This window comes from Phacochoerus africanus, chromosome 4, assembly GCF_016906955.1.
Source record: "Phacochoerus africanus isolate WHEZ1 chromosome 4, ROS_Pafr_v1, whole genome shotgun sequence".
Taxonomy (NCBI): Eukaryota; Metazoa; Chordata; class Mammalia; order Artiodactyla; family Suidae; genus Phacochoerus; species Phacochoerus africanus.
The window spans coordinates 2320996-2375812 of NC_062547.1; the positions used below are offsets into that span (position 1 = coordinate 2320996).

Genomic DNA, 54817 nt, shown 5'->3' on the forward strand with positions numbered 1-54817 from the left:
TCCTACTCTTTTCTTTCTCTCCTCTTCTGGCACTCCCATCATGCGTATTTTGGTGTGCTAAATGTCGTGCCCCCTTTTTCTGAGGCTTCATTTTTGTTCCTTCTTTCCCCCTCTGTTCATTGGATTATGTAGTTAGTATCACTCTATCTTGACGTTTTCTAAATCTTTCTTCTGACAGTTTGAATCTCCTGTTGAGCCCCTTTAGTGAATTTTTTATTTCAGTTATTGCACTTCTCAGCTCCAGAATTTCCATTTGGTTCCTTCTATAAAAAACTATTTTCTATCTCCTTACTGATTTTCTTTGAGGAGACATTGTCCTCATGCCTTTCTTTTCTTCTGTTTGCATGGCTTCCATTCGTTCTTTGAATATATTTATAGTGGTTACCTGGACATCTTTGCCTGTTCAATTCAATATCTGGTCAACCTGACAGGCAGAGCACCTGCCTGCTTTTCTTTTGTTCTCAGCATCCAGGTCATACTCTCACATTTCTTTTGCATGTCTTATAATATTGTGTTGAAAACTGGACATTAGATAACATATTTCAGCAAGGTGGGTGTTGTTCCCATTCTGTGCAGTTGTGAGAATCATCTTGCTTTGCCTAAAATTTCCTCATTTCTTGTAAACACTGACAGTATCTCTATTCCCACTCTGCTCACGACTTCCCTTACTCCAACTACTTATTTGACTTGCAGAGTTGACATTGGTGAAGGGCTGCTGGAGCTAAGTCAGTATTTTGATGGTCCCCACTCTCTAATGATACAGTAACTCATTATCTTAAAGGTATAGCCACAGCACAAAAACTGAGTTAATATACTCTCTTCACACATACTTACATAAACCTATAGATATAGTTGAACTTCTCATATTCATCTGGTATCAGAAGCAAAAAATTATTGAAGAAAATCTTCTTTTATATGAATGCTTGGCAGCAACCAAAAGTGCTCAAATGAACAAAATGTTGAATAATTTTTTGGCCACGCCCACAGAATGTTGATGTTCCTGGGTAGGGATTGAACCCGGGGCAGAGCAGTAACCCAAACCACAGTGGTGACAATGCCAAGCCCTTTGCCACTAGGCCACTAGGGAATTCCTGAATAATTTCTTTTGAGCTTCATAGTTTCTTCTGGAACAACTTTGTTGCGATCTCCACTGATGGATGCAAAAGCAATGATGGGTAAAAGAGCTAGGGTCTTAGCTCAAACCAAGGCTGTGGTAACGAGGGTAATCATACTATTGCATTCTCTCCCAGCATCATGGCCTCACAGAAGTTTTTGAAAAAGCCACCTTCACCCAGGAACATCCTTGATCCTTGATGAAGCAGGAAAATGCTTAATTTTATTAAATATAGACCCTTGAGTTTAAGACTTTTTACTATTTTATGTGACTAAATAAGAAAGATTTATATAGTCTAAATACATAAGTATACAATAAATATGTGAATATGTATTACAAATATATGTCACCTCTGCTGTATATCATTGTATGGTCATTTTCTCAGACTATCGCATCACAATTATTTGAGTTGAGAATGGAAACAGCCTCTGAAGTCTGTTGATCACTATTTTTACTTGAAAAAATGACTGAATAACTGTGGTTATTCAGACTAGGAGATCTGGAAGAAATTTTCCATGTATTGCAGGAGTGGCAGTAAAAAAAAAAAAAAAGTTACAGGAGAGTGATTCTGAGAATAACAGAAGGCAAATGTGAGGATGAGATAACAGAGGAGGAAATGCAGAGGACGCAATAGTGATCCTGAGATATCCTCCTGGGGTGACACTCAGCCTCTGATTGGCCAATGACCCCACACAGGATAAAACAAGGGACCTTGAACCACCTTGGTAACCCTCCGAGCTCCACTCTCCTCAGGAGCCCCGAGAGTGGCTCAGTGGTCCCAGCACGGAGCAGATGCCCCCAGGGTGAGAGTTCCAGAGAAGGTGCCTCCTGGAACCGGTTCCAGGTCCAGCACCAAAGGGAAGCGTGAGTCATCCACCTCCTACGCTTCTCTGAATTTCCCCCAGGTGTTGAGCCAGACTCTGCTCTGGAGCCAGAGCATCTGTGCCCTCTCTGGTGCCTCTGCTGTTCCCACCCTGGCTTTCCAACCTGCCACGGCTCTGAGGTTCATCCAGCTTCTCTCTCCCCGCCCTCTGGGCTTTGGTCTGATGTCTTGATTGGAAACAGTGATGCCTTGGTCATGCCCTTCTGCACGATTCCCCAGGGGTTTCCCCATTTTAGCTACCATGTGCTTGCTCTCTTCCCTGCTTAGCCTGCCTCACCCCAGCATTCTCATCCAATGATTTCATGGAGTGGCTTATGCCATTTCTGCATTAGGACTACATGGCGTGGAGAGACTAATACCTCAAACCACGAGAGTCTGAAATGGAACAGCTACCAAAGTCGGCAGGCACAGGGCTCCGTGAAGAAGCAGCCTAGGACCTATCACAGAGAAGCCTATCACAGAGAAGGTGGCCTTGGTGTCCTGACCACTCTCCAGCCATCGGAGCAGTGCACCGGCCCCAGGGCGCGGGCTCCTTGGGCAAACAGTGCCCAGGACATTTTGGTGGCACCGTAAGTTATTCGTGACGACATCAATCTCCTACAGTTTTCTCCTTCACGTCCCTAGAATATTGTTACTAGTGCATCATGGGTCTACACTCTAAAGCCATCCCAAACATGCTCAATCCTTCATACTACTGGTATACTTCATTGGTTCAAACTTCAAGGGCTTTCTACGGTACTGCCGACCCTCCTCTGCGTCTGCGCCCCCCTCTCAGCTCCTCAGACATCCCTCGCTTCTGGTTTCTTCCTCTGCACCCTTTCCTTTTCTCTGTATCCCTTGGTCCTTTTATTAATTACACGTTTCATTTTATTTTGTTTCATTGGGGTTTAGTTGGCTTACAATGTTATATTCGTTTTAGGTGTTCACCAAAGTGAATCAGGCACACGTATTCATACATCCATTCTTTTTCCCCCTCTAGGTTATTACACACTATTGGGTAGGTTCTCCTGTGCTCTGCGGTAGCTTCTTGTCAGTCATCTATTTTAGACAGTGGTGTGTCCATGTCATTGTCCCCTCCCGATTCTTCCCTCCCCACAACAGTTTCCCCTATGGCAACCATAAGACTGGTTTTGAAATCCAGGAGTCTGTTTCTGTTTTATAAAAAAGCTCTGTTGTATCCTTCTTTATTCGAGTCCACATAGAGGTGATATCATATGATACTTAGCTGACTTACTCCACCGAGGTCAGTGGGCCTGCCGCCTGGACACAGGTACGGAGGTAGACCAGATGCCTCCACACACCTTGCCAGCTTCCGTCATCCCCTCCCCTGTACCCTGAACCGCTTTTCATGTACTCACCGTACTGAGCGTTCCACCCTTGGCGTGGACATGCTCCCCCAAGCCTCTGGCCCTTCTTCAAGTGGTTTCTCTGCAGTGGGTGCCATCCTCCTTGGTAACGTCTACCAGGTCTGCAAGGGTCAACTGTCCCCCGGGGGCTAGAGTTCCAATCACACTGTCCCGTCAGTGGTTGTGGCCTCGGGGTCCTTGCAGGCAGAGACTGGGTCTCCCCACCTGCTTCCACCTCGCATTTTGCTCAGAGCCTGAGGGAGAGAGGACACAAGCGAACCAGCTGGTTAGATGCGGAGATGATTGAGTGAGAGAGCCATGCCGATGCCCAAGGGTCCAGTTCAAGAGGATGCAGCTGGGCTCTTGGCTCATCCCTCAGGGAGAGCTCAGAACCCCAGGAAGGTCTGGTACTCGGGAAGTGTGTGGCTGGGCCTGGAGGTGGGAAACTGAGGGAAGGGGAAGAGTAAGAGAGAGCGATGGGGCGAAGGGGCAAGAAGGGAGGAAAGGAGGGGAGGAGAGACGAGGAACACAGGCGGAGGAGAGCCAGGGCCCTCCCTGCATGTCGGAGTGTCTGCATGTCATCTCTGACTCCCCAGGAGGGCCAGGGGTCACCAGTCCAAAGGACCCAGTGGAGTCCTCCTGAGCTCGGACCCCCTCACCATGGACAACTACTGCAAGACAAGTAATCAGTCTGGCGTTGATGCCATAGAGCTGGCTGCAGGATTGGGGCTCACTGGCCACGTGGCCTTCCGGTCCATCACGGTAGCTGTGGCCCTTTGCGGGCTGGTGGGAAATGGACTGGTCATCTGGTTTGTCCATCTGTTGGCCCAGAAAAGCTCCTTCTTCGTCTACAGCTTCAATCTGGCCATCGCAGATTTCATGCATCTTTGCTTCCAGATTACATTCTCTGTCCGCCAAATCCTGAGGGTTTTCCTCCGACGCTGCTTTCACCTTCCCGAGGTCTTCGTGGTCCTGAAGTTCTTCTTCTACTTCACTGGCCTGGGCATCCTGACGGCCATCGGCTGCCAGCGCTGTCTATCCGTCCTCTTCCCGATCTGGTACCGGTGCCATTGCCCCAAGCACCTGTCGGCCATCGTGAGCGCCCTCCTCTGGATTCTGACCTTTTTGATCAATATCCTGAGAGGCCACGCCTGTGGCCAGGTACTCATCCCACAGACAGAGTTCTGTCCCGCGCTTGGGACCGCCACCGCCGCCTGGGTCTTCCTCCTGTTCTCCATCCTGGGCGCGTCCAGTCTGCTGCTGCTCTGCCGCATCCAGGCCAGCGCCCAGCAGCAGCATCCCCCAAAGCTCTACGTGGTCCTTCTGCTCTCTGTCCTGGGCTTCTTCCTCTTCGGTCTGCCCCTCAGCGTCATCAGGTTCACCGTGGCCAAAATGAGAGGTCACACCCTCAACGACATCTGTGTCCTCCTGTCCTGTGTCAACAGCACGGCCAACCCTGCCTTTTACCTCATCGGTGGCCTTCACAGGAAGCGGCCGAGCGAGCCCCTCAAGGTGGTCCTCCGGAGAGCCCTGGGCGAGGAGGTGGAGGATGGGGAAGATGGGGAGGTGCCCCCCATTGGCAAGGAGGAGAAGGATGGACCCGGGTCCCTGAAGCATGGCACCCACAATTTTCAGGGAGTAACCACGCCTCATCGTCAGCAGAGAGCTCCCCAAGGCAGCCCCTAAGAGTTCCCTTCTCTGTGCAAAAAAACTAAGAACCTCTGGAAGCAGCTATTTTGGTGTCTGAAACCAAAGGCACGCATCTGAGCCTTTTGAAACCATTGTCGGATCATCCTGCAGAACGTGTGTCAAGCAGCATCATCGCGTCACTCGCCAGCCTCGGAGGGTCCATTTCAACCTTGCCTTACAGGTGAAACTCTGCCAATTCTCAGGGTTTTGTTTTTTCAGCCATTCCTGAGACATGTGGACGTTAACGGGCCAGGGATCGACCCCAAGCCACAGCAACAGCCCTTGCCGCAGCAGTGACACCGGACCTTGACGGCTAGGCTGCCAGTGACCCGCTCGTGTTCAGTCTGGGATAACGAGGGCTGCTAAATTCCTTTCGGGCGTGGATTGGTCCTTAGAAATGATGAGCCCCTGTCCTTTGCCCATTTTTCCAGCATGTTCTGCGGTCTGAATGCAGTGTGGTTTTGTTTTTTCCTTGGCTTCTCATGGATTGACCTCGAGGGAGGTGCTGTCTGTCCCAAAACTCTCCTTTGGTCTTGAGAATTTTAACACAATAAAGCTTCATTGATCAGTGCTGTCCAAGGGGACAAGGTCCAGCTGGAGCCGGTGTGGCTGCAGCAAACACACACCCTGCAGTGACTCTGGGTCATCTGGCCGCGTGGCTTTGCTGTGGCTGTTGCGGGAAACGTTGCAGCCAAAGCTGGTAGGACTGTCCAGCGGGGAGAGGAAGGCGCTGGTGGGTCTGAGTTCTCAGGAGCGGCCCCAGGAGATTCTGGGCTGGCTCTGTGCTTGGAAGGACACGCCCCTGTCCTCTCCAGGAACGGGGGGTGGGGGGTGCAGGGTGCAGGAGGGGGACTGTATTTGGGTCTCAGGAAAGAGCCAGGACCCCACACGCCATGCTTGTGCTACAGACAGGAACCCGCAGCTTCTCATTAGCCAAGCTCTGGTGACTATCCTATAACTGTGGGGACATATGCTACAACCAGGGACATTACCTATAACTGGGGGACACTACCTATAATGGGGGGACACTGCCCTATAAATGAGGGCCACTACCTATTACTGAGACACTACCCTCTAACTGAGGACACCATCCAATAGCTATAGCTGGGGGACTCCCTTACAATGGGGGGACGTTACCCTACACCTGGAGGGCTGGGACCCCCGAGCTCAGGGCTAGGGTTAGGGAGGCTGCTCTGGGACCCTGTCCCCGACCCCACGATGGCGTCCCCAGTGGCCACGCTCCCTCCCGTCCTTCGCTGGGACACGGCCCCATCCCCGTCAGCACACGTGGTGTGGGAGCCACGGCCTCGCTGCAGACCCGCACCGAGGGCTCCATCAGGTGGTGGGGCTGCGGCGGGAGGAGGCCTCCTCTCCAGGGCTCGGCAAGGTGCCCGTCCGCCTGGGATACCCGCGGGGTGCTGGCACCTGCACGGAGGGGGCCTGGCCGTCCCCCCGCGCCTGTCATCTCAGAAGGGGACAGCCCAGGGGGAGCTCCCACTGCTCAGCTGCTGACCCCGTGGCCACGTCTTCCTGAGCTCATTCGTGTCACCACCCGGGAGGCCAGAAGCCGGGGGGAGCCCCCCAGGGTTGGGGGGCTGCTCACAGGGGACACACCGCCCGCTCCCAGCCGAGCCCCTCCAGGCGGGGCTGGTTAGGGAAACCGCAGCACACCCGGGCCGCGTCAGCTCGGAAAACAGATCCCACTGCTGTTTCACTTGTCTTCCTTCTGGAGCCTTCGGAGGTGAAGGCCTGAATTCTCCTCGCAGAGTGAAGTACTTTGTTTCCGGAGAAACACCTTCACGGGGTCTCAGCCTGTGGCTGCTGTAACAAAACCCCACAGGCCTGGCGACTCCCAAACAACAGAAATGCCCTGCTCCCAGCTCTCCAGGCTGGCAGCCACAGCCAAGCGCCCGCACGGCGGGGCCAGGCCCTCTCCCGGCTGGGGCGGCAGATTTCTCGCTGGGTTTCACGTGGCAGAGGGGCTGGGGCCCCTGGGGCCTGTATTATAAGGACACGGACCCCGTTCACGGGGCTCCCCCGGCAGGACCCCATCACCTCCCAGGGGCTGCCGCCCGCAGCACCGTCACATGGGGGCTTAGGCTTTCAACGTGAACTTGGGGGATGCCCACATTCACACCACAGCACTGGGGCTTGGCCGCACGAGGCTGAGGTGCTTCTGGAACAGCGGTCGGGACAGCAGGACGTGGCTTTGTGTCCTGGTGAACGCTTGTCTTCGTGGCGGGCGACCTGACAGCACAAAGACGCGGCCCTCGTGGGGAGAGGGAGACTGCTCTGAGGTCTGCGGGGGGAGACACGCAGCCGGCGGCGCCCTCAGTCCCCCGTCTTGGGCCCGAGCCTTCTGTGCAGCCCTATCAACATGTCCCCAGGGGTTGCTGTCACGGCGGGAGCTGAGGAAGCTCTGCGCACGCGCTTTGCAGACCCAGGGCCTGCAGCAGCTTCGCCAGGAAGCGTGGACTCGGACGGAAGGACGCAGGGCCCGGGCCAGGGCCTGAGGGTGTGTGCAGCAGCCATTCTTGTTGGGGGGGACTCGGGGTTCATTTCCCCTACTTCTTCTTTTTTTTTTTTTTTGCTTTTTAGGGCCGCGCCCGCGGCATATGGAGGTTCCCAGGCTAGGGGTCTAATCAGAGCTACAGCTGCTGGCCTATACCACAGCCATAGCCACACCAGATCCGAGCTGTGTCTGCGACCTACACCACAGCTCATGGCAATGCTGGATCCTTCACCCACTGAGTGAGCCCAGGGATCGAACCCACAACCTCATAGTTCCTAGTTGTATGTGTTTCTGTTGCACCACCATGGGAACTCCCATCTCCCCTACTTCTGATAAGCCCTCCTGGTCCTCTCTGGGGGACCTTGGGGCGGTGGTGAATTGGTTCAGAAACGGGCACGTGACCCAGCTGAGCTAATCCAGGGCTTGCACTGAAGCCACGGGGAAGTTACCCGTGCTCATCTCCTGCCAGATTTGAACTTGGGAGACTGCAAGACCGGAGCCACAGCCCCCCGATGCAGAGCATGGAGGAAGCCAGCACAGACAGGTAGGGTGAGGGGAGGAAAGAAATAAGCTGCAAGGACATGCCACAAACCCTGGGTCCAGCCAGACTTGAAGCTGTCTCTACCACCTGGACTGTTCAGCAGGTCAACCAATAAATTACTTCCCTTGCTCAGCAGGTTCTTTTCTCGGGTAAGGCTTTTGGGGGCTCACCTACAGAAGGTCCACGCTGACGTGGTTTGCAAATATTCCTGGGGATTCCCAGGAATTCCCGCAGGTCCAACAGAATCGGGGGCTGGTGTTGCTGGGACCCAAGGCTCGACCTCCCAGGAGGCCCAGAACCGGAGCCCAGCCCGGCTCCTCCTTCCCACATGGGCGGCACTCTGCTTAACCTTGGTACCGACCCGGGAGGTGATACTGACGTGGACAGAGGAGGTTGGTGAGAACAGCGGGCAGCCTGCCCCCAACCCCGGGGGCCTTTCCTTAGGGCCGAGATGGTGGCCGCGTGGCCTGGCCCTGGGTGCAGGTGAAGCCTCCCAGTGGCACGAGACAGAGCCCAAGTACATCCCTGCAGGTTAGGTCCTCAGAATGACAGTGACAGCGGCCAGGAGACAGAAATCAGGGAAACGGGCTGGTTTATAGTGGGAAGAATCACATACAAAGACAGAGCGAGAAGGAGCAAGGGCCCCCTTGCAAAGCCACAGAGGTTGTTTGCCAGGGGGGTCGTGGCAGGGAGACTCATTCTAGCCCAGCACCCCCCCGCTCCTCCACACCAGGGACGGAGGGGCTGGAAGCACTCGCTTCAAGGGAGGGACTTAAAAATCACATCCTTGGGAGTTCCTGTTGTGGCAGCAGAAACGAAACTGACTAGTATCCATGAGGATGCAGGTTCGATCCCTGGCCTGGCTCCGTGGGTCGGGGATCCGGCGTTGCTCTGAATTGCGGTGTAGGTCACAGACGTGGCTCGGATCCCGTGTTGCTGTGGCTGTGGTGCAGGCTGGCAGCTGCAGCTCCGATTCGACCCCTCGCCTGGGAGCTTCCTTGTGCCGCAGGTGTGGCCCTAAAAAGACGAAAATCAAACCCAATCACGTCCTTTATTTTGATCTTTGTTTACGGATCTGGACTGTGAAAAGACCCTTCTCCTCGAAATACAGCAGCAAAGGCTCGCTGCGACGCCGGCCGCCCCGGCTCCTGGTCACCAGCGAGGCCGAAGTGGCAGGTGCATCCTTGGGGGAGGGCGCCCTCAGTCCACGCCGTCCAGACCCTGCCGCTGCCCCCGCTCCAGCTGCAGGACCTAGAAGACACAGCATCACTAAGGGGACCTGACGCGTCACGCCGTCCAAATGCACCGACTCGCCCCAAGGAGGGTCACGTCCACGGGGCTGAGGCGGGGCCCAGGAGGGATCTCCTGGGCACCGAGAGGTGGGGGGTCTGGAGTCTGGAAGGTCACCGCTGGGCCGGGAGGCCACAGGTGAGTCCGGCTTTCCCCACGGGTTTCCCACACTCGCAGATGTTCCGGCTGCACAGCCCCTGAGCCCTGCTCCTGACGCGGGGGCATCCATTCCCGAGAGCCCCTTGGTGGGAGCCGAGCCCCCACCGCGGCCTGATTCTTTGTGGGAGGAGGGGCAGTCTGCGCCCTGTGGGATGTTAGCGGCATCTACCCACCAGACACAGAAGCACAGAGCCTGGCCCGGGAGGGACAAGTGAACACCTCCAGACATCACCCGACGTCCCCCAGCGGGCAAAACGCCCGGGGAGGGCCACGGCCACGGCCATGGCCACGCAGCATCACCTGGCTTCCATCTCAGTTCGCCCACCATTGCCTTGTAGACACCCCACCCCCGCCCCCGGGTTCTCGGGCTCAACACTGCTCTTCTCACGACTGAGCACGTTCATGCCTCCCTAACCGGCCTCCTTCTCCTCCCATCAGACGGCTGCCCGCCCTTGCGAGGGCGGCCTCTCACTTGCTCTCTGCCGTGGAAAAGGAAGGCCCTAGACTTGCCTTTTATCTTTTTATTTTATTCTATTTTATGCTGTGCCTGCAACATATGGAAGTTCCTAGGCCAAGGACGGAACACACGCCACAGCAGTGACCTGAGCCACGGCAGTGACCGAAATGCCAGACCCTGAATCCCCTGAGCCACCAGGGAACTCCTGGACTTGACTTTTTTTTCCTTTGTTCTTTTTAGGGCTGCATCTGCGGCATATGGAAGTTTCCAGGCTAGGGAGCGAATCGGAGCTGCAGCCACTGGCCTACACCACGGCCACAGCCACCGCCATGCCAGATCGGAGCCACGTCTTCAACCTATATCGCAGCTCGCGGCAACGCCAGATCCTTAACCCACTGAGCGAGGCCAGGGCTCAAACCTGTGTCCTCATGGAGACTAGTCAGATTTGTTCCTGCTGAGCCATGACAGGAGCTCCTGGACTTGCCTTTAAATTGATTTCATTCTGCCTCCCTTTATTCTATTATTAATTAATTAGGGGGAAAAGGAAAAGCAGACGGTTTGGAAGATGTGAAGCCAGCTGGATACCCAGGGACCCTAGAGTTGACAGTGATTTGGTGTCATCTGGACACAGTGGCGGAGAGCCCCGGACTTCAGCATCCCCCGCTCGGGGAGACTCGGCACAGCCGGCCGAGAACAGCACGTGCCAGGCTCCAGCCTGAAACATAACAGACCCTGTGCAGACAGAAGGACGGTCAAAAATGCCCCCTGTGCCTCAAACCAATGGAAATGAGCTGGTGTTTCCTCGACAGATACTTCACAGGGAGAAAAGCCGCGTCTGCCCACTTTACCTGGTTTTCTATGCAGTGGAACTGCCAAGGCCAGCGGGTGTTGTACAGAAACGGCCGAAGATCGAACCTGTTGTCGTCCGGGCTGTAGCTCTCGGCGTGGTACGCAGGGGTCAGCGTGGTCATTTTGTGTCTGTTTGCGGAATACTTCGAGAAAAACCGCTTCACTTTGTCAGCCACCTGCGAGACAAGGGGTGTGCAGGGCCCGACGTTCGCTGAGCTGGAAAGACCCCAGGCTGCTGTGCTGCCAGCTGCACCCTGCGCTGCACCGGCTACCGGTCCCCTGACACCTGCTACCGCTCCCCACACTTGAACTTCCTGGAAGGCAGGAGTGGACAGAGGCCACGGTGGGGCCGAGGTGGGGGCGGAGCCGTGAGGACGTGGGTTCCCGACTCCAGCGCCCGGGGAACTGCATCAGGAAATCTGGGCAGGGCTCCCGGGAAGACGCATTTTGTGAGGCTTCCGGGCGGTTCTGTGGGGACCACCCCGTCGGTGGGCTTCAGCCCTAAGGAGCCTGACCACAGGCAGAAAGGCAGGGATGTTCTGGCTTCTGCCCCCAACAGGAGGTTGAGCTTGCTTACGACGAGGCGGCCGAGCCCCAACGCAGACAGACGTGGCTGGGCGGAGCGAGGGCCGGCTGCTCAGGGCTTGGACCTGGGCCTGAGCTCCTTTGAGAGACGGCATCGCCCTTCAAAGGTCACACCGAGGACACCTGCTCCTGCGAGTCAAATGCGCCGCCACAGGTGTCCTCACCGGCCGACTCCCCGCGGGCGGGCGTCACGTGGGGCTTACCTGCCGGGGGCTGCAGGTGTCCTTCCACAGGACCAGGAGTTTGCAGAACATGCTGTAGGGCCCGGTCTTGGCGATCTTCCGGAGCCTGCCGTAGACGGACAACTCCGAGTACGTCACCCCCATGTCCTCCTGCAGACGAAGGAGGGGCACAGCCAGTCAGCGCTGGGGACGGCGAAACGCTCCTGGGGACAGGCCCGAGTGAGGCCGGGGGGGGGGGGGGGGCGCCGATCGCGAGGGCCCGGGGCAGGTGCGTCTTCCGGATGTCCCGGAGCTGGGTCTGTCCTCCCTGTGTCCTCATTCTTCACACAGAGGCCTCGCCGGGGGGGGCCTGTGCCCCACACTGTCTTTGCGTTGGTGTCGGGGGCGGCTGTAACAAAGACGGCGGCATCCGGGAAAATGACAAGGACTCAGACGCTGGGTCTGGGGGACGAGGAGGGACTGTGGCCTTCGCAGAAGATGTGTCCATGGCCTCCGCCCCGTGAGTGCGTCCAGGAAAAGGGTCTTCGCTGATGTAACCAACAGAAGGGTCTTGAGGTGAGGTGACCTTGGACTCGGGGCGGCCCTAAACCCAGTGACAGGTGTGCTTATACGGGACAGAGAGGAGGGACTCAGGCAGGCAGGGAAGGCCGTGTGACCGCAGAGGCAGGACGGAGCCCCAGACCCTGGAGGGTGGGAGGGACCCTCCCCAGGAGGCTTCGGGGCAGCGCAGGCCCGCTGGCACCTTGATTCCCGCCCCGAACCGGGAGAGGATGCCGCCCCCACCCCCACCACAGCGTATTGTTACAGCTGCCTCCCGACACCAACACAAAGACAGAGAGGCCACTGTGTGTAAAGAACGAGGACACAGGGAGGACAGAACCGGCTCGGGGACATCTGGCCACATCAGAGGCCACGGGCTTCCTCAGACCTGCTCAAGTGTCAGCGTTACTCGGAAGCTGATGCCGGCCTGACCCCTCCTCCACTTCTCAGGATTTGCTCCGATCCCTCCCGCCATGCGCCAGGGTGTACGGCCAGAGCCATCAGGGGACAGACCGCGACACAGCAGGACCACCTCCCCTTTGATCGGGGCCTGGAGGACCCCTGGGACAAGGCCTGCACCCTGCTCCCCACCCCCCCACCCGGCCTTCCTCTCCCTCCCTGGGGAAGCCTGTCCTGACCACATCCGAGGGCCTCTGCTGCCACAGGCTCGCCTGGGTTGATGTCGGCGGGTATTACTTCCCGCGTCTGTCCCGCGAGGGGACAGTGAGCCTTTTAGGGAACGAGACCTCGTCTACCCCTGCTCCACTGAGTCCCCAGCGCCAGGTGCGTCCGACCCAGGGACTCCGCTGTCGCTTTCTTTTGCATGACGTGAGCATTTCCTAGTCACATCGTGGTTCCTTAAACTCAACAAGCCCAGTCGGGAGACTCCGGTTCTCCACTTTTGATCATGGGCAGAACCAGACGAAAAAAATCCACGAGGAAATAACCCAATACCATCAACCCATCAGAGCTACCGACAGCCTGGGACACACCACCGACCACGGAGCAGCAGGCCCTTGACACACAAGGAACAGTCTCCAGGACAGACCACGTGCCAGGCCACAGAACAGGCCCCTGCCCGGGTCAGAGCCCTGAAATCAGACAGAGGGGGCTCCGACCACAGTGGGACAGAATGGGAAACTGAGTGACAGGAAGACATCTCGGACATTTATCAGCATGTGGTCACATGACACCGCACACTCCTAAATGACCAAAGGGTCCCAGAAGTCCCAAGAAAAGTTAGAAAACACTTTTGCGATGAAGGAACATGAAGGCGCAGCAAACCGAAACTTCGGGACGCTGCGAAAGTTGTGCGGAGAGAGAGATTTACAGAGGTAAACAGCTGTATCGACAAAGGAACGGATCTCGAATTAATAACCTGGTCCCCCGCCTGGGACAGTGGGAGGAGAACCAACCCACCTACAACGGGAAGGAGGCGGTGAGGCTGGCGGGAAGAGCAGCACACGGAGGCTAGAAAACGGCAGAGAAAATCAGCTGTGCTTGACGCAGGCGGAGGCCCTGACAGCGCGAAATGAGCCACGCTGCATAGACAGCAGCAGCAAAAGAACAAAACACGTAGAAACAGAAGCAGTGCACAAAAGCACTTACTCTGAAGACAAATATATATATTTTTAGGGCCGCATCCGCGGCACATGGAGGTTCCCAGGCTAGGAGTCTAATCAGAGCTGTAGCTGCCGGCCTGCACCACAGCCCCAGCAACGCCAGATCCCAGATCCGAGCCACGTTGGTGACCTACACCACAGCTCACGGCAACGCCGGATCCTTAAGCCACGGAGCGAGGCCAGGGATCCAACCCGCGTCCTCATGGATCCTAGTCGGGTTCCTTAACCTCTGAGCCACGACAGGAACTCCTTGCATATTCTTTTCCCGTCTATCACAGGGTCGTGAACAAGCCCCCTGTGCGGCTACACGGGAAGAGCGTGTTGCTTTTCCAACCTGCATGGGATAATTCGCCTCTGCTGACCCCCAACCCCCCATCCTGCCCTCCCCCGTGGCAACCGCAGGTACAAGAGTAAATCTTTGCGACCAGAGGAGCTGGAGGCAGGAAGGTCAGCTGCCACAGGCCTCAGGACAGTCCATGGCCACCTCCACCAGTGTCCACCGAAGCTACAAACCCCTGCCCCTTCAGCCCTGATCCAAAGGCGGGTGAGGAGTGGAGGGATGGAGGGAGGCCCTCCCTGGCCCCCACCTGTGAGGGGTCTCCTTCTTCACCCCGCCCCCCCTCATATCATGCCCTCCTCCCGGCTGCAACCTCGAGAGGCCTGAGTGGAACATGGAAGGCCAGCAATGGGCTGGCGCTGAGCCCTGGGCTCCTAGGCCAGGAACCCGCGACGGGGCATGGTTCCTTGGGGCAGAAAGGAGGCCGTGGAGGAACCCAGGGGGAGGGAGGTGGGGGAAGGTGCCAAAGCCCCCACCCTTACCTCATCGGTCTGGGACACCTGTCCATCGACCAAGGGCTCCAGCTCGGCGGTGGCCGGTGCTTCCAAGATGCTGCGGCAAGACACACAGACACCATGAAAGACAGCCTTCCAGCCCGTGACGGCGGGAGAAGGGTGGCCTGACCTGGCCAGAGCCGGGGAACTGGGGAGCAATGACAGGAGGCAGCGGGGCCCCAAGTGCCCCTGAAGGGCGGGACGGTTTCCATCAGGTGCCCGGGAGCTACGGGGGGCGGCTGAGGGGGCGCGGGGGGCTCGGGGGCCAGAGCCGCAGCCTCGCGGGCGCCTCGCACCTCTGCAGGGCGGGCAGCTGGAAGCGCTCCCCACAGAGCTGGACGAAGGCTCTCAGGTCCGTCTTGCTGATTCCGCCTATGGGGTTGATGTCCGCGCTGGAGCAGTCGTACTTGGTCAGGTAGCCGAGGAGGCTGCAGCAGGAGAGAGCACAGCAGACCCGATGGGCTGCCAATTCTGAGAACTCGGGGGCCTGGCCGTCCAGCCCCTGGGCCCCAAAGACTCGCTTCCTCTAGGGGCTCCAGAGCCAGAGCTCGGCAGTTTCAAGAGAAGCCCGGGGCAGAGGCTGCGGCCGGCCGGGGAGGGGTATCCGGCCCGAGGAGGTGTCTGCAAATGACCCGCAGCCAGCTGGTCAGACCAGAGACATGTCCCCGCTGGGCCACTTACGTGCTGTGTGGCTTTGGGGAAGTTACTTAACTCCTCTGAGGCTCGGAGTCTTCATTTGGAAATGCCCTGCTAATTGTGGTTATGGGTTGGTGTGAGGGTGCCAAATAAGATACAGGATGCCCAGTTAAGTTTGAATTTCAGATGATGAATAATTTTTTTAGAAGTCAGCCCCAAATACTGAATTTTATGTGCTAAGCCTGGCAGCCCTATTTCGGTGAGATAAGGCTCATGGGACATCTAAGCGGGTGCCTGGTCTGCAACGGGAGCTCAGGAAATGCTATTTCGTAAGCGAAGTTACTGTGTCTGACTCCCCACCGTCCCCGTGGTTGTGAGACCTGGGCAAGGTCACGTCCGCTTTGGGAATGACCAGCAGCCAGCGGGAAGCAGCCCGTCTGGGACGTGACGGCCACGTCCAGCAGTGCGGGGAGCTGAGGGACAGGGGCCCCTGAGAGGCACATGGACCCTGAGCCGACAGCGGCAGGGCCACCTCCCCGCTCCTAGTCACCTCCCGTGGTGGATGGAGCTGTCCCCAAAGATGCTCACATCCTGACCCCTGAAACCCGCATGCACACATGCACACACACACACACACACACACACACACACACACACGCATACAGGGCGGATGGGACGTTGCAGATGAGATGACGTGGAGGGCCTCGTGATGGGGTGATTATCCTGGGTTACGGGGGAGGCCCTGAGTGCCTTCACAAGGGTCCTTAAAAACGGGAGAGTTAGTGGCGGGGGTGGGGGGTGTCAGTCAGTGGGAGCTGTGACCACAGAGCCCGGACCCTGCACCACCGGCTTTGCAGGGAGAGGGAGCGGCCTCGGGCCAGGGGATCAGGAGCTGGAAGACAATGAACAGACTCTCCCCTGGAGCCTCCAAAAGGATCCAGCTCTGCGGCATTTTTCTGCCTTTTTAGGGTGGAACCCGTGGCGTGTGGACGTCCCCAAGCGAGGGGTCAAATCCAAATTGCAGCTGCGGGTCTACACGACAGCCACAGCCACAGCCACACCAGATCCAGGCCACATCTGTGACCTGTGCCGCTAACCCACTGAGTGAGGCCAGGGATGGGCCCTGCATCCTCACAGGCAGTGTCAGGTCACTCACCTGCCCAGCGACAGTAGGAACCCCTAGCCCTGCGACACCTTGATTTGAAGCCCCTGAGGTCAGGTGGAAGGGAGTAATTCATTTCTCTTTTGCAGCCACCTGTGGCCACTTGTCCCAGCCGCCCCACGACCCTCACACCCCCCATCAATGGGTCCAGCCCTCCCCCTGCCTCCCCCCCACATTCTCTCGCTGGACCACCAGATGACCGCAGCTCTCCACCCCATCTCAAGCCCACCCACTTCCAAGGTCACTGCCGACCACACACTCGACCGTCTGCCTCTCCTCGGGGCGTCCTCGCCTTACAAGGCCTTCCAGGGTCCGACCTCGCCCTACCTCGCCAGGCACGCTTCTCCACACTCCCCAAGTTCACGTTTAATTCCCGGCATCAAAAGCAGCTGCTTCCTGCTCCCTGGCTTACCTACGCCTGGACTGGCAGGTCACACACCTGTGCTGCGGCCCCATTTGGCCCATGTCCCCTTGCCCACTCACACGGCTGACCTCCCCCCACTCTTCGAGAGGAAGACCCAACACTCACCCGCCCCCGGCCGGGCTCCCACTGGGGCACAAGGCCAGGGTGTCAGGCCCCGCCTCCAAGAGCCAGGCCAGGAGGATTCAAAGCCCCCGAGTGGGGCTCCCCCGCATCACCCCAGCCCGCTGAGCGGACGGCTGGTGGTGGAAACAGGGGCGGGTCTGCAGGCGAGGCCGGGACTCCCAGGCCGGAGAGATGGCTGTGTCCTCTCAGGCCCTCGGCTGCAGGACCCAGGGCAGAGTGTGTGGGACAGACCCCGCCGGGCAGCCTCGGGTCGAGCAGGGGACCTGTCTGGGCAAGGGCCGCACGCACCTCTCATCCACGTTGGCAGATCCGAGCACGAGAAGTCCGCCTGGAGCGCCCCGAGACCAGAGGCTGAGCTGGGCAAAGAGGTAAGCCACGACCATCCTCACGCGTGCCTGGACGACAGGGGGGACCGTCACCCAGCCTGGACATCGGGGGGGACCGTCACCCGGCCTGGGCGACGGGGTGGGGGGGGACCGTCACCTGGCCTGGACGACGGGGGGGGGGGACTGTCACCTGTGCAGGGCGCGAGGGACCCCGTGTGCTGACACCACCTCCCAGCCACCTCAGGAGGACAGGGAAGTTAACGTGACACAGGAGCTTCTGCTGTCCAGAGTTGGGAGCCAGGGGTGCCCCCCTCCCCTCAAGGCTGGGCTTGGGCGCTTGGCCGTGGGGACAGAAGGACCAGAGCTGGAGCCATGAGCTGGGGCGGTGGGGAGACCAGGTTGGGGATATAGCTGGGAGAGAGCTCGGCCCCTCGTGTCACCACTGGGGAAGGTCACCCCTGCCCACAGGAAGGGGACAGGGACCCTGGACAGGGTCCAGCAGCCGCAGCCCAGGTCCCTCTTTCCCTCCACCGGGCGGCCAGCGTCCAGCGCGCCAGCAGCCGCCCGGGAGGCAGGGCCACGTGTGAGCTGCTGCCCGGAGATGCGGAGATGGCCTAAGCTTGTACACACTCACGCGTCACGCTCACAAACCCGCGCGCCGGTGCCCACGCTCCCCCGTCCTTGTCCCCAGGCATGCCGACCCCAGCACCGGCCGTCCCCGGGGTTCCCCGCGGCCCGTCTGGGAGACCCACCTGCACGTTCTGCAGCGCCAGGTTCTCCCTGCTGCTTCCCCCGTGAACCGCGAACGCCGGGCTGCGACCCGTCACCAGGCTGAAGACGCCCATCACCGCCTTGACCGCTGGGTCGATGCTGAGCCTGATGTGGTGGCTGGGAGGCGACAGGTGGGCGTGCAGACGGCAAAACGCAGGACACACAAGTTACCATCTTCGCGGGCACCATTCCGCGGCATTTAGCACAGTCCTGACATCGCACAACCACCACCTCCAGTTCCAGAACGTTCCATCAGCCCCCCAAGGAAACCCTGAGACCGCGCGCCGTCCCCCCCATCCCTCCTCTTCCAGCCTCTGCCCACGACGAAGGCGCCTTCCGTCTCGGGGGATCTGCTTATACTGGGCCCCTCCCACACATGGGATCACAGGGTATCTGCCGCTGGCGTCTGGCCTCTTGCCCTCGGAGTGATGTTTTCAAGGTGCATCCACGTGGCAGCCTGGGGACCCTTCCCTTGTACGAACAGACCACGTTTCGTTTCTCTCGTCAGCTGGCGGTGGACATTTGCGTTGTCTGTGCGGCTGTGAACACACGGCCCTGGACACGAGTGTGCAAATATTTGTTTGCATGTCTGCCTTCAATTCCTCTGGGCGTCTTCCCAGGAACAGAGGTGCTAGGTGGGGGCAGCTTTTAGCTGAGCTCTGCATGCAGGGGGGCAGCCCCAGCATTCCTGTTGTGGCGCAGTGTTGTGTCCCCAGCTAGCATCCATGAAGATGAGGGCTCGATCCCCAGGCCGAGGTCAACTTCCGGTTTATACAGAATCTGTGCCCTTGCACCACGGACAGAGCCGGAACATCCAGACGGCAGGAAACCCCAGGAAAATGGCCTTATTTCTCGGACCAGTTCATTGCAGGGGGAGTAGGCGGACCTCAATCACTTCAAGGCACAGTTTTTCCAACAGGATACTCAGTAGGGGGAGTTGCTGTTGTGGCTCAGCAGAAATGAACCCGACTAGTATCTATGAAGATGCAGGTTTGATCCCCGGCCTCGCTCCGCGGGTTAAGGATCTGGCGTTGCCGTGAGCTATGGTGCAGGTTGCAGACGCTGCTCGGATCCTGCGTGGCTGTGGCTCTGGTGGAGGCTGGCAGCTGCAGCTCCGATTCAACCCCCTAGCCTGGGAACCTCCATATGCCGTGGGTGCGGCCCTAAAAAGACAAAAAATAAAAAAAATATAAAAAGAACCACCAAACAATAACAACAACAAAAAAAAACCCAGAAAGGCAGCTCCTCGCTTTCCCCTTGGAAGGAGAATAAAGAGAACATTCCGGATGGAACTGAATCCCCCTGTCTGGGAAGACGCCCTCCCTCCGCCTTCCTCAGGTACTGAGGCGCCGGGTGGAAGGGGATGGTGGCCGGGTCGCAGACACTCCCCACGGGGCTCCCCAGTCCGCAGCCCGTGCCCGGGACGGAGGGAGGGAAGGAGGCGGAGATCTCAGACGGGGGCGTCGGGGTGAAACCCACAGAGGGTCCCCCTCCTCAAGGGAGGGGCAAGCCGCCGGCCGCCTGGCTGCCTGCTGCCCCACAGACACGGCCCCCACCACCTGGCCACCCCGACGCCAGCGCTCCACTACCTTCCGATCTGCTGGGCCAGCTCCCTGGCCCTGTCGCAGGTGCCCCGGGAGGAGTTCTCGCTGGCCATGTAGCAGGTGGTCAGGAGGCGGCCGCAGAGCTCGCGGGGGTCCCGGGGGGTGTAGCTGGCCTGGTGCACGATGCTCCGAAGATCTGCCAGCACCTCCTGATCTGAAACCCGCGGGACAGAAGGGCAAGTGCTGTGCCCGAGGCGCCGGTCCGGTTCAGCCCGTCCCACTGCCCGGCAGTCTCGCCACATCAGCATCCTGATGCCCGCTCCTCGGCTGCGTCCACAAGGGAACCGCCGATGTCACCGCACAGAAAGGCAGAATGTGGACCCGGGTTTGCCTGACCCTGGGGCCCCTGGCCTTTCCACAGGGCCACATGGCAGCGGCAGGCACCTGTGGCTCAGGGGACACAGCCGCCACAGGGGCCCAAGGCCCTGGAAGGGATTTTAATGGCCTTGCTGTCCCCAGGCTCTAAGGCTTGGGCGTGACGCTGTGACATCTCAGCGCGTCCTCCACCACAGAGGCCAGGACCTGGGCTTTCCCTCTGCTCCTCCCGCAGGCTCGCCCTTGGGGACCCGCTCCGCCCAAATGCCACCTACTTCCATGCTCCACAGCCTCGCAGACCTGGTGGCACATAGAGTAGACGAGGCAGGCGGTGGCCGCACTGTCCACCCCACCGCTCAGCGACAGGAAGAACCCCGCCTGGAACAGGCCAAGCAGATGTGGGTGTGAGGCTCAGCTCGGAAGAGCAACGCCCCAAAAGTTAGCCCGGCGCCACCTGCAAAAGTGAGCGCCCACAAAATGCTCTCCCTGGGGGAGGAAAACGAGGGCCTTCCTGGTCCAGGATGGACTTTCTAGAAGGCGAAGGGGCGTCCCCTGGGGAGAGCATCTAAGGCTGACTCCACGGTGCGTGGCGGGCACACAGGATCACAAAGCCGACAGGAGACGACGGGAGTCTGGTAACGCGGCTCCGTCAGACAGGACCCCAAAGACAGGACCAAACCTCCGTGTGGCCTCTGGCCTCGGGCTAGTGTAGATGAGGCTCCCGACGGAGGCAGAGCCAAGAAACGCTTGCCTTCAAGACAACATCACCAGCCTGGCAGACAGTCAAATGCAGACCCGGAGAAGGATGGACAGGACCTGAGGTCGTACCTGTTGGCTGCGTCTTAAAAAATCCCAGAGCCAGCACGCAGGTCCGAGGCTGGGGAACAAGGGCAGGCATCAGGCTGGGAGAGGCTGACCTGGCAGCTCACCTGGAGACAGGTGCCAAGGCGGAGGCAGTGCCAGCAAGCAGTGGCTGGGCTGTCAGATGCCCCAGTCTCTGCTTTAGGCATTTCATGTGAATTAACGCATTTGAGGTCTCAAAATGGCCCTGGGCAGTGGACACCATCACTGGCCCTGTTTTGAAGGGGGGCACAGAAAGGCAAGGACGGCGTCTTTGTGTCCATGGGCGCAGGGCAAGGAAGTGGCAGAGCTGGGCATGGGCCCGGCGGGCTGGCTGCTGCACCCCGAAGCAGCCTCGTCCCGTCCAAGGGCGACCTGCCTCTCGGTGCTGCAGCGGGGGATGGACGGGGAGCCTCGGGAACCCCAGGACCCTTCCCCCGACCCCCCCACCCGCTGCACTCGCCAGGGCCCCACCTGATCTCCTCGGCGGGACTGTGGTATTTCCACTCGATGGGCTCAGACAGCGGCTCCAGCAAGTCCTCTCGGGAGGAGAGGGCGAAGTCCACCTTCACGCGGGGGTAGGGGCTCACCCTGCTGGCCTGGGGAAGGACACCGCTTCAGGCTCTGGGGACAACCACGGGCAGGGCCCTACCGGCCAGGGGGAAACGCAGCTCAGAGCCCAGGACGGCAGCACAGAGATGACTATAAGAAGCAGGAGTTCCCGTCGTGGCGCAGTGGTTAACGAATCCGACTAGGAACCATGAGGTGGCGGGTTCGGTCCCTGCCCTTGCTCAGTGGGTTAAGGATCCAGCCTTCCCATGAGCTGTGGTGTAGGTTGCAGACGCGGCTCGGATCCCGCGTTGCTGTGGCTCTGGCGCAGGCCGGTGGCTACAGCTCCGATTCAACCCCTAGCCTGGGAACCTCCATATGTCGCGGGAGCGGCCCAAGAAATAGCAACAACAACAACAACAACAACAATAACAACAACAAAAGACAAAAAAAAAAAAAAAAAAGAAGCACTGGTGGAGGTGCTGCTGTGGCTCAGTGGAAGCAAACCGGACTAGCATCCGCAAGGATGCAGGTTCGATCCCTGGCCTCGCTCAGTGGGTTAAGGATCTGGTGTTGCCATGAGCTGTGGTGTAGGTCGCAGACACAGCTCGGATCCAACGTTGCTGTGGCTGTGGCGTAGGCCGGCAGCCATAGCTCCGGCGTGACCCCTAGCCTGGGAACCTCCATATGCCGCACCTGCAGCCCTAAAAAAAAGCAGCGCTCGTGTAAATGTGAGGAAGCCACAGCCCTGCAACAGCGCTGGGGGCGGGGTGCAAGACGGCTCGGTGGCTGATGAGCCTGGCCAGGCCTCCAACAGTTACACAATGAGCACATGACCCCGACGTCCAGTCCCAGGTGTGTAACAAGGGACACGCCAACATGTCCACACAAACACCCGGGCATGTGTCCACAGCAGCACAATTCATCACACACAGACACAGTCCAAATGTCCCTCAACAGATGAGCAGATGCCACGTGCTCTAGCCACGGTGTGGAATATTACTTAGCTATGAAAAGGAATAAAGTCCTAACTCACACTACAGCAAGGGATGAGCCCCCAAAACACTGTTCTCAATGAAAAAACTCAGATGCAAAGGGCCACATATTATAGGATTCCATTTATGTCAAATGTCCCAAATAGGCCAGTCCAGACAGACAACGTAGACTGTGGCTGCAGGGGGCTGGGAGTACTAAGGCGTCTAAGTTTCTTCTGGGTGCTGAGAATGTTCTGACACGGACTCTGATGCTGCTGCTTAACTCCGCAAATACACCAACCCCCAGAATCATGTGTCAAAGTCGGTGAATTCTGTGGTATAGGAGTGATGTCTCAATGAAGCTGTTCCTCAAAAAAATTCTCGGGTCTTTGATGAGGGTCCTGCGTGTGTGTCGATGGGCACTTACCGCCAGATTTCGAGATGAAATCTCCGCCCTGTAGCTTCTGACGTCCTCCAAATCCAGCGTGGCCGTGAGGACTTCCTGCCGAAGGGAGTTTCAAGGGAAAATTGTGATTTCCTGTTTTGTTTTGTTTTTTCTTCCTTTTTTTTTCTTTTTCTTTTCTAGAAAGAGAAAGCCTCCCGCGGCATATGGAGGCTCCCAGGCTAGGGGCTGAATCGGAGCTGTGGCCGCTGGCCTACACCAGAGCCACAGCAACGCGGGATCCGAACCTCATCTGCGACCCACACCACAGCTCACGGCAACGCCGGATCCTTAACCCACTGAGCGAGGCCAGGGATCGAACCCACAACCTCATGGTTCCTAGTCGGATTCGCTAACCACTGCACCACGACGGGAACTCCTTGTTTTGCTTTTTCATTCCCATGTCTAATTTGTTTTCATAGTTGTACCAAACTGCACACGGTGAGCCACGCCTTCTAAGGCAGGGACTGGGGGCCCAGGGAGAAGGATTAGCCAGTGGTGCTGCCAGTCAAGCCCTTCCCTCTGGTCGCTGTCACGAGAACTTCTGTTGAATTGAGACACTTGCCAGTGATCCGTTAATCACAGCACGGGACACCGTTCCACCAATAAATGTCTGCTGGGGCCATCAGGGAAAGTTTCTCTTTCCTTAGAAAGACACTTGGGGAGCAAGGGCCCTTTTTCTGCCTTTGAATGTAGCTACATGAAGATGGAATGGCTGGAGCTGCTGCAGCCATACTTTGACTATGAGGCAACTTAAAATGAAGTTCACCCCAAGGGAGGCCCAGCTAGACAGTGATAGAGGGGTGGAACCAGGGACCCAGCAATACCACCTAGTCGGTCTGGACATGCTGCCTTTGAACCCAGATGAGATGTGGGTTCTGCCACTTGCAACAAATAGCAGAAAAGAAAAAAGTTTTAACTCACAGATGGCATTCTTTACGAAAAAAGTCCTAATCAAATTAGGTTACTCGAAGATTGGACATTCAAGCTATGCAAGACAGTGAGCGCTATTTCTGAGCCCGGCTGGGGAACCAAGGACAGCTATGGCCCCTGCTTGGGCCACTGGACAGCTGCCTGTGCTAGGAAGGATGAGGAGGCTGTGGGTTCAATTCTCAGCTTCCCCTCCGCCCCTGTTGTCCTCTGCCTCTGCCCCTTCCATGTCCTGCGTGCCCTCAGGGCTGTAGTGACACTTCTGAAATACACTGCACTGCTCATATGGACAGAAGTGGCCTGTCACTGCCCTCCCCCCCCCCCCGCCCCCCCGCCAACAGTTCAGTGACACCGAAGCATCTCCCAGAACCAGGCCTCCCCATCGAGGTCTCCAATCCTGCTTCCAGGATCTGGGGGAGGGGGGCAGGGCCTCACGTGTGCTGCCTTGACCTCCAGGAAAACCACACTGACCCACCTGCAAGGCCCCCGCCCCACTCTGGTCCCTTGGACGAGCCTCCCCCAACCAAACGACCCTCTCACGCGGGGACCAGACACCTCTCTGGCTTATATCCGAGGGGCGGCTTCACTTCCCGCCAACCATGGAATCCTTTTCTTCAAACGAGCCCCTCACATCCTCCCAGGGGGAACCAGGGTGCCCACCCTCCTGTGACGACACAGCGGGCTCCCCCCGCAGCGCCTGGCTCTCTCTCGGCTCCATGTGCAGCCTGGGGGTGGGGGCTGCGGGGCGAGCCAAGGACATGAATAGGATGCAGGAGAACCGGCAGGAGCCCCCATTATGGGGGAGAACAGAAGACATGCCTCCGAAGGAGAGACCCTCCCGCCACCGCGCACGAGCTCGCTCGTACCACGTCGTCCAGAGAGAACTGCGAGCCTTGGGCGAAGATGCTGCCGTTCATGGCTATCAGGGCGCAGCCGTCGTAGTAGAGCCGGTCCCCGTCGCAGCCCTTCTGATTGGCCAGCAGGTAAATCCCACCGTTCTGGGAAACGCAGGGGACAGTGACGGTCAGCTCGGGTCTGCCACCTTCCCCTTCTTTCGGCCCAAGGTCAGGAGGCTTCAGCCCCAGCCCCTGTCCCCAGGCTGTGCAAAGACAATGCCCGCCTCCAGGGCAGCCCCTCAGCTGCAGGTCCTCGCCCTCCAGGGTCCCAGGCACCACACGAAGAGTGCCTGTCCACCTCCCAATGAGGCAGGCGCGTCGCCTCCACCAGACAGCAGAGGGGGGGCTTCAGAGAAAACAAAGCCCCAGGTCGCAAAGCTGAGATCAAACCGGCTCAGCTGAACGCAGCCTGGTCCCACGAAAGAGCAAACTCGGGCCACGCTGCCAGCGAGACCAGCAGGCTCGTGGGCATTCCCCGGGCCCTGCCGTGGTGCCAACGGGCATGATGCCTTCCTGTCCCGAGACCAGTGTGACGTGGGGGAGCCCAGGGGCCAGTTGACTGCCCGGTGCAGGGGGTCCAGCTCCAGAGAGCGGAGGCGGTGACAGCGGCCGCCTCATAGGGCGGTTTCGAGGGTTAAGTGACGTCAGGCAAGCGGGACCCCGGGAGAGGAGTCCCCAGGGCGGTCAGCACCGGCCGTAACCAGGAGCGCCGAGCATCCCTGTGCCCAGGCCCCGCCCTGCACCGGGCACTGGGCTCAGGAGTGTGAGGGGCCCGCTCTGGCATCCCCGCCACCTACCTTGGTGGTGGCCATGGTCACGAGGTCCACCCTGGCGTGGGCTTTGCGCAGCACGTGGTGGCTGCCCGAGGCGTTGGTGAAGATCTCCACGCCGTCCAGGCCCATGTCCACGTGCGGGCTGCGGGCAGAGAGAGTGAAGGGGAGAGACCGGTGTCCCTAACCCGCCCCCCGAGCCCTGCAGGGCCAGGACAGCGCCCACAAGTCTCCCGGGGCCCCGCGAGGATGGGGCACCGACGGCGCGCGGGGTGGGGGTGTGCTGACCTGTGGGGCGTCCAGAGTTCCTCACAGACCTCACTCCCAATGCAGGTGTCCCGGGTGGAGAGGACAGCGTCCCCAAAGGGCACGGTTTCCTGCGTTGGGAGACGAGCGTGCCTGAGAACCCTGGGCTGCCCCGGCTGAGCCAGCACCCCCGACGTCACCCATGAGACGTGTGTGAAGCTGCTGTGTTCTTTCAAACCCTAAAAGAACCCTCCTCCGACCAGGAGCACTCCCAGCCCAGGGGCCAGCGCCAGCTGGTGTCTCCTCTGCTGACCCAGGGGCTTCGGTCACACCGTCCGTCAGCCGGGAGCTCAGCTCGGGGCTGCAGCACCCCGTGACTCAGCTCCTTAAGTTCCCAGGGGCACAGATGCCAGCGAGCCCCTGGGCTCGGTGCCCTTTCAACACCATCTGTGCTCTCACTCCTTCCTCCCTTCCTCTCTCTCTTTTTCGGGCTGTGCCGGTGGCATATGGAGGTTCCCAGGCTAGGGGTTGAATGGGAGCTACAGCTGCAGGCCTACACCACAGCCACAGCCACACAGGATCCAAGCCGCGTCTGCAACCTACACCACAGCTCACGGCAACGCCGGATCCTTAACCCACGGAGCAAGGCCAGGGATCGAACCTGCAACCTTATGGTTCCCAGTCGGATTCGCTAACCACTGAGCCATGAAGGAAACTCCTCATCTGTGCTCTTGAGGTCCTGTCCCATGTCAGAAATGACCCAACTGAGCCTTAGGAAGCCCGTGCCAGGCGACAGGTCCCTCTGCTCCGGGCAACAGGACGGGAGGCAGAACAAGGTGCCTGCATCTCCAATAGACACATTTGAGGCCCTCGAGGGGCAGGAGCTTCCAGGGTGGGGACAGAGCTGCCCCCGAGGCTGCTGCCCAGGTCTAAGGAGGCCCCGAGATGACCGTGTGCTGACCTGTCACCAGGCGTGGAGCCCAACTTGGCACCTCCCTCCAGGAAAAAGTTCCAGGTGTGCTGTGACTTCACTCAGCCAAGGCATCACCCTGGGAGGCCTGGACCCTATCCCGGCGATCTTGGCGGGTGTCCTGACGTGGGTGTGTGTGTGTGTGTGTGTGTGTGTGTGTGCGCGCGCATGTGTGTGAGAGAGAAACAGAGGGAGTTAACTCCCTTCATTGCCAAGGGCAAGAACTAAGAGGCGAACCTGGCGTTTTCTGCCCTCAGGCCTCATGCCGCAGACACAGGACCCTGCGCTGGCCGTGCCAGGACCACTGCGCCCCCACAGTCCCCGCAGCGGGCGCCTCCCAAACCTGACCACACAGGCAGGGCTGGAGAGCTGACCCCACCTTCCTGTGACAAGACCAGGGCTCGGAGCAACAGGATGCTCAATAAAGCACTGTGATGGGGGTGGGGGCAGTGATAGGCCCTGGACCTGAGCCGCCCAGGCTGCAGCAGTGGCTGGGCTGGCTTTGCCCCGTTTCTTGAAAACACCAAGGAACTTCCGTCCACACTCACCCGCGGCCAATTCGTGCAACTCGCTCCTAGCCATCGACACCAAAAGCACCCTTCCACCTGCAGGCTGCCCCCTGCATCGGTTTGCGGGGGGGGGGGGGGTCCCTGGTGTGTTTTTAGGCTGTGAAAGGGTCCTCGAGGAATGAAAAGGGTGCCTCTTGCAGCTTGGGGTTGCTGCTGCGATGTCTCTCTCCCCCGCCACACACACCCACACCCACACCCACACCCACACACACACACACACACACTGAGTTCCAGGTCACAAAGATTTTAACACACACACACACACAGTTCCAGGTCACAAGGATTTTAAATTGTTTTCCGGGTCACAAGCATTTTAAATTGTCCTCATTGCTACAACGCATGGTCAGAAAAGTTTCCAGATCACCTGGGAGGTGGCCAGGCCCGGCTGAGTGACCCCCGCCCCGATCTCAGCCGTGCCCATCCCTCACGGCCACACGGGAGGCACAGGCCTGAGCTGGCCCCCCCGAGAGCCTCTCAAGAATCAGAAGCCAGAGCTGGAAGCCCTGACTTGATCTGGCTCCTGAAGGGAGGTGACCTCAGCCTAGGGAAGTGAGAGGCAGAGGGAGAGCCCTGGCAGAAAGAGGAAGCAGGGGGGAGGCTAGGGGATGGGGAGAAGCAAGGGGACCCTCCCCCACACCCTCCCCACCCGGCTCCGTCCACCCCGAGATCAAGATGCGTCCCCGCCGACCCTCTCAACGAGAGTCTGTGTGTCCCCGGGAGCTCCTGGAGTGCAACAGTGAGGGGGGCAGGGACTTTGGAGTCCTGGGCTACACTGTGTGCGTCCCCCCAATTCATGGGCTGAAGCCCTGACGCCCAGGACCTCGCAATGAGGGTGTATTTGGAGCTGGGTCTTTACAGAGGAGATGAAGGTCAAGGGAGGTCACGGGGGTGGGGCCCGACCCCACAGGACTGGGGTCCTCAGAGGAAGAGGAGGTCAGGACACAGACACGCACAGAGGGACGGCCCCGCGAGGACACGGGGGGCAGACGGCCGTCTACACGCCCAGGAGACAGGCCTCGGGAGGGACCGGCCCTGCCCGCCCCCGGGGTCTGGGACGCCAGCCTCCGGGACGGGGGCCAGTGAGTGTCTACTGTTTGGGCCGCCCTGGCTGTGGACTTTGTGACAGCAGCCTGAACAAATTGACACACTTGGCAGCCAGCATGGAATGTTGAGCAGGAGTCAGAGAAGTCAGGGCCCCCATGAGGCCCGCTCCATGCCCCTGGCTCTCAGCCACCTGCAGGAGGTGGACAGCACAGGGTTCCAGCTGCCCCACCCCAGCAGCTTCCAGGAGGAGGCAGATGGATGAGGCCGTCGGCTAAGGCTGCAAGGTCACAGCCCTTTAGGTCCAGCCAGCCAAGTTCACAGGGTCAGACAGGACAGATTTCTGACGCTGAGTTCTCACAGAATAACAGGCCGCCACATTAAGTCTTTCGTGCGTGTTACAGCTAGAAAGCCCCCAGACTCAGCTTGCTGGACGGTCCCAAGGCCCAAGCAGGGAAGAGGGCAGAAGGCCCCCTCGCCAGGCTCCCTGCGCCCACCCCGCTGGGGGAGCCAGAGGAGAGGAGGGGCGGGGACAGGAACAAGGTGCCCGGGGCCCACTCCGCCTTGTCCCGGAAATCGCCCCTTGGTTTGCGTACACAGGCCACGGTGACAGCTGTCACTTTGTCCCAGAGGGTCCAGCCCCCTGGCCCGCCCTCAGCCCAGCAGAGGGGCATCTTTGACGGAGAAAGAGTTTCCTTCCGACTCACCTGCTTCGTCAGGTCCTGAATCATCCGGGGGAGAAAATACTCCTCTGTTTGCCTGGAAAGGAAACACCGCAGATCTGAGGAGCGTTTCAGAAAAAAGGCTGCACGGCCCCCAGAGACAGAGCAAAACTCACAGTGGGAGCTGAGAACAGAGCAGTCAAGGGGTCCCCCGTGCTGCACTTACCCCTTCAGTAAAAAGGAAAGTCTAGGGCCCCTCAGTGAGGTGCCCGGGGCCACGGGGCGGCGAGACGCCTGGCCCTCCGGTCCCCTGCCCCGCCCTCCAGCATCGGAGAGGCTGGGGGGCGGTTATCTGTAAAGAAGCCCCCCAACCCGGAGAAATCCAGGTACCGTTCCTGACCAAGGTCACTGAATCAGAAAGGCCACAGAGCACGAGCCCACCCTGCAATGACGAGCCACCATCGTCCCAGAAGTGACGGGGTTCCAGATCGTGCACGAGGCACAGAGCGATGCCCACATTCTGAGACTCACTCCTTTGCTTCCACCTTCTTTTCAAGGTTCACCCGAGTGCACGGAGGATCACTGCTCCCTGCTCCCCCACCCGGCGATGCTGGCGCACGTCCCCCCCCCCCAGCACAGGGCGGTAGATGGCGGGCTGGTCGGGGGAGGGCACCACGTCCCCTTCACAAGGTGACACCCAACTGTTTCCAAAGTGTTTCTTCCAGCACTGGCAGAACCCCTACCTTCTGCAGCTTTTTACTTTTTCTGTTTATTTTTTTAGGGCCACCCTCGCAGCATATGGAGGTTCCCAGGCGAGGGGTCCAATCGGAGCTGTAACTGCCGGCCTGCACCACAGCCACAGCCACACCAGATCGGATCTGCATCTGCCAGCCTACACCACAGCCACAGCAATGCAGGATCCGAGCCGCGTCTGCGACCTACACCACAGCTCAAGGCAATGCCGGATCCTTAACCCCGAGCGAGGCCAGGGATCGAACCTACAACCTCATGGATGCCAGACACATTCATTACTGCTGCGCCACGACAGGAACGCCCACACCTTTTTACCTTTACTAATCCAGTGGGGCAAAAAGCCAGCTCACTGCGACCCCAACTGACCTCATCCTGAGCTGGAACCATGCTGAGCGCCTTTTCGAAGGTCGCAGGACTGTCCCTCTGTGAAATGCCTACTGCTGTGTATTCTTTTACCTTCCTTTTTGTGTTTCTTTGCATTTTTCTCTTTTTCTTATTGACTCAGGAGTATATATCCTGAACGACCATCTTCGGTTATTCAGCAAATACTCACTGAGCGCTTACCACGGGTGCCTCTTCTCAGAACTGTCGGGAGACGTGTTGCTACAGTATTTTCTCAGCCTCTGTGCTGAAAATTCCATCTTGTCCTGCTTTACTTTACCCCATCTTCCTGCTCGAAAAACAGTCGCAGTGCCGGTGAATGACTTAAGCTTAAGACCAAAGACCTAAAGGCATAAGTTATCCATAGGGTCAGCTGAATGAGGACATAATGCGTTGGTCCAGGCACGCCGGACCTGTGCAGATGGGCACGCCGTTTGCACAGCATAGTACATGTCCTCTAACGAGCAAGAAGACGAGCCTCATGGCCCCAAGGGGTTTATGTGGGGTCGGCAGCAGCATATGCATTAGCAAGAACCCAGGGGCAGACCTAGGCACCCCGGGTTGCTGCAGAAGCCCAATGGTGATTCTCTAGAATGCTCTGCATAGAGAGCGGAGGCCAAGCTTCCTCCATGTGAATGACTGTTAAATGCCTAAAGATCAGAATAAAAGCTTAATCAGCTACCGGGTACGTGACTTTTAAAATAATAAAACTCTATATCCTGCACCCACAGCCCCCGCCTCACGTGACGGAATCCTCAAGAGCACAATAAAAGCAGTGGGGTTTCTTGAGGCGGGGCTCTTGGTCCCTGAGACCTTGAGTCCCCCGGTTCCCACCTTTACTCAAGATCAATGTCTCTGTGTCTTGGTTTGTGTTCACTTTTTCTTAAGTGTCACAGCACCTGTTCTTCAGCCCGCACCTGCTGAGCGGGTCTTGGCACAGAACGAAGGGAAACCTGCCCTTTTTTGGCCTCATCCATGACAGGAGGAAGTTCCTGGGCCAGGGATTGAACCGATAACACAGCAGGGACAACCCTGGATCCTTAACTGCCAGGCCACCAGGGAACTCCAGAACCGAGGAAAATAACTGTGAGCACGGACGGCGTGTCTCCTGGGCCAGGCGCTCAATGCTCTACGTCACCGAAGCACGTCCCCTCCAAAACCACAGCCCGGGAGATGGCTGCTAGAATTATCCCCTAGGTGCAGAGAAGACAGGCCTCCTTGAGGGCCCCAAGCTGCTCAGCGGGGAAGCAGCAGAGCCGGGATCCAGCCGAGGCCGCTCAGTATCAAGGTTCTGACCTCTCCGTCCCACCCGTCAGTGAAGGGGACAGGTGCGCCTGCTCTGTAAGAGCTGCAAACTGTTCCTGCGCCCGTGGCAGTGCTGTCTTTGGACGCAAAGTTCTTGCGGTGGAATTTGCCAGCCTTTTAACGTGTGGTTTGCCCTTTCTGTGTCTTGCTTTCCTGCCCAGGGTTACAAAGAAATCCTGACATTACCTTCTAAAAGCTCTCCGGCTGGATTTGTCGTGGGTACCTGTTTGATTCTTCCCGAGGTGTTTTTGGCAGACAATCATGTGAGGCAGGGACTCCTCTAACGTCCTTTCTTTCCCCAAGTAATCGAGTGGCCCATCCTTCGCTCCAGGGATCTGCGGTGTCCTCACTGTCACCAACCAGACAACCCTACAGGCAGGAGAGGGTCTCCTTTAGACCGCGTGCCGACCACACACCCGCTTAACTCCTGGAACGCAGGCGGTAGGTTCGTCTGTTTTTCCTCTCTCTTTATTCCTCCTCCTCTCCTGGTCTTCGCTGGCCTTCTTAGTTATCTGGGCCTTCTCCCTTCCACTGAGTGATGAGAATCAATCTACCGGGAGCCGCTCCAGCCAATTCATCAACCCTGGGGTGGGGTGGTAGCAGGGGAAGCCTCTGATCTGTATCAGAAATACAGGTGACAGTTGAACTTGAACCTGTGTCCCCGAGAGTCAGAAGCTGATGGCGAACAGGAGGAATTCCTGAACTTGCCTTATTTTAAAGGAGCAGAAGGGGAGCAGCTCGTAACCCTCCCAGCTCCTCGAAGCCCAACTGTTCCACGGGAACTTGGCATCAGCTCTTGGCCAGTGTGAGCCGGCTAAAGCTGGTTGCACCCACCAAGCCTAAAACCGGGCTTCCGCAGGTGTCTGACAAATGGCCTTCTGATGTGGGAGCGCCGGGACCCCGCACCCTCAGGTCATGCTCCTATTTGAACACGCAGAAGCGTGCACTAGACGTGCACAGAGCACCGGCTACCCTCCTTCCCCCAGGCCCCCACCCTGCTCACCCCATAGACAGCCCAAGCCCCTTGCCTTCAGGGAGGGGGTCTGAGCCTGTTCTCCGTCTCACTCGGCTGCTTGGTGAATAAGCCCTTTGTCTGCTGCAGCCTTGGCCTCTCAGCGTTCAGCTCGCTGCCATGAGCATCAGGCACATGGACCTGGTTCAGGAACAGATTGGGGGGGGGGGGGGGCGCCGGAAGGTCAGTTGTGACGAACTTTCTGCCCGTGGTGCGTTGGTCCCTTGCTGGAGCCTGTGGATGAGTCTGAGTAGCCGTGGGGACCGCTCGTCCAGGCACCGGCCCTGCCGCGCTTTTCTGGCCACGCGTCCCGCAGACCATGGGCCCTGGAGCAGGGTTTTGCTTTGCGGCTGAGAAACAGCTTGTGGGTCTGGAAGGCGTCTTTTGGGTGAGTAACCTCGTGACACACCAGCTCTGCCTACCCTGTCTGACATCTTGTCCAGATGGTGGGCGACTCTGGTGAGAATGTGGGTTCGAGGCCAGCCCAAGAGGGCAGAGACGGGTCACAGTTGCTGAGCTGCTCTGAACCGGGGTTCGAGCCCTGAGCTTCTGGTTGCTCGGCCCTGGCCTGGGGCATCTCTGCCAGGGCCTCGTTTGCCCTGTCTGTCTCTGTCTTCTTGTCCTATCCCTGAGGTCTCGGTGGCCAGAGCAAAACTCCTCTGGGAATTGACCTCGTCAGGGTCTTTGGACGCCGAGGAAAGGGGCTCCGTTCCCTCCAGTCCTATGAGACGTTCCCAGGTGAATGGGGGTGCAGGGCGATGTTGGGGCCTCTGCCAGTGATGTGCTGTGGCCTCAAAGGGGTCCCCTTTTACCAAAACCCATCCTTTCAGACTTCCGCTGCTCACCGCAAAGCAACGGGCAGGGCTCCGTGTCTGGGGCGCGTCTGAACCTTCTTGACTGGACAAGCAGTCAGGACCGAATCAGGACACGTAGAAAGGTTTTATCGCTGCGACCACCTGGAGGGGAAACCCTCCAAAACAGGAAATGGTCACTTGATCCCCCCACCCACCCCCGGCAGCTTTTCAGGCTGTATTCGCTAAAACTGGGCAACTTCAGGAGTTCCCGTCGTGGTTCAGCGGTCGACGAACCCAACTAGTATCCGTGAGGACGCAGGTTTGATCCCTGGCCTTGCTCGGCGGGTTAAGGACCCAGCGTGGCTGTGAGCTGTGGTGTGGGGCACAGATGTGGCTCGGATCCTGCCTGCACTGCTGTGTCTGTGGTGCAGGACGGCAGCTGCAGTTCTGGTTCGACCCCTAGCCTGGGACCTTCCGGATGCCACAGGTGCGGCCTTAAAAAGCAGACAACAAAAACAACCGGCAGCTTTCAATTGTGAACCCCAATTATTTTTTTGGTAACGCCGTGTGGTCACAACATTCTTGGGCCTCGAGAGAAAAATGCCCACGGTGGATTTGCTGTTTCTGCCTTTTTTTGGCCATGCCCTCGACATGCGGACGTTCCTGGGCCAGGGATTGAACTGGTACCACAGCAGCAACCTGGGCCTCAGCAGCAACAATGCCCGATCCTTTACCTGCGGAGCCACTGGGGAACTCCAAGGCGGGGCTCTCCTGACATTCCACAACTGCTTTCTGCGTGTGCAGATAGAGAAATGTAACTTGACAAAATATATTTTCAAAACTCCGACTCTAAGGAAACAAGTCCTCCTGGAGGAACTTGCTTTGTCCCCCTCCCGGTGCCTTTGTGATGTAGGTTCTCCCAGGGGGTCCCAGGAAGACTTTTTTTATTCTTAGGTAAACCATCTCCAATCCCTGACCCTGAAGGCCAAAAATGCAGAAAGAGGCTTTTTAAACTCCAGCAGGAAAGCGATGAGGGCTCTGTGTTTGTGGATGTGCGAGTGTCTGCTGTGCATTAAAGCTGTGACATTTCTCTACCTCCCGAAGGTAGTACAAAATTAATTTATCAATGAGCTCTACTTAATGGGCTTAAAGGAAATTAAGCACTTACATCAATTCTCATAACTACGAAATACACGAACCAGAATGAATGGCAGGGTTATGGGATCGGGGAAATACTCAGGATTAAATTTGATAACTGGCATTAAAGTTAGTGTTAGCTTGTTGGTATAATTAGTACAGAAATGTCTGTCGAGTCATCAGCATTCAGTATAACACTTTTAGTTCACCTAGGCTTACTGCAAGTCAAATAAGTTCCCGTTACCTCCGCTGTACATTTTGTCGGCGAGAAACATTGGCTCGGTATGATAACATCTTCGTGAGCAATGAGACAGAGGTACATGAGAGAAGAGTTTTAGGAGACTTCTTCAGCAATAACTACGTTTGAGGACTACCTAATTCAAAATACGCTCTCCAGATTTTGTGTAAGTTGAAACTTTAGAGTTTTGCTAAATCGTCAAATGGAAGCATTTACTATCTAAATCATTTCAAATAAGCTAAAATAAATACTGGAACACTAGGTGCCAGAAAGCCTACGTCTACCCACATTTGTCTTCTTACGAGAGGAAAACTTACGGTGTTCGGGTCCGTGAGACTCCTGCACACCCTGTGGCACAAGGAGGAAAGAGGTCATTCAGCGACAGCGACTGTTTCGCTCAGATGCTTTTGCAACAATGCTTCTTCTTCCAGAAAACTCACTGAAAGGACTTTGTGACAAGTACGGGTCCCTAATAATGTTCAGATCACAGAGCTGAACTGGTGAAGAAGTTAGAAAATGGAGGGGGTCCCATCACAGCTCAGTGGTAACGAGCCCAACTACTATCCAGGAGGATGTGGCTTTGCTCCCTGGCCTTGCTCGGTGGGCTAAGGACCCCACGTGGCTGTGGCTGTGGTGCAGGCCGGCAGCTACAGCTCCAACTGGACCCCTAGCCTGGGAACCTCCATATGCTGCAGGTGCAGCCCCATGGCTTCATAAAACTGTTAACAAAAGATTAAGATCAAGGACTAGTTTCACAGGACTGAGTGAACTGACGAATGCAGTTATAAAATTTTTACGGTTTTTGTCTAAAACATTATTGGCATTTAATTTGTGCTTTCCAGATATAAGGAAGCCTTTCCCCTTAAGCTAATGTTAACTTATAGCAAACTTCGTAAATTTTACTCTTGGAAATAGAATTGAAATATCTTTTCTCTTTACCTGATCCCTCCAGAAACCAGAAACTCTTAGGTTTCCAGTAGCCTTTCCAGGTGAATAAGAAAACTCACTTCCTGGCAGGTGCAGGAACCTCCAGATATTCTGTATGCTGAGAAGAAAGGAATTCATCCAAATCTGAAGGCATCTTAGACAAATCTGAGAGCAAGCCCTTGGCATCACTTTAAAGACACAGACTTTTATTTTATTTTATTTTTTGTCTTTTTGTCTTTTTATGGCCGCACCCTCGGCCTATGGAGGTTCCCAGGCCAGAGGTCGAATCGGAGCTATAGCTGCCAGCCTACGCCACAGCCACAGCAATGTGGGATCTGAGCCATGTCTGCGCCCTACACCACAGCTCATGGCAACGCCAGATCCTTAATCCACTGAGCGAGGCCAGGGATCGAACCCGCAACCTCATGGTTACTAGTCAGGTTTGTTAACCACTGAGCCACGACAGGAACTCCAAAAGATACAGACTTTTAAAAGGTCAACTTGAGCTCCTGGATGAAGAGTTCTAAATTCTTACACAAAAGTAAAAAAAAAAAAAGTTCTAGTGAAATGGAGCTTTAACTAAAGAACAACCCCCCCTTGGCTAAGAAGGCAGTTGCAAGCCTTTCCAGCTGTGCTCATCACTATGCCACCCTTCTTGTAATAACGTAACAACTGTGTGCCCTCTGTCCAAGCCAGCAGCCCTGCTCATCAGGTACCCCGCATTGCTGATCAGTTCTGCTTCTGTAACCTCACTTGCTCAGTTTCTTAGGGAGGAACTCTGTCTGCTTGGGGATGGGGGAGGTCCGGGATGCTTACATGGGAAAATCAAGACCTGGTAGTGTATAAGAGTTACTGAGAACAAAGACCTGGTGCTCAGACTCTGGAGGTGACTCCTCTGAGCCCGCACCGGTGCTGAATAAACCGTGCTTTTCCATATCTCCGAGTGCTGTTTGTCTCCTTCCATCGCCACGGTTTTTGCGGTTTCTGCAACACTAGCACCATTTAAAAGAGCCTACACAAGGAGTTCCCACGGTGGTTCAGTGGGGTTAAGAACCCAACTGGTATCCATGAGGATGCAGGTTTGATCCCTGGCCTTGCCCAGTGGGTTAAGGATCTGGCCTTGCTACAAGCTGCAGTGTAGTTCACACAAGCAGCTCTGATCCCGAGTTGCTGTGACTGTGGCATAGGCTGGCAGCTATAGCTCTGGTTCGACTCCTAGCCCGAGAACTTTCATATAGTACAAGAGTAGGGAAGGAAGGAAGGAAGGAAGGAAGGAAGGAAGGAAGGAAGGAAGGAAAGAAAGAAAGAAAGAAAGAAAGAAAGAAAGAAAGAAAGAAAGAAAGAAAGAAAGAAAGAAAGAGAGAGAGAAATGCAGCGAAGAAGCAAAAGACTCCCCCATTCGAGAAAGACCTCATCCTGCAAAGAAAGAAAGAGACCTGCTCCCTCCCGCCCGCTCCCTCGCCCGCCCCTTTCTCCCCCTCCCCCCTCCCTCCTCTCCCTCCCTCCTCCCTCCCTCCCTCCCCCCCTCTCCCTCCTCCCTCCCTCTCTCTCCTCCCTCCCTCTCACCCCTCCCTCCCTGTCTCCCTTTCTCCCTCCCCCCTCTCCCTCCCTCCCTTTCTCCCTCCCGCCCTCCCTCTCCCTCCCCCCTTTCTTCCCTCCTCCCCCCCCTCCCTCCCCCGCCCTCTCTCGCGCCCGCTCCCTGTCGCCCTCCCGTCCTTCCGGAAGGAAGGCAGAGCCTATGTGATCAATTACTCTGAGGTAAATAGGCCAAGTTTACGGAAGCCAGACTCATTTCACAAACAAATTAGCCTTAATGTGGCCAGAGTCAGTATAAACGAGGACAATTTAGAGAGAAAGTAGTGGATACTGAGGTTCTGTATATATTGAGGTTTCCTACTTATTACCTGTGTCCAAGATGACGCCTTGTGGCCGTGTCACATCATTACAGAGTTTAACCGAACTATTAGAAGGATAGTCCAGGCTTGATTCAGAAGCGGATCACACGAATCTTTCTTTTGATGAAGATCAGATAGCCCAGGACCTGCAACCAGGGATTGTGCAGGCTAAAAAGACATGATTTAAAGGACTCTCTCCGACCTAGAGGAACAGACCCTCCTCAGACATTCGTAAATCGCTCGTGTACAGTAAAACTGAGGAGAACAGACTCTTGAAGCCACATTTCCCACTTAAGAAGGGAAACAGACTGCAGAAAGGACTGCTGACCCAAACGACACCCACAGCAGGATGAGATGAAAACAGCAGTGAAGACGGCTGACCCGAGACTCCGGGCCAGGCCCCTAAGGCCCACGCTACCACGCTACGGAGTCCGACACACTGTTTCGACCAAGTGCTCATCTCCCTGTCACCATCAACACTTATCGTCCCCAGGGTTCAGGATGGAGAGGAAATTCTCTAGTAAACTTGTTGCCGCGTTTAATTACTCATGACATTATCACTTTTTGCTTTAAGTCCACTGCTAAAAGCACATGCAAAATGTTTGTGTGACTGTCTGGTACAACTGATAAAATGTATAGCCTGTAAAATGTTTCCTTGCTAACCTACTCTGTGCCTGTTCACTATGTCTGATTAGTTTCCCCCTGTGTGGGTAACTGGGCAAATCCATCTATCTATGAAAACAGAAGGCCTAAGGACATGACGGACCCAGGGCACACAGTAACCTCTCTGGCATCGAGGGACACATATTTTGATCATTAATGCTTTCTATCAAAAGATTTGCAATCAAAAGGGGAAAATGATGGGGGAAATTTTCAAATATTGAGGTATAGCCGAGTCATTCTGGTTTATACATGATTTAACCTCAACTTTATGCTAACCAGAACAACCTGTTTTGTGGCCTATCCAACATGTGCTATACATCTGCTTTAACCACTAGGGAAAATAACACATTTAAAAATCAAAATAGAGAAAGAAAAAGAGAAAAAAAAATGAATGAATATTAAAAAAATCAAAATAGAGTAACTGTGGTTCAGGCATCCAAAAACTGAGCTGGGTGGCCACTGTGGATGTGGCTTCAGACACATTCCTGTATTACTGAGAACCTGAATTTTCTGAACTGTACCAGACTCAAGGACACCATCAGCTGTTCTCAAAACAGTATCTTCCAGTAGCTACCAACTGCAACCTTATGGTGTCAAGGTCTCCTTTTATAACTGTGAATTTTTTTTTTTTTTTTTAGGAATGGCAGGAAATAAGACAGTTCAAGTCATAACCTCCCACCAGAGGGCTTTAGATTCTTTAGCCAGAATGGTGGCAACAAAACGCTTTAGATCATATTTTACCGGGGGGGGGGGGGGAAATGAGGCCTATTTGTAGTAGCCAATTGCTCCTGTTGTATATACAGAAGTTAAAAATCTACTAAGATAAAGTTATTCAAAAGGTAACTCAGCCTCAACAAGTGTCATCACAAGAACCTGGATTTGATCTTTTAGGAAATACCTTATGGATCCCAGCAGAAATAAGGTCTATGTTTGAAGGATTGTTAAACTGGGTTTAGCAATAGAACACATATTGTTCTATGTGTGCTAGGGTTTATATCCCTTTTTTGTCATTAACTCTTTACTTCCTGTTTGTCTCATATCCTTAAGCCCAAAGCCTTGTGCTCCTCTCAAGATTTGTGAGTATTTGCAGTCAAATTTAATTTTAATTTTAATTTTTTATTTCGTCTTTTTGCCATTTCTTAGACCACTTCCACGGCATATGGAGGTTCCCAGGCTAGGGGTCTAATCGGAGCTGTAGCTGCCAGCCTACGCCAGAGCCACAGCAACGTGGGATCCGAGCCACATCCGTGACCTACACCACAGCTCACGGCAACGCCGGATCGTTAACCCACTGAGCAAGGGCAGGGACCGAACCCGCTACCTCATGGTTCCTAGTCGGATTCGTTAACCACTGCGCCACGACGGGAACTCCTGCAGTCAAATTTAAAAACTATTTTCTGGGAGTTCCCAATGTGGTGCAGTGGAAACAAATCTGACTAGTATCCATGAGGATGTGGCTTTGAGCCCTGGCCTCGCTCAGTGGGTTAAGGATCTGGCACTGCCATGAGCTGTGATGTAGGTCACAGATGCGGCTCGGATCCGGAGTTGCTGTGGCTGTGGTGTACCAGCAGCTGCAGCTATAGCTCTGATTCCACCCCTAGCCTGGGAACCTCCATATGCCATGGGGAGGGCCTAAGGGAAAAAAAAATGGTTTCACTCCTCAAACCCTGGTGAGGCCTACATCCCTCTTCAGGAGGAAGTAGTCAGAGTGGTCACTGACCCCTTTCCTCAAGATTGAGGAACAATCGGAATATGGCAGGACTGAAATCGTGCCCTCTCTGGGTAACAGAGGCTGATGGCTAACAGGAATTCTTGACTTTGCCTTGCAGAACAGTAGGTCAGGGGACAGCTCATTAAAACCCCTCTGCTTGTAAACTACCTTCACTAATTTAGCGCCCTAGTTCTTTTTTCTTTTTTTTCACCTCTCTTTAATGGCACGCATCCCCAACTTCACATAGCCCAGGCATTTGGCAAGGACACGCACGTTGGCTCACTGGTTACCAGGGAAACCAGCAGAGGGGCACGCCCTCCAGCATCCCTTTGAGAGACTGTCACAGGGGAGATGTTCAGATTTAAAGATGAGAAGGGTCACTAACTAGCTGGGGCTGGGGCGAGTATGTAGGCAGTGACTGATTAGGCTCTATGATTGAGAGGGAAGGTTGGCCAGGTAATTAGAGCGTAGGTGAGGCAAGGACTGGTCCAGCAGGGTACATGAAAGGAGCATGAGAACAGCCATCACGCAGCGCAGACCTCAGCAGCTCAGCATTTGGTCTGCTGCAAGTTGGACAAAGGGACCTGGTTTGGTAACAGATCTGTGACTGGAGACGGCAGTGGGGGCTGAGCTCTGAACCTACCGCATCTGAGGCTACCTCCAGGTAGACACTGCCAGGACCGAATTAACTGCCCGGTGGCAGCAGAATCCTAGAAAGCAGCTGGAATGTGATCTTTGAGCAAATGAGTGACTGACAGGAAGGCAGACGTCAGAAGGCTGAGCAAACCCAGGAGGGAGAAAAGAGAGGTCCCAGAAACTCTGACGGGGAGGGGGGCCAGCTGGGCAGCCAGGTGGGGGGGCTATAGACAGACTGGTGCAGGAAGTGCCCTTATGACTGATGGGGGGAACGCTGGGTGAGAACAGAGATTAAAAGGAAGGAACTTGACACTGGTCAACTCCAGGCAGGAGGCGCATGTGGCCAGACGTGGATTCAGAACACACTCTGCAGCTCAGCCGTGAACTTGTCCATTGGCCCATCATGAAACACTGAGCTGTGACTGGTTAGAGAGAAACAGCGAGACCCTGAGAGGAGTCATTCCCCCCCGCAAGACACCTTGCCAGGACTCAGCTGCCGTTTCAACCCCTCCGAGAAACGTCAGCTTTGAACAGTCACTGTGACACTCCCTGATGACACTGGGGGGGTGGGGTCAGCGTGATGTAGACGCTGCTGTCCTCCCCCCCAAAGAAGAGGGTCGGTCTGAACCACCCGTCCCTCCCCTCCTGCCCTTGCTCTTGTCCTGCCCTCCTTCTGCATCCCGTACACCCGTCGGGGTGCCCTTCCCTTTACGATGGGAGGCTGCCCGGCTCCTGAACCACTGCATAAAGCCAAGGAGGTTTTCCACCTGACCCAGGTGGATTTTCATTTTTTAAGAAACCCAGAAAACTGTGAAAAGTCCGTCTTAGGAAGAGGAGATGCAGAAAAACTAACAGCGAGTGCTTGAAAGTGCGCCAAACCCTGGCCTCCCAGAGCAGGAAACCAGGAAACGGCAATGTTTGCACATTTATTTAGAAATACTGAGGCAGAACGCAGAGGTTATGAGGGGAAAGGAGAAAAATGGGAAAGGAAATGGAGAGAGCTTCAGGGAGCAGGGCTCGGAGACGGGGGCAGACGAGGAGAGTCTGTTTGTTTTTTGTCATCTGCTCACAGGATTATTTCTGACTTATGAAACCATGTTATTATATAAAAGAGCCGACGCTTTGTACTCTATGAAGGAATGAATCATCACGTGAATCTCAAAAGCATCATGGTGAGCAAAAGAAGTCAGTTATGAGAAAACATACAGGTGTCACTCCGTTTGCATGACATCTAAGACAGGACAAGACTAGCCTTGGGGCTCAGCTGGCAAGAGCTGTGGCGCCGCGGAAATGGCTTTAGCTTCTGTGTGGCGTGACTGCTCCAAGGCACACGACTGTCAAAAAGAAAGCACCCAGGAGCTCCCACTGTGGCACGAGGGGTCAGTGGCATCTCTGGACCTCGGGGATGCAGGTTCAATCCCCAGCCCAGCGCAGTGGGTTCAGGCTCTGGCGTTGCTGCAGCTGTGGTGTGGGTCACAACTGTGGCCCTGACCTGATCCCTGGTGCAGGAACTCCAAGTGCTGAGGCGTGGCAAAAAAAGAAAAAGAAAGAAAAAAGGAAGGAAGGGAGGAAGAAGGAAAGAAAATGAAAAGAAAAAAAAAAGAAAGAAAGAAAGCACCTAAAATCTGCATATTTCATCGCATGTTATCTACCTCACTTAAAAAAACACTATTTGACACAACACTCCTAATGATAAAGAGAATATCAGCCATACGATGACTTGATAATATACCATTCGTATATTTAAAGCCATCAGGGCACAGAAAAAAGTTTTTTTAAAAAATTTTTAACTAACATAATACTGGCGTCTGAATCTAGAAGAGAAGGAAATTCTGAGTAAATACGAACACACGGAATCAAAGCTTAATCCATCACATCCGTTTGGCGTCCATGGAGACATGCAAAGCTCAACACAGGCTAAAAAGATGTCTGATCAGTTCAACATCCATTCGCCATTAATTTTAAGGCCCCAAAGTGAAACTAATAAAGGATGGATACGAACGCCAAACCAAAGGCAGAAACAGGCAGAGCTCCCCGAGTCAAGTCGGGGAACAGACAAGACATCTGTTCCAGAAACGAGCTAGGATATTGCTCTAGAGGTGCTGGCCAGCAAGCGTTGTTTCGAAAATGGACTGAGAGATGGAAATATTGGAAAGAAGCAAAGGTAGTTACATGTTATATAATTTCTACTTGGAGAGAAACAAAGAGAACCAAGGAAATCAGTAGAATAACGACAGGTGCAGCAAGACTACAGGAAGGCGGCCAATGGCAAGAGCAACACACCCAATCCTAAGCTCTTCCTACATAAGAATATTAACCACTTAAAATATCATGTTAAAGGTTCCTTTTGCAACAGCAGCAACGGTGAATAAACAGAAACAACTACAAGAATATACGGCAACCAGGGACAGTGCTGTCCTCGGGGGACACTTGGCAATGTCTGCTGACATTTTAAATGGTCACCAATGGACACAGGCATCTCGCCGAGGTAGGCCAGGGGAACCGCTGCACCCCTCGGTGTGCCGAGGACGCCCCCTCCACCCCGACAGGAAAGATCCGGCCCCCAGGCCACAGGGCTGGAGTCGAGAACCCCGATACACGGGTCCGACGCACGGCGACTGGTGAGCGCTGACGGGTGACCTCGAGCTGCAGCTGACAAGCTGGCTGCGAATTCATCCGCAGCATCACATCAGCCCCGTCTAAACGACAGCACTCCAGGGCCGGGACTTTGCCCCGGATTCCGGGCTGTGTCCCCCGCGACCTGCACAAGCTAAACACGGAAAGACGCTCCATGCACACCGGACCGGGCGGCCACAGCCCAGGCCCCCGCGCGTCGGGCAGACTCACCGACTCCTGGACCACGGGGTGAACCAGCGCAGCTCCCGGTAGTTGCCCTCATTGGCCAAGGCCATCTTGGGTCTGATGAGCAGGATCTTCCTACAGCCGGGGGACAAGGCCACTCCTGAGACGAACACGCCCTGTGACAAGGAGCAGCCCCAGGGCCATCCGCCCGGACTGTCAACGGGGGGGCAGAGCCCCTAAGACCTGGCAGCCGGGCATGTGTGGGCAGCGGATGTTTAGGGACCACGAGGGGACATGAGAAGGCCGCCCTCCCTGGACTGACCTCCCGGTAACAGGGCTGTGGTCCCCAAACCCCACCCTGTGGCCTCGAATACCTGCAGGTGTCAGCTGTGGCAGAGACCAGGAGAGGCGGTGCCCCTTGAGTCACCTGCCTGGAACACCAGCCCCGACCAAGGTGTTTCCAGAAGACGCCTCCCAGCCCTTGGGCCCTCGGGGCCGTGCCCTGGGCCTGGGAGGGGCAGGCAGGTCATTCTGCTGCCAGGGTCACCTACCTGTTGAGGAATATCACCCTGCAGTTGTATCGGACATTGCGGTGCATCACGGGCCTGCGGAGAGAGACGCACTCACGCTGGTCTGCAGGTGGAAGCCACACGTCTGGGGTGGGGTTTTTTTTTTTTTTTTTGGTCTTTTTGTCTTTTTTAGGGCCACAGTGCGGCACATGGAACTTCCCAGGCTAGGGGTCGAATCGGAGCTGCAGCTGCCAGCCTACACCACAGCCACAGCCACGCCAGATCCGAGCCGCATCTATGACCTACACCATAGCTCATGGCAACACAGGATCCTTAACCCACTGAGCGAGGCCAGGGATCCAACCCGCAGCCTCACAGAGACAACACCGGGTCCCCAACCTGCTGGGCCACAACGGAACTCATGTTTTTCTTTATTTTCTTTTTATTTTGAGCCCTTCCTTTCATGATCAGCGCTAGGATAACACGCCTCCAACCTCTGAGGCTGGAAAGTGGCTTGGCACCTTCCTCCTGGAGGAGCATTTGGAAAGACAGGTCTCAATGGTGACTATTCGTGACGTCACGGTATAACGGCCTTGCTGGGTGGAGCCTGCAGATCCAGATAAATGCGTGATCCAGATGCCAAAAGAAGAATATCCTTAACTTTGCTTGTTAACCTTTTAAGTGTACAAAAAAAAAAAGAAAAGAAAAGAAAAAGAAAAATCGGACTATACATTCAAGGCCAGCAGAGGGAAGCAGAACAAAGAAAACAAAAGACAAGGGGGCAAAAGAAAAGAAAGAAAACGTAGCGACCAGGAAACTTATTAAAGGGACAAAGTCAGTCCACGTGGCGGGCTCAGTAAAGGGCCCCCACCACGTCCCCGTCCTATTTCCGGGAACCTGGGACTGGGTCACCTCCCCTGGCGAAAGCGACCTCGCCAACGTGAGAAGTAAGTTACGGACCTGAGAGGGGGGATCATCTGGACTCTGGGTCCCAACATGACCCCAGGGGCCTTGCACAGAGAGGAGGAACCGTTGGAGGGGACGTGGTGATGGGAGCAGGGTGGCAGTGACGTGTCACTGGCTTTGATGATGGAAGGAGGGGCCTCGAGCCGGGATGTAGGCGGCCCTAAAAGCCAGAAGAGGCAAGAAAACCTGTCCTCCCCCAAGAGCCACCAGGAGCAGTGGCCCTGCTGACCCGCCTTCGACTCTGACCTCCAGAACCACACGACAGCAGGTCGGTGCCCTTCTGTGTTTTGCACGTGAGGTCATTTGTCACACAAGTTATAGGAAACACAGTGCCCACGTGAGGAGGTGTGACAACCACATGGACAGGCCAAGAGATGATCACGCAAGTGACATAAGGCAGACGAGGACAGATAGCATCTGAGATCACTGATTCGTGGAATCTAATAAAAAAATACGATACAGAAGCGGAGTTCCCGTCATGGCGCAGTGGAAACAAACCCGACCAGGAACCATGAGGTTGTGGGTTTGATCCCTGACCTTGCTCCGTGGGCTAAGGATCTGGAGATGCCCTGAGCTGTGGTGTAGGTCGCAGACACGGCTCAGATCCTGCGTGGCTGTGGCTGGGGTGTAGGCCAGCCGCTGTAGCTCCGATTCGAGCTGTCTAGTGTGGGAACCTCCATATGCTGCGGGTGTAGCCCTAAAAAGACCAAAAAAAAAAAAAAATCGGAAGAGCTTGGTCACAAAACAGAAACAGACTCAAAGATTTTGAAACCAAACATGCGGTTCCCAAAGGAGAAGCACTGTGGGGAAGGACAAATTTGCAGCTGGAGATGAACACGTATACACTGCATAAAACAGATAAGTGACATGGACACACTGCACAGCACAGGGCAATGGACGCAGGACTGCCAATAACCTACATGGGGAAAAGAATCTGGAAAAGCATGGATACATGTCAGTGTGTCACGGAGTCACTTTGCCGTAAACCTGAAAGGAACACAATGTTGCGAGTTCCCTATACGGCAACAAAATTTTCGAAAAAGAGTTACAATGAATGTGAACAAACTGGATTAAAACACCTCATCTAGTCACTGCTTCAAAGAGACACTCCTACGCAGGTGTCACGGTGGGTGCAGGGCTGAGGACAGACAGCAACCACGGCCACAGCCGCACCACTTAACACTGAACTCGGGCCGCAGACAGAAACAACAGAAAGGCCCACCGGGGGCTTTGGTTACACAAAGCACATCACACACACACACACACACACACACACACACACCCTAGGCCAGAGTTCCTCCCCACGTGACCCACACCTGCGGCGCCTACACCCTCTAGACTGACAGGCACACCTCGTTTTATTGCGCTCTGCTTTATCGTGTTTCACAGACGTTGCCATTTCTACAAACGGAAGGTGTGCGGCAGCGCGGCCTCGAGCACGTCTCTTGGCCGCATTTTTCCAAGAGCCTTTGCTCACTTCCTGTCTCTGTGCACATGTGGGTGATTCTCGCGATATTTCAAACCCTCCACCAGCCACCAGGTGATGAGCTGCCCAAGGCTCGGCTGCTAGTTAGCATTTTTCAGCACTAAAGTACTTGTACAGGAAGGTGGGTATCTGCGTACCCATCCATCAGACACAACGTTACGAAGCACCTAACAGACCACAGAACCACAGAAACACGAGTCCCACATGCGCTGGGAAACCAAAAACGCAGGACGCTCTCTCTTGCTCCATTCGCCTTACTGTCGCGGTCTGGAACCGAGCCTGCAAGTCCACCGAGGTCGGCGTGTAAACCACGTGGACCTGCGCCTCTGGTCCCCACGCTGTGTACGTCGGCACTTACGGAAGCTGCATCTGCAGCAACTATGCTATGTACCTCTGTGTATGCACCTACACCACGGGGACCTCCGCCGTACGTACCCGTGTATACGCACCTACGCCACGGGGACCTCCGCCGTACGTACCCGTGTATACGCACCTACGCCCCGGGTATACACACCTACACCACGGGGACCTCCGCCGTATATACCTGTGTATACGCACCTACACCCGGGGACCTCCGCCGTGTATACCTGTGTATACGCACCTACGCCACGGGGACCTCCGCCGTACGTACCCGTGTATACGCACCTACGCCACGGGGACCTCCACCGTACGTACCCGTGTATACGCACCTACGCCACGGGGACCTCCGCCGTACATACCCGTGTATACGCACCTACGCCACGGGGACCTCCGCCGTACGTACCCGTGTATACGCACCTACGCCACGGGGACCTCCGCCGTACGTACCCGTGTATACGCACCTACGCCACGGGGACCTCCGCCGTACGTACCCGTGTATACGCACCTACGCCCCGGGTATACACACCTACACCACGGGGACCTCCGCCGTATATACCTGTGTATACGCACCTACACCCGGGGACCTGCGCCGTGTATACCTGTGTATAGACACATGGTATATACACACCTACACCTATGGTCCTCCTCGATGTCTACCTACACCCTATCCACCTGGACTGACGGAACCTAGAGTCACGGACCTACAGCTACAGCTCTCTACTGTACACACCTATACCTTATACACCTGCAGCTATGGGACCCACAACTATGGGCCTCGTCTGTACACACCCACACCGCATACAACCAGACGGACGGAAGCTGCGTCTATGGAACCTCCACCACGGGCATCTATACCCGTGGAAGCTGCAGCTGTGGACTTGCATCTATGGAACCTACACCGTCTGGAACGCTATGGCCAGCCCGTCAACATGGAGGGATGGGGAACCATGCAGAGACTCACCACGAAGTAAAGAAAGGGCTGTGGGTGTGATGGGAGGGCCTGGGCTCCCACTTGGGCAACGTGTGTCCCCATATGGCACCGGAGCTTCTGGAAGAACGTACGCAAAATCTCCCAAGAGCTGCCTCCGCGGGGGTATCGGCTGTCGGCAGGGTGAGGAGGGGGCAAAGCCCACTTCTCTACAGAGCCTTCCGGATCCCCGAAATGTGCAGCTTCCCCCTCCCTGACGCCAGGATGGCACTGGATGGCCCAGGCCCTTGAACCTGCCCCTTTCCGCGCTCGCCTCCCCACACGCTCACGCTGGCACTCACATTCCCACGTCACAGATGATATCCTGAGTGACCGGAGATTCCAAAAGGGCAGCCAGGACCTGGAGCGAATGCAGGAGGGTGTCCGACTCATAGTAATGATCCCAGCATCCGTAGCCGCTGCAGAGGGAGGGGGCGGACAGGTGAGGCCCTGAGCCATGCCAGGTGGGCTGGGGGCGGGGCAGGGGCCAATGGGATCAGAACATGCAGGGGTGCAACCCAGGCACGCTTCTCTTTATAAAGCCTCCCGGGAGAGTCTATCGTGAGCAGAGAAAAAAGATGCATCTTATTGTAAATAAATGGCCTGGGCCCCATCCATTTCTCATGGTTTTCAGTTCCTAGGAGAAATTCTTTTTTTTCCCCCGACCCTTGACTTTTTTTTTTTTTAAACTTTAATGTGGCCCAAATCACACTCATCTGAAAGAAAGGGATGCAAAGGAAACAAAGCTGGACCAGAGAGAAACATCCCACAGGCAAAAGGACCGTGAATAACTGTTCAAATGCCACCCACACCGGACTCCCGAGGTTCTTGCTATTGTTCCTTAAGTCTGAAGCGGGCTGAATGGTGTCCCCTCAAAACATGTGTCCGTGTTCTAACCTCCAGAGCCTGTGGATGTGACCTCATTCGGAAAAAGTATCTTTGGAAATGTGCTTAAGTGGCCTGGAAGTGATGGTGCAAGTCTTGGGCAAACTTTGCACACACGAACACAACCCCCCAACCCGCCTTTGCCACCCTTATGCCTGGAAGGCGTGCCTCTCGGCCTCTGGTCCTGATGTGAGGGAGAGCCTGGTTCTTAGATGAGTGACCTGGAGTCAGGAGATACCCCGTGAGGGATCCAGCTTCCTCTCCCTTCCTGTCACTTCCTGTCCAGCTTCCTGTCCCTTCCTCTCCAAGGACAGATTCCTGCTTCAGAGGCCGCCACTCCCTTAGCTCCCAGGCCACATGTGATAAAAAAAACACCAGCGCAAGGCCTGACATCCAGCCACAGCTTTCCCTGGCCTCGCTCAGTGGGTAGGGGATCTGGTGTTGCCGTGGGCTGTGGGGTAGGTCACAGACGTGGCTTGGATCCTGCCACGTGGTGCCATGGCTGTGGTGCAGGCTGGCAGCTGCAGCTCCAATTCAACCCCTAGCCTGGAAACCTCCATATGCTGTGTGCGCAGCCCTAAAAAAAAAAAGAAAGAAAGAAAGAAAGCCGCGCAGACTGCGACGAGTCAGCTCCTTCATGAGCTCCGATGCAGCTTGACGTAGGAAGCGAGGCTCTCCCAGCCCTGCCGGGCCTGCTCTTGTTTGAGGGCATCAAGCGGGCCCACTCGGGTTTCTGAGGGTCCTGTAAAAGGGCCTGCGTGTCTGAGGCCCTCAATACCGTTTTGGCCAAGAGGAGCTGATACAGACGCCTCTACCTGTCCGTCCGGGGGGGGGGGGGGGTGTCTGTGTTCTCTGCTCTCACCATATTTCCAGCTCCGGTCCAAGCCTGTATTTTGCTCCTTTGTGTTTCGCAATTTCAATACCTACATGTACAAAGAGAGAGGAAGAGGGGCAACTTCAGCACCGCCAATGTGTCCAAAGGCGGATTCAAAACGGCAGCCGTGGGTGTCTTAAGAAACCAAAGGGCACCTCCCAGACCCTGCTTATGGCAGCGGCAGGAGTGAGATCCAGGCAGGGCCTGCAGGGCTGACCTTTAGCACCAAGGGGCGGGGGAGGGAGGCCATGGGGTCACACCCTGGCGGGTTAATAACAGCCAATGCAGAAGATCAGGTGTGGGGAGGAAGCAGGACACGAAGGCACCAGCAGGGGGAGCAGCCCCCACCTCAGGTTTAGGTGTGAACAGCGCAAGCTCAAAGAGGATGCAAAAAAAAAAACGATAACTGCATGGTGACCCCACACACAGGACCACACCCCCGTCTCTGAGCTGGTGGGCTCGCCCCACCCCCTCCCTCTTTGGGTGGGTTTTCCTCAATGTCCACCCCCCAGGAAGGTCCTCAGGCATCAGGGACCCGCCCACCGTGGGCTTTTCTTCAAGACATCCCCGCGGGGGCTTGGCCGCCCTCCCTCTCTCCCCTCACACACCTCTGGGCAGCTCAGCTCTCGAAATGCCACCAGAGACCCCAGGGATAGTTGAGGACAGGCTCGCCCCTCCCATCTCCACCTCCACGGCCTCACTCGTCTTACCACGGGTCCATTCCTCGTGTCCCCAGGCACTGTTACCCACCCCCTATTCACAGGGACCTGGGCTCGTACAGCAATGACCTAGTCACGGTAAGATAGGGTATCTTATCTGTCCCCACGCCCCGGGCGACTTTCTCCAGAGCAAGGCTGTCTGAGGGCCACAAGCAAGCCGGGCCGGCCAGAACGGACCTCCAATCCTCCTCCCCAGCCGCCCCCAGACTCACTCTTTAAAATCCTTTGCAAATTGCCCTCGAAGTCCAGGGCCCACTGGTTGAGCGCGCAGGTGGCCACGGTCACCTTCCGGCCCATCCTGGCTGCAGGAGCCCGCGCGAAAGGCCGGCCGGACAGCGAGTTTTTCTATCCTAGCGAGAGTCGCCGGCGGGATCCAGCCCTTCCGGGTCGCCCCGCGGGATCGGGCCAGGCCTTGCAGGGACAGGACGGCGGCGTCACGCCCCAGGTAGCCCGGCCCCGCCCCGCCCCGCCCCCGGATCGCCCCGCCCCGCCGGGAGAGCAGAGACCCAGACAGGACCGCAGAGCTGGTGGCGTCAGGCCACGCCCCCAGATCGCCCGGCCGTGACCCCCAGCTCACCCCGCCCCGCCCGCGAGCGCCGCTCACCGCCGCGCCTGCGCAGAAGGACGCCCCACTGAAAGGCGTGTGCCCATGCGCAGCACGCCCAGCCCGCACCGCCCCTACGCTGACCCAGGTGGGCGGAACTGTGTCGCCAGGTCCGGGAGAGCTGCCCACCGCCCCTGTTTTATCCACACCTCCCTGCAAACTGCGTCGTAATGCCCTTGTGCAATTTGGGTGTTTCCTCTGTAATATTAGTTATGTTGGGTTCCTTTTTTCTGCACTTGGTATCCCCTGGGAGGAAGAAAGCGCTCGTGAACGGTTCATAAACAGCAGGACGTTGAAGTTACTAGCAGCGTTGTGCCAGCACATACGCACTTACACCCACCCAGGCTTGCCTGCCAGGGAACATAGATGCGCAGCCTTACTCAGTATGATAACTGCGTGGTGTTATCATACTGGTAACAGTGTTCTCTCCCGCCGCATTTGAACTTGTTCACTCCAGCGGTTTTTCAAGTTTCCTTTTCGCCTTCCAGCCTTTAGTTCCCTTAGGGTAGGAATCCATCCTTTCCCCACAGGAACAAGTAGCTGGCTGACCCATCCTGGATGGGACAGGTCATCCTTTTCTCCCGGTTTGCAAGGCTGCCTCTGCCGCAGGTACGCGTTTTCAGACTTGTTTCCTGCTGATAAAGTCATCCTTGTTCGTGATGGAAAATTTGGAAATTTCGGAAAAGCACAAAAATGTTCATGTGTTAATTCATAACGCTTCACTTCAACCCTCGGGGGTAGTTTTCATTCCCAGAAATCTCTCAGCTCTTTCTGGCCTTTGCTCAGGTATCTCCTGCCAACAATGGCTGGTTCTGCGCTTCTGAGAAGGAAGGAGCAAATCCTCCAGGGTCTGGTTGCAGCAGAAAATAAGGCCGTTCTCGAAAAATGGGGGGAATATATTATTTGGGGGAAAAAAAAGAGTCAGTTGAAGGGGTTCCCACTGGCCAAATATGGGACAAACTGAATATCCAAAGATAATGACTTCAAAAAAAAGTAAATGGAGAAAGAAAAAAAAAAAAAGTTCCTGCCGTTTCGCAACAGGTTGGCTGGCGTCTCTGCAGCGCTGGGACAGGTTCAATCCCTGGCCTGCACAGTGGGTTAAAGGATCCCTCGGTGCCACAGTTTCTGCATAGGTCACAACTGCATCTTGAGTCTGATCCCTGGCCTGGGAACTCCATAGGCCACAGGGCAGCCAAAACAGAAAAAAAAAAAAAAGGAAGTGAAAGTACAGGATCATAACTCCATACACAAAAAATCTATTGCTCCATGTTGACAAAAAAATGAAATGAGAGGGAAATTCTTTACAGAAAAATGCCGTTGAGTTTAGAAAATATTGCCCTTTTGCATCGGGGAGTTTGACTCAGGCAGGAGTCATCGTTAAATGCTAGATTCCTGGACGAAGCGTCTTTGGAGGCCGTGCATTTACACAGTCTCAGCCATTCTGCAGATGACTCATTAATCATCAAAGGAGCAATGGAGACTCCTGGCAGAAGCCATCTGAGCCTCACTCTCAGACTTACCGTCAACAAGGGGACAAAGTGAAAGTGACACCATGTTGCCTCCTGCTGTTGAGCTTGGAGGTGACGGTGACCGGCCCCTGTGCTGAGAACAGCTGGGACGTGTTGCCTTGTTTCTCTCTGACGCTCAAGGAAAAAGCGAGTTGCAGGAGCTGAGCTCGGCTGGAATGGAAAGATCAGATGACCACTTTGGTGGGTCAAGGAGACCTCCCCAGTTACGCATGCGCAGTAAGACTCCTAAGGGTCAGAAAGGGAGGGGCGCCAGGCCATAGTAAGTCTGGATACCGTCCCAGCACCCTTTGCGCTGGAATCCATCTTTGCCAAAAGATGCTCACACTTGTCGGGGAGGGTCCTGTGTGCAGTCAGGGGTGAGAGATAAATTAAGATAATTGGCTAAAGGTAAACAGACCTGAGGAACTATATAAACTATGTAAAATCACTGTATAATCACCTCCCTGGTGCACTTCTCACTCGGGGGACGCCTGCACCCCCACTCCTCTTTAGGGTGTGTGTTACTGCCTTGCTTCTGACTTAAATAAACCACTTCTCCGTGCGCCGTCCCACACGTTGTACTGCGTCCCTAACAATAAGATGTTTTACCTATTTTCGCAATCTGTGCTTCCTTGAAACATTCTTGCTTTCACTGGGGGCAAGAATCGGGGCCATTCTGCTTTTAGGCTCTAGTTAGCAGAGTGGCTAGAATTCCGGGTTTTCCACCAGGCTGCCCAGGTTCGGTTCCTGAGCAGAACATTAAGATCTCGCTCCAAGCCCTCACCCAGTGCTGTCTCTCCGTCATCACCGTGATGCGTGAGGGCACGACGCCTCTGTGGTTTGTTATCTTGCCCTCAAATGCAGATCCTGAATGCCAGGACGGACGGGGAGAAAAACAGCCCAGTCCAAACGGAGAGACTTTGCAAAAAGCTGGCCTTGGCGTGGTCACAGACGGAAAAGATGCAATAAAACAAAACAGAAAGCACTGGCGGTGCGGGCTCTGGATTAAACCCGAGGAGCTGCGGTCCCTCAATGCACAGTATGGTTCTCGGATTGGATGCTGGATTTTCAAAGGCGCTGTAAAGGACACACGTGGGACACTTGGAGGAAACTGAACATGGACAGTATATTAGGCAATAGCATCGAATGATGTTAAATTTCCAGAGTGTGGTCATTTTATTTTGGAGATATGGGGGGATGTCCTTGTTTTTAGGAGGGGGATGCTGAAGTATTTAGGAGCAGGGGTAACATCTGCAGCTTAAATGGTTCAGGAAACGAAGAAGGGGGAGATACAGGGTGAGAGAGAGAGAAATTAAATGCAGCAATCTGTTGACAGCTGCTGAATCAGGGTATATGGGTGTTCATTTTACTTCGTATTCAGTTGCTTGGTATATTTCTATTTTCAACCTGGAAAACTGCAGGAAAACATCTCTGTATGTCCATCCAGATCCCGCTGCCAGTAGGGCTGATGGCCCAGATGTCAGAAGCAGGGTCCACACACACTTCCCGCTGCCCACCCCTCCAGGGGCTGCTTGGGTTGTACAGCTGCCCAGCCCAAGGTCACGCCCTTGCAAGGATGGCCTTTGTCCAAAGCCTGGGGGAGGGCAGGGTACACAGCTTGGCCATTCCTGGTCTCAGGAGAAAATAATCAATAAGCTGATCTATAATGGGATAGAAAGTAGTTTTATTCGAGCCAAGCTGAGGGTGGTAGCCCAGGAGAAACCAATTCCAGAAGCACCTGAATTGTGTCCCACTGGACTCCAACACAGGGGAGACTCATAAAGATAAAACCTGGAGCTCCTCTCGAGACTCAGTGGGTTAAGAACCCAACATGGGGACCTTGAGGATGCAGGTTCGATCCCTGGCCTCGTTCAGTGGATGAAGGATCTGGAGTTGCCCACAGGTGCCGTGTAGGCTGCAGATGTGGCTCAGATCCGGTGTTGCTGAGCTATGGCTCCGATTCAACCCCAACCCCTAGCCTTGGAACTTTCATATGCCACAGGTGGCCATCAAAAGAAAAGAAAAGAAAGACAACACCCCACAAAAATTACAAAAGTTGTTTGTCCAGGGTGGGGGGATGTGCTTGGGCGGTGGGATGGAAATCCTGTGAAATTAGATTGTTATGATCATTATACAACTACAGATGTGATCAATTCATTTGAGTAATTAAAAAAAAAAGTTGTTTGTCAAGAATTGTAATTGCAGTGGGCAAGAAGGGTGCCTGTTAAGGGTTGGTTGGGGTCCAAAATGGTTGCAGACTTACATGGCAGGACCTTGGGACTTGAAGGTGGCAGCTGGCAGCCAGTCAAGTGTTCTGAGACCAGCTGGTGGTGTCCTTGAGACGGATACGGTTCAGAAAATTCAGGTTCTCAGCAATACAGGAACATGTCTGAAACAACGTCCACCACCGCCACCCAGATCCACTGGGAACGCCGGAACCGCAGTTACTCCATTCTGATCTTTTAAATGCATTCTTGTCATTAATTGCTCAGTCCCATGAACAGCGCATGCTTAATAAGCCGCCAACAGGCTGCTTAGGTCAGCCTAAAGTTCAAGTTGAAGCAGGTACTAGCCAGGATGACTCCCCATTCCCGGACACGCGAACGCTTGCTCTCTCACTGCCCAGCGGGACAATTCTGGAGGGCTCTCCTGTCACTCCGAGGCTTCCCCACACGGTTGACCTGAGCCCACAGGCTCGCAACCGCGCTCAAATTCTCCAGCTGCCCAGCCCTGCTACTCCCTCCCCTTCCAGCTCTCCACTGGGCGTCCCTACCCTACACTCCATCTCCCAGAGCCCTCCTGGGGACCCCACCTGTGCCGTCCACCCAGCTGACA

General features: G+C 55.9%; 1 protein-coding gene across 7 annotated transcripts; it reads right to left on the reverse strand.

The window, feature by feature from the left end:
- Positions 1–3178: 3178 nt before the first annotated feature.
- Positions 3179–52129, reverse strand: NADSYN1 (NAD synthetase 1). Of its 7 annotated transcripts, XM_047774994.1 has the most exons (22): positions 51995–52129; positions 50083–50281; positions 49140–49200; positions 47695–47811; positions 43656–43709; positions 43150–43239; positions 28896–28947; positions 25651–25739; positions 25390–25507; positions 24563–24694; positions 22752–22826; positions 21276–21400; positions 20790–20838; positions 20237–20339; positions 19632–19800; positions 18024–18159; positions 17234–17340; positions 14897–15028; positions 14589–14658; positions 11629–11757; positions 10840–11016; positions 10477–10706 (listed from the first exon to the last, which is right to left on the reverse strand). In XM_047774994.1, the coding sequence occupies exons 2-22, from the start codon at positions 50165–50167 to the stop codon at positions 10515–10517; spliced, it is 2262 nt and encodes a 753-aa protein (XP_047630950.1). In that variant the 5' UTR covers positions 50168–50281; positions 51995–52129; the 3' UTR covers positions 10477–10514. The 7 variants fall into 7 exon arrangements, with proteins under 7 accessions (XP_047630951.1, XP_047630952.1, XP_047630950.1 ...); XM_047774995.1 differs by lacking the exons at positions 10477–10706; positions 51995–52129 and adding an exon at positions 3179–3597 and having other exon boundaries at positions 50083–50328; XM_047774996.1 differs by lacking the exons at positions 10477–10706; positions 51995–52129 and adding an exon at positions 9123–9336 and having other exon boundaries at positions 50083–50327.
- Between the last annotated feature and the right edge of the window lie 2688 nt (positions 52130–54817).

What these genes read in the sequence shown, in the direction of transcription:
- NADSYN1 (XM_047774994.1), bottom strand. Translation starts at nt 50,167, where the DNA reads ATGGGCCGGAAGGTGACCGTGGCCACCTGCGCGCTCAACCAGTGGGCC. An exon ending in TGACCATGGCCACCACCAAG is followed by an intron (nt 24,695 to 25,389) that starts GTAGGTGGCGGG and finishes TGCGTTTCCCAG; the next exon opens with AACGGTGGGATTTACCTGCT. An exon ending in CAGCTGCCCGCCCTGCAGAG is followed by an intron (nt 14,659 to 14,896) that starts GTGCGAGGCGCC and finishes GTCTTGCCGCAG; the next exon opens with CATCTTGGAAGCACCGGCCA.